The sequence below is a fragment of the Sander lucioperca genome, chromosome 7 (assembly GCF_008315115.2).
Source record: "Sander lucioperca isolate FBNREF2018 chromosome 7, SLUC_FBN_1.2, whole genome shotgun sequence".
NCBI classification, from domain to species: Eukaryota; Metazoa; Chordata; class Actinopteri; order Perciformes; family Percidae; genus Sander; species Sander lucioperca.
This window is the reverse complement of record NC_050179.1, coordinates 20,575,777-20,628,276: the sequence shown is the minus strand read 5'-3', so window position 1 is coordinate 20,628,276 and position 52,500 is coordinate 20,575,777. Positions and strand designations below refer to the sequence as shown.

Here is a 52,500-nt window from a genome sequence, read left to right as displayed (position 1 = left end):
GGTGGATGAGTCAAACAAACACAGGACTTTCCTAAAAGTGTCAAATGTGATTTGACACTATAAATAAAATTGAGTTGAATACTGGAGCAATTTGAAAGATTGTTATATATATATATATATATATATATATATATATATATATATATATATATATATATATTTATTTATACATACATATTTCAGTTTCAGTTCTGCCTTTTTGAAACCACACCTGAGTACGCAGGAATGTGTCTAATGCAAGATACCGTAACTAGCCGTGTGTCAGTGCTCTTGACCTCTTTAACATAGACACACACACACACACACAGAGTCACACACATACACACATATCTTGAAGTTAATAAAACACAATTAAAAGCTAAAAAACACTAAAACTAAAAAATGACAAAAATATACATTTAAATTGTGTGAAGTCGGACACGACGGAGAATACTCTCTCACACACACACACACACACACACACACACACACAGACACACACACACACTGACACACACACTGACATATACACACTGACACACGCACACACAGAATCACACACAATCATACACACACACAGACACACATACACACACAGACAGACACACACACACACACACACAGAAACACACACACACACACTGACACACACACACACACAGACACACACACACACACACACACACACACACGTTTTCTAATGAAGTGTTTTCATCAGTTCTGTAGAAGCCACACCTGCAAAAGAATGACAGTGTTCCTGGCAGGTATTTAAGGAAGAAGTTTGGATCCAGAGAAAAAAGCATTATATGTATAATTGTCACTTGGGTTTTGCTGTACATAAATAAAGACATTTCCACCATAAATCGTTGCAGAAAAATTCACCAGAATGCAGAAAGTGAAGTGTTTAAAGTTATATTTTTCATTCAAGCTTCTTCCCAAGGTCCTGCCAAGAACACTGTTGGTGGGTTTGATTTCCATAGAACTGATCAAAACATTTCATAGGAACATGTTGAAGATCAACTTTCCTCATTTAATGTTATCGCTGCTGACTCAACACACATTTACTCTTGAAACAGCATTAATTAATTACATGTAGTACTTTCAAGAATGTACAACAATTAATGGTATATCATGCATGAGAACAATATGTTAATGAATACAACTGGTATCTTAATCATCATGATGACATGATTTACAAATATACAGAAAAAGCTGTTTGGTTTGGTGTCAGACAAACTTCCCGGAGGAGAACGTGGACGGCAGCGTGTCAGAGAGGATTGTGGTTTTAATATCTGCTGCTTTGGACATTTAACACTGACAAACAGAAACAAGCTGGCAGAACAACAGGATGCCAAAACAGCACCATGAGCTGTCAAAATAGAGCTAAAAAAATGGGCCAACACAGACACATTAAGTGTACGGCGTCAGATATATGTCATATCTTGCAAGCGTGAGAAAAACATGCTCCACGATCCAATTATATAATTTCACACACGCAGATATCTCGCACACATTCCACCATCATCACAGATGTCTGTGATCTGTGTTGCCTGCATGATCCGACATGCGCATGTGCAAGATGTTCACGCATGCGCAGATGATAATCCTATTAAGACACTGCACGATCTGTTCCACGCTTGAGCACCTTTGCACTGTGGGAATGTCGTGTGGAGTGTGGAAGAAACTGAATGTTTGCAGTGACAGAAAGACTCAGACTTCATTCCACATGTAACCAAAATGGTGTTTGTTCATGTAACATGTAAGAACTCTATTATTATTTTGGATTGGAAACCACCTAAACACCTCGTAATACATAGCGTAAGCTACATTTAAAAACATCACAACATCCCCACACTACATGTCACAAAAATAACAATGTCGCCAAGGCGTAATATACGGATGTTGATATGCAGCTTTGGATCAGTGACAACAAGTACTTCATTTAAATATCTTTATAAAACAACACAAACCAAACAAAAACCTAGTCTAGGCAACAACTCAGCATTTAATTGTTATTTTAACAGCACATTAGTGAAATGCACCTAGGCTTAGGCACACGCCCAAAACACATATGACTAATGATTGAAAGAATGCACTCTTGAATAAAGATAGGAATGTAACTCCATAGATCTCTGAGTTGATTTACCCTGAGATGGGAAACTCTGAGTTTTCGGTTCCAGAACAGCTGATTTGAGTTCAATCAAATCAAAGTAGGTTCACTCAGAGTTAAGCGCGTGCACCACCACTATAAAAAGGCAGCATGAATGGAGCCATGATGATACTACGATTCACCATGGCAACAACCACAAACAAACTAGTCGGCGGAAATACTCATGCGCACATATAGCGAGTTTGAACATTTATTTCGTTACAAAAAAACAACACAGTGGCTGCTGAAAAAGAGAGAGAATTTGCGTGGGAGAAAACTACTGCTAGAGTAATTGTGTAAGTTCCAATATAGTGTATTAATATCATATTCCATTATAAGTATAATATGACTGGGGAAATGGGATTGAACCTATGATCTATAAAAGTCCTAGGCCTACTAATCCCATACTGAGGCTGCAGCACCATCATTAACAGAATTATAATTCATAATCTTTTATTTCAAACCTACATTATTCACCAGCAACCCTGTAGACCTGAACTAAAACATTAACAGTGTAGGCTTCTCACATAAACATTTCATTCAAATAGGGCAGAATATCTATTTGGGGATAAAGGACATTGTGAGCCAACAAGAAAATCAATTATGTAAAAGAAATATAAATCATTTTAAAGCTTTAATCTTAATACATTCAACCAAATATCTTCATCTCTCTGTGTCAATACATTTAAAATCAATGATAAATCATTTCAGAATTAAAAAGCAGAAGATTTTAACAAGAGACTGCAGCCTTTAAGTATTTTACTGTTGACACTGGTTCTGGCATCAGTTTCTAAAAAGGTACGATGAGGCTTTGCTTGGTTTGATGCTCCTTTACATTAATCAGAGAAACCTTTTCTTTGAGATCTTGTAAGACTTCGACATGAATGTAGTCCGTTTCTGCAACATGAACCTGAAAGAACAAAAGAGAAAAATTAGAGGTCTAAACACATGTATTCATGTTGATCTTGTGTTGTTGAGCAGTGAGGATGTGGTTAACTGGTGTTTACTTTCCTGCCAAGGTTCAACTGCACACGCACACGCACGCACACACACACACACACACACACACACACACACACACACACACACACACACACACACACACACACAGTCCTGCCATGGTTCAACTACTTTTCACAAATAATTGAACCTGTATATTAAAGACATTGATTTACCTTGATAAGGTAGTTTATTCCGTCCGCACCATATTGCCTCCTGTATTCATTTGCTATGAATTCCACATAATACTTTCCTGTCTTTTTCTCCACTTGGGGCTTCACCTGTGTATGAAAGAAATACATATGATGTAAATTCAGACCTTGGGTGTGGAGGTTGTGAAGAATGAAGGTAGATAGAATCTCACCTGATCACAAATCTCCTGAATTTCCTCAGTGGCGGGCACTGGCGACAGACTGTATATTCCGGACATCTTTGCGAGTGTGTCAAGGTCCGTTGAAGTTAACAGAGAAGTCAACTCTCTGCTTTTACGTGTCTCAACTGTTTATCACATATGCATGTATTCATAGAGAGAGCTACACCTGACAGGTGGTTCCCCTGCATGTTGGGTGGAGCTGTAGGAGGAACCACAACCCTTTTGTTCCTCTTATGAATTCCTTTCCAAATTCTTTTTGACAATATTCAACAAAAGGTTGTTTAAAATCTCATTCTGATTTTTATTGTTCTACAGAACTAAAATTCAAAAATGTATATTGTTTTGATGTGAAAAGATGATGCACCATTAAGAGTGTTGACCTGAACTAAAACATTAACAGTGTAGGCTTCTCACATCAACATTTAATTCAAATAAACAATGTCTTATGGCAGAATATTTATTTGGGACATTGTGAGCAAACAGGAAAATCAATTCTGTAAAAGAAATAAAAATCATTTTAAAGCTTTAATCTTAGTACATTCAACCAAATATCTTCATCTATCAGCCGTAATACATTCAAAATCAATGTTAAATCATTTCAGAATAAAGAAGCAGAAGATTTTAACAAGAGACTGCAGCCTTTAAGTATTTTACTGTTGACACTGGTTTTGGGATCAGTTTCTAAAAAGGTACGATGAGGCTGTCTTTGGTTTGATGCTCCTTTACATTAATCAGAGAAACCTTTTCTTTGAGATCTTGGAAGATTTCCACATGAATGTAGTCCATTTCTGTAACATGAACCTGAAAGAACAAAAGAGGAAAATTAGACATCTAAACACATGTATTCATGTTGATCTTGTGTTGTTGAGCAGTGAGGATGTGGTTAACTGGTGTTTACTGTCCTGCCATGGTTCAACTGCACACACACAAACACACACACACACACACACACACACACACACACAGGTTTGTGGCACTGTCTTTGTGGGGACCTATCATTGACATAATGCATTCACAAGCCCCTTACCCTAACCCTAACCATCACAACTAAGTGCCTAAAATTAACCCTTACCCTCACACTAACCATAACCTAATTCTATCCCTAATCCTAAAACAAGTCTTAACCCTGAAACAGCCCTTTAAACTTGTGGGGTCCAGCATTTTGGCCCCACCAAGCTGTCGGGACCCCACAAGTATACTGGACTCCCAGTTGTTGGACCCCACGAATATAGTTAAACGAGCCCACACACACAAACACACACAGACACATGCACGCACGCATGCACGAACGCTCGCACATGCCATGGTTCAACTACTTGTCACAAATAATTCAACCGGTATATTAAAGACATATCTATTTACCTTGATAAGGTAGCTTATTCCATCCCCACCATCTAGCCTCCTGTATTGAACTGGTATGAATTTCACATACTTCTTTCCTGTAGTGTCCTCCACTTGAGGCCTCATCTGTTTATGAAGGAAATAAATATGATGTAAATTCAGACTGAAATGCAGATCTTGTGTGGAAGTTGTGAAGAATGAAGGTAGATAGAAGCTCACCTTATCACAAATCTCCCGAATTTCCATATTCGTGGGCACTGTCTCACCGTATGCTCTGATCGTGGTTGCCATTGTGTCAAGGTCCGTTGAAGTAAACAGAGAAGTCAACTGTCTGCTTTTACGTGTCTTAACTGTTCATCACATAAGCATGTATTTATAGAGAGCACCCCAGAGAGCTACCCTTGCATGTTGGGTGGAGCTGTATGAGTAACCACAACCCTCACATGATTGGGGTTTGGTTTTGTTCCTCTCATGAATTCCTTTCCAAATTCTAGGTGAGGATTTTCAACAAAAGGATCTTTCAGATCTTATCATTCAGATTTTTACTGTTGTACAGAACTAAAATTAAAAAACTAATATTGTTTTGATGTGAAATGATGATGCACCATTAAGTGTGTTGACCTGAACTAAAACATTAACAGTGTAGTCAAATAAACAATGTCTAAGTCTGATGTAGGTGTTCAAACAAATTAACACACCTGATTCAAATTAACAGTCAGTTCAGTAAAGTCATGTTACTAAGTCAACAGCTTGTTAAAAAGACGACAAAGTGACATACGTCACCCAATGTGTTGTTGTTGAACCTCCACCTGCAGCATATCATGTGTTCTGGTGCCTTGTGTGCTTGGCCGCTCTTTTAAATAAAGCAGTAAAGTTAAGTTAAGATTGAACATGATTGAACATAGAATGCTGCCATGTCAGAGCAGCCAAAGTGTCAAGCTTCAAACTTTTTGGCAAGCTACCTTGACAGGGCGGCCAGAGCTTCTTTTGCAGATCAAGTCGGCAGCGGTGTGTACGTACAGTAAATCCACAAAAGAATAGAATAGAATAGAAACTAATCTCTTCAGATAAATAAACTAAGAAGACGTAGTGATGTCTGAAGTCAGACAAGGTCAATCTAAAGTAGATTAAACTCTAGGATGATTAGAAACTGCATCATCCACATTAATTTTATATCGCAACTGCCTGTAATCTTTACACATATCTATTCACAGTAGAGCGTTACAAAACAAAACACTTCAGATCATCTGTAAGAAGTTGAGTATAACTCATCAATTTATTCATCAAGCCTCACTAATAATAATAATAATAATAATATAATAATAAAATAAGTAAAACTCTTATCAGTTCACCTGGAAAAGATATATCCAGACACACAGAATATTAGCAAAGGTGGGAACAACAAACTCAAATACAGAAAGAAATGTGGAACATAATCTGGTAGTCTACATATATATATGTGTGTGTGTGTGTGTGTGTGTGTGTGTGTGTGTGTGTGTTTTAGACACAGATAGACTATGTTAGTAGTAATTATGGTGCAAAATGATTAGAAATTATATATTTTTTAATTGAAAAAACTTCTTTTTGCATGAGGAAGGACCCCTCGCTAAAAACATACCCCTAAATCTTCCACAAACCCAGAGAAAGCAGTATGTTTACTTAAATAATTCATATACTATTTAAGTAGGTTGAATAAATTGATTTGCTACTTGTTCTACATTCTTTCCTGAGTTTATTTCTTGAGTAGTGTGTTCTTATATTTCATTTTATTTTAGCACATAAATTGGGATGTTTTGAGAAAGCTTTACTCAAACATGAACCCAAAGTACTCATGGGTGAATTAGTCATTACTTTTTGCTGACAGTTCAGTTTCAGTTCAGCCTGTTTGATACCACACCCGAGTACACAGGAATGTGTCTAATGCAAGATACTGTAGCTAGCCATGGGACGTTGTGTCAGGACTCTTGACCAATTTAATGACAAACATGCCTACATATGTGCAAATACTTCTCTGTAAAGTAGTGAGCAAACTGACTTCCACTATTAATCTCTCATCGTTCTGTTCTGGGTGCAGAACAAACACACTCACACAAAGAGACACACAGACACACAGACACACACACACATACACGGACAGAAACACAAACACACACACACACACACACACACACACACACACACACACATATACACACACACACACATTTTAACTATTTATTTATGTCCACATGAAGAAAATGATACAGGGAAACATATATTACAGATACAGTACAATACATAAGCAAACTCATGGACCAGTGGCATGCAGCAGGTCGTCACAATATCACTTAATAAGCACAATACTCAGTTAAGGGTATAAGTACCAACGTCTCCGCCATATGTGGCGGCTGCCAATAATAGAAGATATGGCACAGTACTTTGCCAGCTGTTTAGCCCTCTTTTTGGCCATCCCAAGTTGTTGCAGCCCTTTTACTACAAACCTGTGTGTGTGTCCTAGGCTACCAAATATGAAAAAGAGTATTCAGCACCTATAGCCTTGCTCTGAGATGGTGTTTAGGAGTGGTTGGTATTTAACTACCTTGAAAGCCTCCTCCATGCTGGAATCAAAGGTGCAGCCTACCTCCAAAATGTAAACCTCACTAGACTCCTCATGGATAACAACAACATCTGGTGTATTGGTGACCAGGTGTAAGAAAGTACTAGGGTTACTGTTGCAGTGCTGAAACATGGATGGTTTTACCTGCGAATGTTTGTACATTCCTACTGAGGGTGGAAAATGGTTTGAGATGTCTTTAACTATGAGGTCTTCTATTCTGTCATGACGTGCTATGTATATTCCATTGTAGGCATTGCAGCCATTTAGGATGTGTGACAGTGTTTCAGTGATATGTTCTGAGGTGTGATGCAAGCGACGAAGGACCTGAGTTGTGGGAAACCAGATAGAGAAGTTGAGTCTGGTAGGGAAGACTTGTAATCTGGCTTTTACTGTAAATGTAAGAATGTGTTCTTTGAGTGCAGTGTTCTTGAGGAATGAGTGAGACACAGACTGATCAGCAAAGGAAAGACATGCAAGTTTTCCCTGAAGTTTCAGTCCAGTCCAGTGTTGTTGTTGTTGATGTTGGTGTAAGTCCATAAGAGCTCGCTGGACACCTGCAGGTGTTAGCAGGTGGCTGTGACCACCATATGTGGCTGTTGCCTTGACGGCAGTGACAGGGTCAGTTATAATGTCCTCTGGGACCAGCACAGTCCCAGAGTCAGACCACACCCACTCCAGTGACACTCCTGTTCAGATGCAGAGGTCATTCAGATCTGGCCAGTCTGAGCAGACCCCGAAACCAGTAGAGTGGGTATCAAGTTTTCCGCTGTTTTTTTTTTTTTGAATCCTAGGAAGTGGGGATCTGACTCCCTGGCCAACATCCAGGAACAGGGAGGATCGAGCCAGCTCCCTAACATCTTTGTCGATACTGTTCAGTATGTTCAGAAGATGGGAATTCCACATGCTGGTGTAGATCCACTCTATGTTTGGTACCCCCAGTCCCCCTTCCCACTGGGGGTGAAAGATAATGTCACGGGTGCTGTGTGTCTTGAGTCCAAACCATTTTCGCACTAACCTCACTCTTTTGTTATTCATTTCACTTAGGACTTTCTGCTGGATGTGAGTGTTGGAGAACAGATGTTGCACTTTTGACAGTTCTACCAGTCTGATAGCCTCCAACTTCATAGTCAGAGGCAGTGGGCATCTGTCAGTCAGGGCCAACCTGGATGTAAACTCAGACAAGATGGTGTTTACTTGCTCCTTCCATTGCCCTGCAATGTTGATTTTGTGTCCAAGGTAGCTGTATTCAATTCAATTTTCAATTCAATTTTATTCATATTATTGTGGAAAGCTGTAGCCATCCACGCTGTGGGGGCTGGGCCAGGTCAATAGGCCTGGCCACATCCATGTAAGCCGGTTTAATGCGGTCAATGGAGAGAGTCCACCACAAAATGTTTGTCCCCTGCCTTTAAAACCTGGAACGGGCCCTCGTAGGGCGGGCGTAGCGGTCCCCTGTGGGCATCGTGGCGAATGAACACATAGTCAGCAGTCTGCAGCCCAGCAGGGACGTGTGACCGAGGGAGGCCTAGATGGGAAGTGGGGACAGGTGTGAAAAGTCTTGCATTGTCCAGCAGAACAGACCGATGGAACTGGAACCTGCAGCGGCTGTCCATAAACAAGCACCGTGGATGAGGACTGAAGGTCCTCCTTTGGCGCAGTCCTGATGCCCAGCATCACCCACGGGAACTTGTCGACCCAGTTGTCATCTTTGAGGCTGGCATGCAGGGTAGCCTTCACCGACCTATGAAAACGTCTACAGATTCCGTTATCCTGCTGGTGATATGCAGTCATGCGGTGGAGTGTTAGTCCGAGGCTCTGTGCGACAGCGTTCCACAGCTCAGACGTGAACTGCGCCCCCCCGGTCCGAGGATATGTCCGAAGGAGTGACGAAATGGGCACCTCGACAGACGCCACTGACCCCCACTTTCCTGGCAACGTGCTGTAAGTCCGTAGTAAACTCTGAAATGTAGAACAGATGATGTTGCTGGCGGGCGGACCACGGCTCAGCCACCTTGGCCATGACAAAAATCAGTGGCTTGTGGTCCACAAAACCAGTAAAGTGTTGACCTTCCAGCAGTGAACGAAAGGGTCTGATGGCGAGGTAGAGACCCAGCAGCTCCCGGTCGAAAGTGCTGTACTTCCGCTCACTGGGGCGCAATTGACGGTTAAAGAAAGCCAGCGGCTGTCAGGCCCCACCCATCCACTGTTCGTAGACAGCACCGACAGCGTAGTCCGAGGCGTCCAAGGTGATGGCGATGGAGGCGGCAGGATAAGGATGCGCCAGCATGGTGGCGTTCACCAGGGCCTCCTTAGTGGCTGCAAAGCCTTGTCCCTGCACACAGTCCAGTCCATAATATGCCTGGGTTTACCTTGCAAGGCCTCGTGCAAGGGCCACATGAGCTGAGCGGCTCGAGGGATGAAGCAGTGGTAAAAATTCACCATGCCGAGGAACTCCTGCAGGGATTTGACAGTGAGCAGGTGTGGGAACTGGGCAACCGCCTCCACCTTCGATGGAAGAGGAACTGCACCATCCTTAGGCCGGTTACACACTGGATGTGTCGGCTCCCATGTTAACAGGTTAGAGCTTACACACTGCCTGTGTGAGCCGCGCCTGAGACGCATGCCTGCTAGAAATAGAACCAACGCCTATTTTTCACGCGAGACGCGAGCGTGTTGGAAGCGTTTCCATGCAAAATAGAATAGGAAAATATGTTTATATGTCATTTAGACACAAATGCATATTAATAAATGACATCTTGATGTTTGAAAGTCTCTAGGTTTTGACATCAATGTAGATATAAATGTAATAAAAAATTTCAGAGAAAAGATTTTCAAACATAGCACCTGTCATACAGAACGAAATATTCTGTAACATATTTTGCAGTCAATACTGCCGACGTTTTCTTACTTTAATCAAATCAGTAGGCTATATATTTATTTTAAGTTTAACAACTCTCTCCCCATACGTGGAACAAGCCTATATATAAAGGGTACAATAGGCTACAATAACAACGTAGTGTGTGTTCTGAGTGACGGTCCAGCAACACAAAGTTGTTGTAAACAGACAGCCCACTTACCCATTTTTCTGTCGGCGCTATGTCCCGAGATCAGCCCTCCCTGTACCTAGCAGCAGGAGCAGCGCCACGTCACACACACTTCTGGTGTGTAGGACACGCAGCGGCCACGCTTCTGAGACGCAACAGAAACGCCACGCTCGCGCGACGCATCCAGTGTGTAACCGGCCTTAGTTACTCTGTGTCCCAGGAAGTCAATGGTGGAGAGACCGAACTGGCACTTGGTGGGGTTAACAATTAGCCCATGTTTGCTAAGCCGCTCAAAAAGGAGGTGCTCCAGGTGCTGAGATTTGGACGTGCTCGCCACCAGAATGTCATCCAAGTACAAAGTAAAAAGTAAAGGCGGCTCCTGTATGGGATTATTTGTGTGACTTTAATTCCAAGCAATACTTCTCAGGTATCAAACAAAAAACACTAACTCAAGAAAAAAATGTATCACCTCAAATGTAAAACTTAAAACATGCAAAGAAATAAGAACACACAATAGCACAATAAGAAGTCAAGGAAGTGAAGGACTACAGCCACATCCCAGCCCTGTAAAGAGCAGTCCTGCAGAAAAGGCTGTCGTCCAGACTAGAGCGGTGAGCCATCAGTGAGCTCAGGAGACCAGATGATCCCAGGCGTCTAGGAGTTGTGTGTGATATTCCTGCACCACCCTCAGAAGTGTTGTTGCAGACACAATTCAGCAGAGAAATACAGCTTGACTTAGGTGAAACTGAATATTTGAAATATATACATAACCCAATTACTCAGTATGTTTGTGTATTGTTGGTGATGATAAACTGATCCTGACCTGTGATGTACTGCAAATAATGACTGACACTGAGTTCCAGCTTCTTCTACCACCAGGGCCCCAGCAAAATACGTTCAAATATCCATTATGTAGCTATGTAAAAATGTTTTATATTGGACTAAAAATAAAGCATTATAATAGTCTCAAACTTATTTCCTGTATTATATAATAAATCAAACAGACAAGGGTGAATATAAAAAAGTGTTTTAATACATTATGTGCATTTTAAAATAATTACAGTAAAACAATGTAAACACAAATTAAATTACAGGACAGTATACTGTAATAGGATATATTGACATACAATGGACTTAGAAACTACAAGTATACAAATTAAAATCAACTTAAGAAAAAGGTTATTCTAAGTGTTAATTGAGTATCTCTATCGGTCTATACGCTGGCTGTTTTAAGCCTTAGCACACGTAGTGTTTCCTCCACAGAGAGACTGAAGGCTCCTCTCCCTCTGCTGCTACCACGTCCTCCTGGTTGGACTGCCTGCTGCCTGATGTGAGCTGTGATAGAAAATTATAACAAAGTTCCTTACACAAATCAAATGGTAACAAAGTTCTTATTGACAACTGCGGCTTCTAAGCTTGGGTGATTTACAATTAAAATAACTTGCTTTTAAGTAGCCATTAGCAAATGTGTAGGCTTTGAAAATACTATGAACACTTTCCTTATGCTGACCTGCTTGCAAATGCAACAGAATACATGTAATTAGAGTTAGGATAGCCAGTCTTTGTAATAGCTAGGAAAGTACAGATGAACATTCTGTCATTCTTGTTCTAGTCTTGTGATGTCATCCTGTTGACTGTAAATGTAGCTATCATTACTGAGTTTGTTTTTATGATATGCTATAATAATGCACATAACTATAAAGATGAACCAGTTAAGCAGTGCTAACACTGCAGATTAACTGTATGTGTCAACCTCTAAATAGAATACATTATATTCACAGCTTCTACATTGTACATTAACCATTACCCTAGCATTGTGTATTATCAGACCAATAGCAATAGCATTTGTTTAGCTAACATTAGCAGTTAGCTAACGTTAAATGCTAACTTACACAGCTTTACTGGCTAGCTAGTAATTTAACACAACGAAACAAACATCTAGTAACCATGCTTGCAATGTAGATCACGGACAATGTATATGATCAATACTTACACTTTATTAATCTTGTAGGAATCCGCCTGTGGAGTGGATTGTGTCCTCCAAACTGTAAAGTTAGCTACACTAAAACGTCAGGTGCAGGCACACGCACTGAGATGTCACTCAAACTCACTCCAAAAACTACTTAACCAATGGGAACGCACCCCTGTAAGACCCGCCCACGCGAGATGTCTGTGCCAGAACTGTAAGAGTTTGGAAGCGCATAAAAGAAAGCTGGGAGCAAAACTGCAAAGAGAGCAGAAGACTGATCATTGAGAAAAAAACAGAGGGAAGTGTAAACAAAAGGACATATTATCAAACGACTAAAAGACCAATAGTTTACAACCACACAAATGTTTTGTTTGCAAGTTTTAAGTTTTACCTTTTGAGGTGACACTTTTTTGCTTGAGTTAGTGTTTTTTGTTTGATACTTGAGAAGTTTTACTTGAAATTAAAGTCATAAAAATAATCCCATAGTCCCGCAAAACAGAGTCCATGAGCTGTTGAAAAGATTGAGCCTCGTTTTTAAGGTCGAACGGCATGCGCAGGAACTCAAACAGACCAAACGGCGTGATCACCGCCATCTTGGCAATGTCCAGTGGGAGTACCGGCACCTGATGATATCCCCGGACGAGGTCCACCTTGGAAACAATCACCCTGCCCGCCAGGTGTGCTGATAAATCATGTACGTTCGGTACCGGGTATCGGTCAGGTGTCGTTGCCTCATTAAGCCGCCGGTTGTCGCCACACGGGCGCTAGCCGGCACCAGGTTTAGGGACGATGTGGAGGGGTGATGCCAACGGGCTGTCAGACCGGCGGACTATACCCAGGTGCTCCATGTTTGCAAACTCAGCCTTTGCAAAGGCAAGTTTAGCCGGGTCAAGGCCTGCCCACGTGGCTGACGCTCATGGCCATTACTGAGCGCCAGCCCTGGCGTTTCCCGACTCGCCGAATCTGCATGGCGAACGGCATTTGGTAGATTTGGGTCCAAACTTTGCATGGTAAAAACACAAGCCTGAAGACTGTTGGGGGCCAGAAAACTGTTACTGACGAGAAGTGGTTGCAGCGATAAGTGTGGAGTCGTCCAGTTTCACAGGAGCGACGTGCGCAGGAAACACAATATCCCTGACTCGCCAGGAAAAATTTATCAGCCTCTTCAGCCAATCTCCAACAGTCAGTGATTGTGGTGTTGGCTAGTACAGCCCTCACTTGGGAGGGATCAGCTGATGCAGGAAAAGCTGAATGAAGAGAAAATTGGGTCGGTGCTCCCCCAAGAGATCCAGCATACGGTCCATGAGCTCGGACGGCTTGCTGTCACCCAGTCCTTGAAGGGAGAAAAGCCTGGAGTGCTATATACTTCTCAGTCGCCGCAGGATTTTTAAGAGGGCTCACCACTCTGGATGCTGTTGAATTTCTGATAGCCGACACAACGTAGTAGTACTTTGTTGTATCCGCAGTGATCTCACGCAATGGTGATCTCACGTTGAGCACACAAATGCGTGTGTTGTTTATTTATATAAGAAAAACAATTCATTCAGAAAATGGTGCTGCCCAGCAACCCAACCCCCGGTTTCCATGTCATCACACACTTAAAGGGTCCGCGATCCCTGAACCAACGTAATCCATGCACAACATATTACATTAAACAACAAAGGTGAATTATGTATGTCACATTCAAATCAAATCATAACAAGAGTTATCTGAAGACACTTTACAGATAGAGTAGGTCTAGACCAATATACAAGGACCCAACAATTCTAGCAATTCCCCCAAGAGCAAGCATTTAGTACGACAGTGGCGAGGAAAACTTCCTTTTAGGAAGAAACCCCAGACAGACCCAGGCTCTTAGTAGGCCGTGTCTGAAGGTGCCGGTTGGGAGTGTGATGAATAGTGGCAATAATAGTCACAATAAGCATAATGGAACTATGACTAGAAATAGAGGTTGTAGTAGTTCATGGCATAGCAGGGCACTGCAGGGTGTTACAGGACGTAGCAGGATGTAGCAGGACGTAGCAGGACGTAGCAGTGAACGGCAGGGCACTGCAGAGCGTAGTAGGGTGTAATAGGGCATAGCAGGGCGTGCAGCAGGACCACGGCGACAGCTGCAACCATGGTTTTGGTGCCACCTTAATCCCAGGAAACATGCTGGGCGAAAAAAAAAAAAACATAAGGACTCTGGGGAATATGATCCCCAGAGCTAGGTTAGTAACAAGCATTTCTGGGACATGGATGCACACAAATGGAAAGAGAGAGGAGAGAGACCCGGCAGTCTAAAATTATAACAGCATAACTAAGAAACCCTGGACCCAGACTGGGAGCTGGTTCCACAGGAGAGGAGCCTGATAGCTGAAGGCTCTGGCTCCCATTCTACTTTTAGAGACTCTAGGAACGACAAGTAACTCTGCATTCTGGGAGCGCAGTGCTCTAGTGGGACAATAAGGTACTATGAACTCTTCAAGATATGATGGTGCTTGACCATTTAGAGCTTTGTAGGTCAGGAGAAGGATTTAAAATTCAATCCTGGATTTTACAGGAAGCCAATGCAGAGAAGCTAATACAGTAGAAATATGATCTCTTTTCTTAGTTCTTGTCAGAACATGCAATGCAGCATTCTGGATCAGCTGGAGAGTCTTAAAGGACTTATTTGGGCAACCTCATAGTAAGGAATTACAGTAGTCCAGCCTGGAAGTAACAAATGCATGGACTAGTTTTTCAGCATCGTTTTGAGACAGGATGTGCCTAATTTTGGCAATGTTACGAAGATGAAAAAAGGCTGTTCTTGAGGTTTGTTTTAAGTGGGCGTTGAAGGATAGATCCTGATCAAAAATAACTCCTAGATTTCTGACAGTAGTGCTGGAGGCCAGGGCAATACCATCCAGATTAACTATATATTTGGATAATGAGGTTAGGAGGTGTTTAGGGCCCAGCACAATAACTTCAAAATTTTAGGAAATTGTAGGTCATCCAGGATTTTATATCTTTAATGCATGCTTGAAGTTTAGCTAACTGAATGGTTTCGTCCGGCTTGATTGATAAGTATAGTTGGGTGTCATCCGCATGACAGTGAAAGGTAATTGAGTGTTTCCTAATAATATTGCCTAGAGGAAGCATATATAAGAAGAATAGAATTGGTCCAAGCACTGAGCCTTGAGGAACGCCATGGCTAACTTTAGCGTACCTGGAGAATTTATTGTTAACATTAACAGATTGAGATCGATCAGAGAAATAGGACTTAAACCAGCTTAGTGTGATTCCTATTCTGGTACAACCTTAAAATACAATTATGAACCTGAAAATGAGCATAATATGGCTGCTTTAAATTTAGCTATAGCACTGTCAGATAGGCATCTAGTGTAGAAGCTTTTTTTTAAGAATTATTTTTTGGGGCTTTTCCCTTTATTAAGTGACGGTGGATAAACATGAAAGGGGGAGAGAGATGGGGGAAGACACGCAGCAAAGGGCCGCAGGTCGGACTCAAATCCGGGCCGCTGCAGGACTCAGCCAGCACGGGGCGAACGCTCTAACTGGGTGAGCTAGAGGACGCCCCTAGTGTAGAAGCTTTTATCTGATTTCATATAGTCAGGTAGTAAGAATTCAAAAGTTGTTAAAAATGGTCAGAAAATAAAGGATTCTGCAGAAATACTATTAAATCTTCAATTTCGATGCCATATGCCAGCACAAGGTCGAGGGTGTGGTTAAAACAGTGAGTGGCTTTATGCACACTTTGACTAAAACCAATAGAATCTAGCACTGTGTTGAAAGCAATACTAAGGCTATTGCTGTCAACGTCCACATGGATATTAAAATCACCTACAATAAGTACTTTGTCTGATTTAAGGACTACATATGATAAAAAATCTGAGAATTCACATAAAAACTCAGAATATGGACCTGGAGCTCGGTAAACAACAACAAATATAATTGGCTGTAATTTTTTCCATGTTGGATGTTGAAGATTAAGAACAAAGCTTTCAAATGAGTTATAATTTAGTTTAGGTTTAGGATTAATTAACATGCTTGAATCAAATATGGCTGCAACTCCCCCTGCTTGGCCTGAGCCTCTAGGAATTTGAGTATTATTATGACTGGGAGTAGTGGCTTCATTTAGACTAACATATTCTTCATGGCACAGCCATGTTTCGCTAATACAGAATAGATCAATTTGATTATCTGATATCAAATTGTTTAATAGTACTGCTTTAGAAGAATGAGATCTGATATTTAATAGTCCACATCTAATTTTCCTATTCTGTACTATCATTGCAGTGGTAGTTTTAATTCCAATTAGGTTGTTAGGTATAGCCCCTCCTTTGTTTAACTTTGATTTAAGTGATCTGAGTCGGGGGACAAACACCGTGGTTATGGGATTATGAGCAATAATAAAATTTGCAGGCATTTTCAGATCCATCCACATGTAAAGTGCCATTTGAATCAATATCTGGGGGGCATGAATCTGTGATATTTTCTACAGAATGTGAATGCCTCAGTGTGGTCGTTATGTTGTCAGAGAGCAGCCTGGCTCCATGTCGGTTTGGGTGGAGACCATCATGCTTCAGCAGGCTGGGCCTCTCCCAGAAAAAGTTGTTGACATAGGGAATGCTTAGGGAAGCGCAGTGGCATTTCAGCCACTTGGGAGTTTGTGCTGGATGTCACGGACCTTGGCACCTTGGAAGCAGTAGACCTTGGAGAGACTGCTAGGTGAAGGGGGAATGTAGAGGTCCCTGACCATGGAACTGCCAATGACCAGAGTGGAAGTTGTTGAGTTCAGCGGAGTAGGGGAGTGAGGGGGCGCCGACTGTGTGGATGGACCAGGCTGAGCGGCATGGGGATGTGGCTGAGAAGGGTTTTCAGAGAGCAGAGGGAACTCCTCATCATCCATCAGAATGGTGTAGTGATTTTCCAGTCATAGAGGTTGGGCTGGGCCTGAGTGTTGTACTGACCACCTGCCGTGATCTCGGCAGAGGCCGGGGAGAGGCAACAGGGACAGAGATTGTATTAGTAGTGCAGGGCAGAGTGGAATCAAGACATCCGATATTAGTGTGTGTGTGAGGGGTACTTCCGATGATAATGGTGTCGAGGAACTGTTCATTCACCTTGATCTGGTGGAGAGTTGCTATTCTGGCTTCAAGTTCCACTATCTTCTGGCTGAACAGGAGGCATGAGTCACAGCCAGGTGTACAGCTGAGGGGGGGGCATCGTCTAGCTTGCTAGTTAGCTTGTAACAACGTTGAAGGAGGCCCTCTCCAGAAACCGATCCCTCTTCACTTGTACTTCACAAGTCAACACTCGCAAATACTCCTGCTTGTGTTAGCAAGCTGTGGATAGTCTGTCACTGCTGCCAAAAAATAGAATAGAATTACAGGGAGGCAAAAATCCTGAGGGATAAGCGTCACCTCCCTGCTAGCAGACAGGCTAATTAGCTGTTAGCATGACAACTAGCTAGCCGTTAGCTAACAGAGCGGAGGAAAGTTTTACAAACAGCAGAGAAACTGCGGCCTGGTGTCGGTCCGTCGTGGGTCTCTGGGCCAGACAGGTCTGGCTCTGGTCTCGGTTTTCTGGTTGCTGTCTCTGAGCGTCTCTGTAGGTTACTGTCTTCAGGATCGACCGGTGGACACTGAGCTGCAATACCAGCTGTAACCATATATATATATATATATATATATATATATATATATGTGGTAATGTGGTTATATGTGTGTTTTAGACACAGATAGACTATGTTAGTAGTAATGGTGCAAAAAGGATTTGAAAGTACAAAAACTTCTTTTTGCATGAGGGAGGACCCCTAAACCCCCCGCTAAATACTTACATCAAAGTTTTCCACCAACTGAAGGAAAACAGTAAGTTTACTTGCATATTTTATATACTATTTAAGTAGGTTGGATATATTTATTCGCTACTTGTTGTACATTCTTTCCTGAGTTTATTTCTTAAGTAGTGTGTTCTCATATTTTATTTTGTTTTAGCACATAAATTGGGATGTTTTGAGAAAGCTTTACTCAAACATGAACCCAAAATACTAATGGTTGAATTAGTCATTACTTTTTGCTTACAGTTCAGTTTCAGTTCAGCCTTTTTGATACCACACCTGAGTACACAGCAATGTGTGTAATGCAAGCACGTAACTAGCCTTGTGACTTTGTGTCAGTGCTCTTGACCTCTTTTACACACACACACATACACACACACACACACACACACACACACACACACACACACACACACACATACACACACACACATACACACACACACACAAACACAGACAGAGTTACAGTTATCTTTCAAAAATGTGCTGACAGTGGGGATATACCTGACTTATGGAAAACATCAACAGTAATACCCATCCCAAAACAAAATCTCCAAAAGTCTTCAATGAATTCAGTCCAATTACACTAACTTCCTTGGTAATGGAGGGTTTTGAAAAGATCTTGAAGGACACAATCATCCCCCTAACTGTAGATTAATTAGATCCACTACAATTTGCATATCAAGCGGGCAAGGGTGTAGAGGATGCAAAGCTCTTCATTCTTGACAGGATGTATATACAGCTTGAGAAACCTGCATTGCATGCAATTTTATTTGCTGACTTTACTTCAGCCTTTAACAAAATGCAGCCTCACATTCTAATTGAACGATTAGCCTCATATTTTAAGTTACCCAAGCAGATCTTATTGCTAGTTAATAGTAAAGTAAATTTTTACAGAAGGCAGCAGGTCTATTTAAATGGAAATATGTCCTCTGTCATTGTATCAAACAAAGGCTCTCCCCAGGGCTGCGTGCTCTCCCCCCTGCTTTTTATATTATACACTGACAACTGCAGGTCATCTTGGGAGAACAGCTACTTGGTGAAGTTTTCAGATGATTCAGCCCTGTTGTCCCTTCTCCAGGGCAACCAATCTGATCACAACAGTGCCCTTACGGATTTTGTCAGAAGGTGTGATGACAGATTCCTTGATTTAAATGTGTATAAAACTAAAGAATTAATCATAGACTTTAGAAGGCACAGTGACGAACCAAAACCAGGTGTAATACACAATGAAAATGTTCAAATAGTCAAAACATTTAAGTATTTAGGCACAGTGTTTGACTCACAACTGAAATTCAGTGAGAACACTGATAGCATTATTAGCATTAAAGTCCAAAATACACATTTAGGTCTTTATTTTACTACAGTTTGTCTGTTTGCATCAGTAGATTTCTCCTAAATTCAGCAAAAGTTGGCGTTCTAAATCATCCCGCTGCTCCGCGATCGCTGTCTGCACCCTGTCATCACATATACCGTTGGAAAGCTCTATCTCTCCTGTGCAAGGCTGTCGGATCCAAATATGGTCATTTCCTTTTTCATCAGCAACCAATCGTGAAAGTAAAAGGGGGACTTTAGCTCTAAATGCGCAATCTCATTGGCTGATGCCAATTTCTGACAACGTGATTCGTTCAGAATCGTCACGTGACGTGCTCTGACATATCCGCGGTAGATCAAAATGTCGAAAGAAGTGCGTCGAAAATCAACTCAGAGAAGACGAAAACAGTTGTCATTAACAAGAAGACACAGGGGATTACAAACTAAGACAGCAGATGATGAAATGCCTTCACATAGTACGTTGATGTGTAAACTGTCGTTTGAAAAACAGGAGTTTTCAGACAGCGGAGGTAATCAGAGCGCCACACAGCAGTCTCTCTCTCGCTCTCAAAGCAGTTTACATAAATTCATAGCCTACTTGTCACATATTAAATATATAGGTGTCACATATGTACTACACTGTACTGATCTCGATACAACACACTATATTACAAAACAATTACAACAGTTACAGTTTTTGTGTAATATAATTACTATATAATACTAAACAAATCTGTAATTGTTGGTATCCTAAAGTGGTTGTGAGTCCCTCAGGCTGTGGCAGGCAGACACATATTTAACTGTCAGTGTAGCTGATGTCCCTTCTCCTAGAAGAACTACCAGCTTCTTCTCTGGTGTTAACTTTGGGAAGTTTTATTTTTTTGGCTATTTTTCCAAGGTGTAAATCTCTTAGTGAAGATACTTTTTACCAGTGGAGGAGGAAGTGCATCTCTGTCTAACCCAGTTGGTGACTGATCCTGTATTTAGTCAGGATCCGTCTGACAGATATTATGTCGAATAACAATTTAGTCTACTGTGTTTGCTTTCTGCAATTTTCTAAATATTGGTCTTTTGAATGAGTCATAATTAGTTTTGTTCTGTTGTGTTGTTTTGAACCAGTGCTGATGGGAGCCTGGTTAGTTAGCTTCACCATCAGCTGACTGAGGGGACTGTTTTGTGGAGAAAGTAAGCTTGAGGCAGCAGCAAGTATGGCGATCCTTCAATGAAGGTGCCTCAGCCATGCTTTCTGTTATGGAGAAGTTGTGGCTTCAGAGCACAGTTGTGATGGTCAATTCAATGAGAGAAACTGATATGCTCAGGACCTCAAAAGCTGAGACCGTCACAACTGCCAGTGTAAAATATAGGCGCAAGAGTCTAGGCACAGCTAAAATACATATGGTGCTAGAATGGACAATTAGACTTTAGAAAGCTGTGACATCTACTGATGGTCTTTTTCTGTGTCCATACAACTGTCTAGCGTCGGTTTTGTCGGCAACTTTGTGCATGATACGCCAATGTTAATTTCTTGAGTTACTGCAGTTGTAGGCCTTATATGCCTGCCATTATTTATTAAATAATCAAATTTCATGAGCTTGATAAATTCTAAAATATTATTACTAAGGGTCTGAGCATTTATTCTGTTTTGAGCATTTTTTTTCCAATAGAAATGTATTGATGAATGTATTCCCCTATTTAAATCTTTAAATTCCGTTTTCTCAAAATGAGTTTTTTGTCATTCTCCAGTATAAACATTTCAGCCAATCTTCACCTATGTACACCAAACTTTCCTGTTATACACTTAGCAGTATTCTGAAGATATTTTCAAAGGGACTTGTTAATACATCATTCCTGGCCTGATTTATGTGACATTTTAATCCAAAAAAATATGGCAAAAATTGATTATTTAAGGCTATGGACAGTATATTTTGATTTCCTAGGTAATGAAAGCAAATATCCTGAAATCCCTCTGTAATTTTGGTTTCATCTTGTATGTAAACAAAATGAAAAAAGAATTTTGCACCAGGCTTTATCATATGTTCAGAACTAGCTAACGAAAATATATGCAAAATTGCGCATATTTAATGAGATAATACCTCATTTTCATAATTAAACATACAAATTTCAAAAACTTGTAATACATTTTTTTTTTCATATACTTGTGTAAGTAATCAACTGAGGAAGTTTCATGGTTGTATCTATTATTTTAAAATGTTACCCTATTTACCTGTAGTGTCTTGCCTTAAAAGCTAAAAAAACACTAAAACTAAAAAACAACAACAAAAACATTAATTTTTGTTTAATCACATTTTCTAATGAAGTGTTTTCATCAGTTCTGTAGAAGCCACACCTGAAAAAGAATGACAGTGTTGCTGGCAGGAATTTAAGGATGAAGTTTGGATCCAGAGAAAAAAGCATTGTATATATGTTTTTATATTTTTAACTGTCACTTGGGTTTTGCTTTACATAAATTAAGACATTTCCACCATATATCAGTGCTGAAAAATTCACCAGAATGCAGAAAGTGAATTGTTTAAAGTAGGGCTGTCAAACGATTCATTTTTTAATCGCGATTAATCACCAAATTTTTATAGTTAATCACGATTAATTGCATGTTTTATCACATGAATAAAATTGTATGTATGTAGAACAGTTTTTAAGTACATATTAACAATGGAAAGCAATTCTTACCAGTGTATCTTAATTGGGAATCAAATTAATGCAAAAGAAGTTACTTTTTGATCTTGACTTTAAGATTTGTGTTTGTTTATTTTTATTTACTGTAAACAAAAGAAACATGTGTGAATCTGTCATTATTGTACAATTCCTCCAAGTACCTAACCTAACTGAGATGTAACACTAACACTTTGCTTATACAGTACAAACTAAATGGTCCAAAAACCAGATGCCACAGCAGGACATTTGTAACCTTTACATTTTTCTAATAAGGAATGTAACAATTCTCCTGGACAGAAAAGTGGGTGGACAATGTCCCAAAAGACAAAAACAGTCAAATAAACGATACAAACAACACAGTCCTAAAACCGTATGCTGATATACATAGTCAATATAGTGTGCAGTAACTCCTAAATAATTTTGATTACAGTGATCACCGGTTAATGAGACAGCGTTTGCACTCTGCAGCAGTTCCAGTTGGGTACTTTCTCCGTGTCATACAGGCTGTGTATGTGTGAAACTACTGTCCCCCTCGACAACTTTTTAAAAGTAAACTTTCCGTTCAAAATCTTAATGGCATCCATTTCTGCGTCTCGCGCTCGCCATCCACTCAAAATGTAACATTAATCTTTTGGCCGACTGGCAAGCCCAAACAATTGCAGGCGTGCCTGTTGTTTTGTTTCCGGTCTAGTTAGATCTGGTGTGGTGTTGTAGTTTTTCTAACGTTAACAGTTGTTGCAACAACATGTGAAAAAACTACAAAGTTTGCTTGGCCAAAAAGAACGTTAATCTCGCGATAAAAAAATTGACGCCGTTAAAATGGGTTTGCGTTAACGCCGTTAAATACACGTTCAACTGACAGCACTAGTTTAAAGTTATTTTTTTGATTCAAGCGTCTTTATTGGATTTGATTTCCACAGAACTGATCAAAACATTTCATGGGAACATGTTCAAGATTAACTTTCTTTTTTCTTTCTTCTTTCCTCATTTACTGTTATCGCTGCTGACTCAACACACATTTACTCTTGAAACAGCATTAATTAATTACATGTGGTACTTTCAAGAATGTACAACAATTAATAGTATATCATGCATGAGAACAATATGTTAATGAATGCAACTGGTATCTCAATCATCATGATGACTTGATTTACAAATATATAGAAAAAGCTGTTTGGTTTGGTGTCAGACAAACTTCCCGGAGGAGAACGTGCACGGCAGCGTGTCAGAGAGGATTGTGGTGTTTAATATCTGCTGCTTTGGACATTTAACACTGACAAACAGAAACAAGCTGGCAGAACAACAGGATGCCAAAAAAGCATCATGAGCTGTCAAAATAGAGCTAAACAATTGGGTAAACACAGACACATGAAGTGTACGGTATCAGATATATGTCATATCTTGCAAGCGTGAGAAAAACATGCTCCACGATCAAATTATATAATTTCACACACGCAGATATCTCGCACATATCCTAGCATCATAACAGATCTCTGTGTGGGTATGCAATCTGTGTTGCCTGCACGATCCGACATGCGCATGTGCAAGATGTTCGCTCATGCGCAGATGATAATCCTATTACGACACTGCACGATCTGTTCCACGCTTGAGCACCTTTGCACTGTGGGAATGTCATGTGGAGTGTGGAAGAAACTGAATGTTTGCAGTGACAGAAAGACTCAGACTTCATTCCACATGTAACCAAAATGGTGTTTGTTCATGTTAACATTTAAACACCTCGTAACGCATAGCGTAAGCTACATTTAAAAACATCACAACATCCCCACACTACATGTCACAAAACTAACAATGTTGCCAAGGCATAGTACAAAGACGTTGATATGCGGCTTTGGATCAGTGTTTAATTTAAATATCTTTATAAAACAACAAAAACCCAACAAAAACCTGGTCTAAAGTCAACGCAACATTTCATTGTTATTTTACCAGCGCATTAGTAAAATGCGCCTAGGCTTAGGCACATGCCCAAAACACATATGATTAATCATTGAAAGAATCTCTCTTGAATAAAGATAGGAATATAACTCCATAGATCTCTGAGTTGATTTACCCTGAGATGGGAAACTGAGATTTCAGTTCTAGAACAGCTGATTTGAGTTCAATCGTCATCAAGAGTAGGTTCACTCAGAGTTAAGCGTGTGCACCACCACTATACAAAGGCAGCATGAATGGAGCCATGATACTACAATTCACCATGGTAACAACCACAAACAAACTGGTCGGCGGAAATACTCATGCGCACATACAGCGAGTTTCAACATATATTTCGTTACAAAAAACAACACAGCGGCTGCTGAAAAAGAGAGAATTTGCGTGGGAGAAAATTGCTGCTAGAGTAAATGTGTAAGTTCCAATATAGTGTATTAATATGACTCTGAGATCTTTGATGAAAAGTGTATTATAAATTAAATGTATTATTATTATTTATTATTATTAATAGCATAATCAATCATCACCTTTCCGCTTGCCACTTAGCTTAGGGTCCCGGTCCGCTCGGACGATAGTGAAGCCGGGTAGCTCCATGTTAGGCAAGGCAAGGCAGCTTTATTTGTATAGCACATTTCAGCTACAAGGCCATTCAAAGTGCTTTACATAAAGACGATTAAAAAAAAATTAAAAACAGATGAAATATGATAACAAGAGTTACAGTGCAGTATAAGAATTTAAACATTAAAGAGCAGTTAAAAACAGTTAAAACATTTTAAACATTAAAACATTTTCTTTTTTTTTTTTTGCTTGTCACCATATCCACTATTGGTCCCTCTGGGATGTGTGGTTTACTCTACTTGCCACCCATCTTGGTGTGGAAAAGAACTTTTATTTTAAAATATAGTCATCACTATAAGTCTTAGTTTCTTTCTTTGGAAAAACTTTGCAAAAACCCTTTTGGTTGAAATTCACACTTTTTGATTTTGATTAGTGATCTCATTATCCTGACAAGCCAGACCCACATCAAGATGTCGGGTCTGGGAACTCACCGTTGGCAGGGCTCAATCCGAGGGGCAGGATAAACGGTTGGCTTTCAAATTCCCTCCGCACTCATAGCCAACCAGAGCAACGCTAGTTGATAGATTAAACTTTTGTCGTATCCGGTCGGCAAAACTCTGAACACATCTTCGTTTTTTAAGAATGACTTAAGTACTTAACTCCAAGTCTTCCAGAGTCGCAGCCAAAGCCAATTCCAAAGACAGCTGTTTGCGAGCAGCAGGAGCCATCTTCTTTGTTTTCAAGTAGCAGGGAATTCACGCGGAACCGTCACAACTCTGCCGTCCTTATATTAAGCCCGCCCACCGACTCTATACACGACGTGATTGGCCTGAGAGTTTGATTTTTCCAGCTCGCAAGCCAACGGAGAGTTGCTAGACTGACCTGGCTGCAAATTACATTTGCTGCCGCTGGGCTGCGTCTAGATTTCTAGGCTATGATCTCATGTCAACCAGTTGAAATTCACACTTTGTTGTAATTAGTGATCTCATGTCAACCTGAGACCCTATTGATTCAAATTCGCACTTTTGTCGCAATTCGTGATTTTACTGTTTGTAAAAGGCTGGTTCTTAGTAAAACCCACAAAATGAAATCTGAAGTAATGATGACCAAAAAAAATAATGAAAAAAATCATCATATCCACTATTGGTCCCCTTGGGACATGTGTATTAATCCGTTTGCCACCCATTCTGGCGTGGAAAAGGAACTTTTATTTTAAAATAGAGTCGTCACTATAAGTCTTATTTTCTATATTTGGAAAGGAAAGACTTTGCAAAACTCTTTTGGTTGAATTCACACTATTTGTAATTAGATTTTGATTAGTGATCTCATGTCAACCAGTTGAAATTCACACTTTGTTGTAATTGGTGATCTCATCTCAACACGAAACCCTGTTGATTTGAAATTCAGACTTTGTTATAATTAGTGATCTTATTTCATTTCAACCTTAAACCCTTTACTATTCGTAAAAGGCTGGTTTAGTAGTAAAACCCACACAATGAAATCTGGAGTAATGATGATAAAAAATGTTGTTGGACAGTAACCATAAAAGTAAAATAATACACAATACCATTAAAAAAACCCCACATGAACAAAAACACAACAATTTCGTTGACTTTTGAATTTTGGTCAGGAAAAAACAAACAAAAAAAACCCCGGCAACTTCAGTATAACATATTTAAAGAAAGCCAACATCAAAAAGAAAGGTCTTCAGCCTTCATTTAAAAGAACTGAGAGTTGCAGCGGACCTGCAGTTTTCTGGGAGTTTGTTCCAGATATGTGGAGCATAAAAACTGAACGCTGCTTCCCCCTGTTTAGTTCGGACTCTGGGGACAAAAAGCAGACCTGTCTCAGACAATCTGAGAGGTCTGGATGGTTCATAATGTAGCAGCAGGGTAGGAATTAAAACTGACCGGTAGATTGCTTGCTTTGCCTTCTGGCTCAGCTCTCTTTTCGTCACAATGGTGCGATAAATTGAATGTAATACCGCACCCGCTGCGCCGATTCTCCGTCCAATCTCCTGCTCCATTGTCCCCTCACTCGCGAACAAGACCCCAAGGTATTTGAACTCCTTCACTTGGGGTAAGGACTCTTTCCCTACCTGGAGAAGGCACTCCATCGGTTTCCTGCTGAGAACCAAGGCCTCCGATTTAGAGGTGCTGATCCTCATCCCAGCTGCTTCACACTCGGTTGCGAACCGATCCAGCGAGTGCTGAAGGTCACAGGCCGATGATGCCATCAGGACCACATCATCTGCAAAAAGCAGCGATGAGATCCCCAGCCCACCGAACTGCAACCCCTCTCCACCCCGACTACACCTCGATATCCTGTCCATAAATACTACAAACAGAATTGGATGACAAAGTGCAGCCCTGGCGGAGGCCAACTCTCACTGCCACTCCTTAGGCACCGTCACAGACCTCCACGCAATGTTGAAGAGGTGTGTCAACCAAGACATCCCCTCCACACCCAGAGCTTTAAGCATTTCTGGACGGATCTCATCAATCCCTGGGGCTTTGCCACTGTGGAGTTGTTTAACTACCTCAGCAACTTCCACCAGGGAAATTGATGACAATCCCCCATCATCCTCCAGCTCTGCCTCTACCATAGAGGGCGTATTAGTTGGATTTAGGAGTTCCTCAAAGTGCTCTTTCCACCACCCTATTACCTCCTCAGTCAAGGTCAACAGCGTCCCATCCTTACTGTACACAGCTTGGATGGTTCCCCGCTTCCCCCTCCTGAGGAAATGGAGAAAGTCCTTCTCCATGTCTTCTCCAAACTTTTCCCACACCCGCTGCTTTGCCTCTTTCACGGCAGAGGCTCCAGCCCTTCGGGCCCTTCAGTACCTTGCAACTGCCTCCGGAGTCCTCTGGGATAACATATCCCGGTGACCACGGTGTTCGTGGGTCACCGCCCCTTGAGGCACCTAAGACCCTAAGAACACAGCTCCTTGCCGCAGCTTCAGCAATGGAAACTTTGAACATTGTCCACTCGGGGTTCGATGCCCCCAGCCTCCACAGGGATACATGAAAAGCACTACCGGAGGTGTGAGTTGAAACTCTGTCGGACAGGGGCCTCCTCCAGACGTTCCCAATTTACCCGCACTACCCGTGTGGGCTTACCAGGTCTGTCCAGAGTCCTCCCCCACCCCCTGACCCAACTCACCACCAGATGGTGATCGGTTGACAGCTCTGCCCCTATTTTCACCAGAGTGTCCAAAACATACGGCCTCAGATGAAACGATTATAAAATCAATCATTGACCTTTGGCCTAGGGTGCTCTGGTACCAAGTACACTTATGAGCATCCCTATGTTCGACATGGTGTTCGTTATGGACAATCCATGACTAGCACAGAAGCCCAACAACAAACAACCACTCTGGTTTAGATCAGGGAGGCCGTTCCTCCCAATCACGCCTCTCCATGTATCGCCATCATTGCCCACGTGCGCGTTGAAGTCCCCTAGCAGAACTATGGAGTCCCCCACTGGAGCCCCATACAGGACTCCACTCAAGGTCTCCAAGAATACTCCGAACTCTTGTTTGGTGCATATGCACAACCAACAGTCAGAGTTTCCCCCCCCACAACCCGCAGGCGTAGGGAGGCGACCCTCTCATCCACTGGGGTAAACTCCAACGTAGCGACGCTCAGCTGGGGGCTGGTTCCAGAACCGAGACTGTGCATAGAGGTAAGCCCCACCAGATCTCTAGAGGTGACATTCCACATCCCCAGAGCCAGCGTCTGCTGCCCGGGTCTGGTCCGTTGAGGCCCCTGACCTTCACTGCCACACGTGTGGCAGCGCACCTGACCCCAGCGGTTCCTCCCACAGGTGGTGGGCCCATGGGATGGAGAGATGGATGCCACGTAGCTTTTTCGGGCTGTGCCCGGCCGGGCTCCGTGGCAAACCCGGCCACCAGATGCTCACTGACGAGCCCTCCATCTGGGCCTGGCTCCAGACGGGGGCCCCAGGCTTCCTCTGGGCAGGGTCACTCCATCTCTTCCTTGGTCACTCATAGGGTTTTTTAACCATTCTTTGTCTGGCCCCTCACCTGAGACCACTTTGCCTTGGGAGACCCTACCAGGAGCACAAAGCTCCAGACAACACCGCCCTCAGGTTCATAGGGACACACAAACCTCTCCACCTCAATAAGGTGATGGTTCATAAACCAGCAACAGTATTTTGAAATCAATTATTTGAAGGACTGGAAGCCAGTGTTAAGACTTCAGAATTGGGGTGATGTGATCGACTTTCTCAGTCTTAGTGAGGACTCGAGCAGCAGCGTTCTGAGTGATTTTTTAGGGAGACCTGTAAAGAGACTGTCACAGTAGTCAAGTCAACTGAAGATGAAAGCAAGTTTTTCCAAATCCTGCTGAGACATAAGACCTTTAACCCTTGATATATTCTTTAGGTGATAATAGGCTGACTTTGTAATTGTATTAATGTGGCTGTTGAAATTCAGATCTGAGTCCATGACTACACAAAGATTTCTGGCTTTGTATGTTTAATGTTTAACATTGTCGTTTGAAGCTGAGCGCTGACTTTGAATCATTCCTCATTTGCTCCAAAAAGAACCACCTCAGTTTTTTCTTCATTTAATTTAAGACAGTTCTGGCACATCCAGTAATTAATTTGTTCAATGCCCTTAGTCAGTTTTTGTATTGGACTGTAGTCCCCTGGCGACAAGGTTATGTAAATATGTGTGTCGTCCGCATAACTATGGTAACTTATTTTGATGTTTTCCATAATCTGAGCCAGTGGAAGCATATAGATATTAACCTTCTATCACAAATTTTTTTTTAAATGACCGATTTACACATTCCCTGTACCATAAATATGGCACTTTTCATCAGATTGCCTCAAGACCTTATGATGTCCTTCTCAAAAGGCATTTGAACACATACAATTCATTGTGACTACTTTCTTTGAATTTTGAGTGATTTATTCAACTTAGTCACACTTCTTTTGTTTACGGTCAAAAATGACCGACATAGGAAATGAATGGGAAAGAGTATAATTTTCATCCAGGAGATAACAAAAGAAATCGCTATACACACACTCCAACTTTCCTGTGCTTGTGTACCCATTCACAGGTGCAAAGCTTCCATTTGCAAGGGACACTGCACCATGATTGCAATTTGCCATTTGTGTGTGTGAACCACCAATGTTCGCACACACATGCATGCACGCACACACAGAAACACACACACCCACACACACACACATACAGACTCACATACACACACATACACACACATGTACACCCACTCACACATGTACACCCACTTTCACACACACACACACACACACACACACACACACACACACACACACACACACACACACACACATACTTCATGTTGTCAGTTCATGTTGTCATGTTGCATGTGAACCACCAATGTTCGCACACACATGCATGCACGCACACACAGAAACACACACACACACACAGACATACATACACACACACGTACACACACACACACACAGACACACACAGTTCATGTTGTCATGTTGGCACTTGTGCATGTGCACCACCAATGTTTGCACACAAATGCATGCAGGCACACACAGAAACACACACACCCACATACCCACAAACAGACAATGTTAACAATAAGACAGTGTTTACAATAAATATTCTATTAAAAATATTTTTTGTCATTTTTATAGGCATTTATGTTAAAATAAGAACTGTCCGGTCAAATTTGACCGAAAACAGTAAATTAAAGGGGGTAGCAACAAACAGTGGTTAAAGGTTAAACAGAAGAGGCCCTAGAATGGAGCCATGGGGAACTCCACACGTCATATTTGTCTGCTGAGATGTGTAATTACCTATAGACACAAAGTAGTCCCTATTCTTTAAGTAGGATTCAAACCAGTTTAGTACTGAGCCAGAAAGGCCAACCCACTTTTCCAATCGGTCTAGTAATATGTCATAGCCGACCGTGTCAACTGTAGCACTGAGATCACGTAATACTAGGACTGAAATTTTGCCACTATCTGTGTTTAAGTGGATGTCATTAAAGACTTTAACAAAGAGCTGTCTCAGTGCTGTGGTGTGGTCGAAAACCCGACTGGAAGGCATCAAAACTGTTGTTCAGTGACAAGAAAGGATTGAGTTAGCATCTGTGATATTCTGATTGAGCCAGGTCTCAGTGAAACACATGAGGCTGCACTCCTTGTACAACCTAACGTTCTTCACTAGGGCACCCAGCTCATCCATCTTGTTGGCCAGTGAGTTTACATTCCCCATGACACACGAAGGAATTGACGGCTTAAACCTCCACCGCTTGCTCAGTAGCCTAGCCTTCACACTAGCTCCGGCTCTGCATCCGTGGTATTTACGCCTCAATTCCTCTGGGATGAGGTGAACCATGCTGGCGTGTCCCATTGTCCTTAGGCCTAGCAGTTGTTCCCTCATAATTAACAAGATTTTTACTGCCGTGATCCAGTTTAATCATAGCCATATCTATAGGATAGAAGATATATACACAAGGCGTGTAAATGATAAAAATGTTAGAAGAGAAAAAGTTAAAAAACAAAAAGTCAAAAAACAGACACGTAACAGACAAGCTACAGAGAAGGCTGCCACTCCTGAGAGGGGGTCGTCGGCTATTAAAATGAAAACTTAAATATTAATGGTTTAGTCAGGTATTGTTTAGAAACATTTAATGAAACTCAATGAAAGTAGAGATCTGATCTTTTGATCTACTTGTGAAGCGTGTTGCATGATTATCACAAGCAGATGAAAATAGTAATAGACTTCTCTCTGCGCCCACTGCACCCCTAAACAATTAGCCCCATAGCAAGCTATCTTAGCAGCCAGCCGGCCAGCCTCTACATAAGTCACATGTAAGAACTTAATGTTTAATTCACACGCTCTTAGCAAATCTAATGAAGGGGCGAGGGAGGAGTAGATTATGGCTACATGTGTATGGACTCAGCAGAGATAATAATGAATGAGAAGAGTTCATCTACAGGAGAACTACGGTGGTAACTGATAACACAGACACATGAGGTCATCAACAAGAACAAAGAATGGTCTTATGAAATAAACTCAAACTAAAAGAAGACTGTGATGATAATTATGATCTACAGGAGAATTAATATTTGAAACGAAATAGAGAATGACTGAGAGCTTTACTGTATCATATCCAATAATGTCCTTACCTATGTTTTCCTTTACATACACTGAAAAACATTTGGAGTGACATTTACTTTAAAAAAGCTAGGCAAGTGTTTCCACACAGAAAATGCTTGTAATCTTTACTCAGGCTATTTCTAAGTAATATTTACTTACTAGAATCACTTCTTTTTTATGCAAAATACACAAGTAAATTGCACTGGCAATACTCACCTATAGATTGTAACTTTCACTCAGATTACCATTGCATCTAACTACAAAACCCAAATAAACATTTCTGATGTTTCTTTGTGTTTCTTACTCATGTTTTCTTTGTTATATTCTATGTAATTATTAAGTAATATTCATTATGAATGTATTAGTTAATATTAATTGAATTAAGTAATATTTTTACTATTCTATTAAATAATAATTCAATATTTTCCAAAAACAAATATTTGCAGCTTAAGGGATGTTTGAAAGACACTTTTATTTCACATTTGAAATGGCAGACATATATTTAAAATATCTACATAACATGATAACCACAAACACATGGCCATTGAACTTCTTGCTAGCAAATTTCAAAACAGTGCATATATACATATACATAGAGTACATACATCAAGGCAGTTCAGAAACCGTTATAAAGCTCAAAAGTAAAGCAGTGTAGAATTTGAAAAATTAAATGCGGAATGACAAAGCACGAACTGACTTTAGGACTGATATTCCAGCATACAAACAAATACAGTGTTACAGTTGACTTTTCCCTTCCAATTCTGTAATTCCATCAATTGGGTTCTATTACAAACTTCAAAAGATTGAAGCTTTCACTTCCTCATGGATTTTATAGGCAGAAGTTTATTGAGGAAGAAAAAATAAAATCCTCAAAGTTTCAACCAATCAGATAGCTGGCCTTAGCAGTGAAAAAAAAACATGCTATTCAAAAACTCAGCGTGCACTGTCCCCTTTCTTCTAATCAACTTTCAGAACAGTAAAGAATACATACATCAACTCTGTCCATTAACAGTTGCAATCACTACCTTTGCGGACATTCTCAGGATGTTCAGGACAGAAAGAACTTATATAAAACTGAGCAACACTTGAAATCACTGTCAGAAAACTGACACAAAATGCTGGACAAAGCACAAATAACACTGGCACTTTCAGTTTCTTGTGGAGAGACTGTACATTTGCTGACATTCTCAGGATGTTCAGGACAAAAAGAGCTTATATATAACTGACCAACACTTGAAATCACTGACACAAAATGTAAACAAATTGTTTGTGCTGGACAAAAGCACAAATAACACTGGTGCTTTAAGTTTCTTGTGGAGAGACTGGACATTTGCTGACATTCTCAGGATGATCAGGACAAAAAGAGCTTATATATAACTGACCAACACTTGAAATCACTGTCAGAATCACTGACAAAATGTAAAGAGATTGTTTGTGCTGGACAAAAGCACAAATAACATTGGAACACTCACGCTAAAAGTTTCTTGTGGAGAGACTGGACCTTTGCTGACATTTTAAAGATGTCAAGCTCAAGAAACAGCTTCTGAAATACTTCAAACGTATATTTCAGTTTCAGTGGATAACTTAAGTTGACAGCATAGATGACACCCATGAGCAGGAGGAAAGCGTTTGTCACACTTCCGCAGTCCTCCAGAACTTCTGTCCCCTCAGGGATGACTGACACGTACACGGGATCTTGATTTTCCTGTGCCACATTGGGATGGATGACGGTGATCTTCATCATGTGATTTCTGCAGTCCTCTTTCACTGCTTCTTGGCTAATGTCCTGTGAAAACAAATAAGCCACAATTAGAAATAACTAAGAATAGATTCCAAGTAAAAGAAAAGGTTAAGAGAAAAAAATGTGAAAAAAAACAAAGAGGTATGCTCAATTTAGTGTACTCAAATCAAACAATATTCATATGGCACTTTTCATACGTAAAGTTACACAACGTGCTTCACAGAGGCTGACCCTGAGACAAAGAGTCACTTTTTGGGGGCATCCAGACTGAGAGGAGTCAACGCCCACGACCACAGTGAGTGCTGCCACAGTGACCACCCTGGTCCGGGCAGACAGGAGGCTCCACACAGAGGTGCAGAGCCCTCCAGCCACCCAGGCTGGAGCTGTCCATGGGACAGCACCCGTGTTGGTAGACCAGAACTACTCCCAGTGTGGAAGGTCCCACTGGAGCTGAAAAATGAGGGATTAAATCAGTAAAATAGGTTATAAAGGTATAAATTAAATTAAATTAAATACTCTTTTGCTCATGAAATAAAGTTAATACGTGATTGTTAAATAGTCAGAAAAACAGAGACAAAAGGCAAGTTAAAGTTTAAGATAGATAAGATAAAGCATAGGTGTGATTGGCAAAGGACAAAAAAGCAGGAACATATAATTATGTGTACATTATTTTGTAATATTAGCTGTATGGCCAGGTGTCTTGTTTTTGTAGTCCAAAGTAGTTGCTATTGTGCATACAAAGGCTGATGCTCCTCATGCTCTTAAAGACTGTTGTGATTTCCTGTTCAAGTCTAAAAGGAAAACAGAAATAGAATGACGAGAAGCAGTGATTCACTTTACATAGTGCTATGGTGACAATTTCATCAAACAACAGAAAGTTATACTTTCTATATAATAAGTACATAACTAATAACATTTCAATCAGGAGAGACTGTTTGCTTATATGCAAAATGTTTTATTGAACAAGACCATAATTTGAACATAGTATTGGAGATTAAACTCCATCGTTATATTAATACATTTGTATTAATACATTTGATATATTAATACATTTAATATAGGGGTAGGGAACCATGATGTAACCCCCCGATGGAATCTAGACACCGGTGGCGGTGGGGAATGACCGGAACACCAGACCGAGGAGGCACTGGAGCGACAGCCGTAGAATCATTAGGACGGGAGGTGGAAGGGGAGGAGGAGGGACAACGCCTTTCTGAAATGACAGCTGATAGCACAGGGAGAGAAAGTGCTTTTAAAACAGTGTTGTGACGCTGTGATTGACCTATGGATCTTTGGCCGTTCCTGATTGGATTATCAGAAGGAGAGCGCCTCAAGCGTTGATTCGCTTTAGGAGAGACTGATTATTTGTTAGGTCTTCCTGAAAGAATTTGCGCTGAGCTACATTTCAATCAGGAGAGACTGTTTGCAGATATGTAAAATGTTTTATTGAACAAGAGCATAATTTGAACACAGTATTGGAGATTAAACTCCATCGTTATATTAATACATTTGTATTAATACATTTGATATATTAATACATTTAATATAGGGGTAGGGAACCATGATGTAACCCCCAAAATGTGAAATTGGAACATGAAGGAAATAGTACACACGAAAATTAAATATATTGATTATACTGACAACTGCTTGATTATCACACATGACTGAGATGCGTTTGCGCTTCCAGTGATGCCCCCAGACGCGGCAGGCTACGCGAATGGGGTAGATCTCATGCAGGGCTGAGGAATCGGACCGGGAGAAATTGGGAGGCCAGTGGCCTGCGAACCACTGGTCCTGAAAAATCCCTCAAAACCCGCGGAAGGGGCAGCGTCGGTGAAAACCACAGAGAGTCAGCTAATGCACCAACTCATCTAAATGAGAAAGCCCGGAGAGCAGGTGATCCACAACACAGAGTCAGGATGAAAAGCCAATTCATTTGCAAAATTACGAAGATTTAAGGGAGTGGATGATGAACAGTCATAATGTCTATGATTCGGGCCGAGGATCAAAACAGCAAGGGAACGAGCGCCATACAGCCGTCCGACTGACAAGACGACGCCTTTCTGAAATGACAGCTGATAGCACAGGGAGAGAAAGCGCTTTTAAAACAGTGTTGTGACGCTGTGATTGACCTATGGATCTTTGGCCGTTCCTGATTGGATTATCAGAAGGAGAGCGCCTCAAGCATTGATTCGCTTTAGGAGAGACTGATTATTTGTTAGGTCTTCCTGAAAGAATTTGCGCTGAGCTACATAACCTGCTGGTTAGACCGGGGTAAGTGCTGATGTACGTGATGTGACATTATTGTTACACTACAGTTTACAAAGGGAAAGTTATTGAAAGTAGTTCATAATAAATTTAACAAGAATAAGCGAAAACAGTTCTCCAAATTGATATTATAGACAGCAGAGATCAATAGATATGCAACATTATGTTTCTGACTCTACCATGCATAAAATGTACCTTTTGAATAAATTACATTTTGCCTTAATGTGGCAATTTGCAGACGGTCCCTGAACACCTGACTCACAGCCGGCTACGCACAGACCAATGCATTCCTCCAGCACAGTTATGGCTCCCACAACCCGTTCTCATTCCGAACTCGTAAAATAAGGACGTTTGGACAGTGGCTGTCAGCGTCTGATGTGACGAAAAAGGCGTCTTTCAGCGTATTTGTGTAACGCACTGGGGAGAGCAGCAGTTAGAGAGGATTTAGCGAGTAGTATGTAAGGGCGAATTTCCGCGTATGGAGGTTGGTTGGGGGGGTGGATGGGTCAAACAAACACAGGACTTTCACCCAGGAGAGCGGGGTTCGCATACCGCTTGTCACGCTTGCTATAGTCGCTTTTTATTTTCCTCCCGCGTGTCACAGAACCGTACGCCCACCCACGACCCTTTCCTGAACATAACCATCCCGTTCTTCCCGCGTGTCACGGAACCGTAAGCCCAACCACGACCTTTTCCTTAACATAACTGCGTCAAAAGGGACGGCAATAGTCCCGACCAAGCGCGTTTACTTATAGCGCTAAAGGGACGGCAATAGTCCCGACCAAGCGCGTTTACTTATAGCGCTAAAGGAGACTTTTAGCGTCAATAAGAACGACAAAGGCACCTGACCAAGCGTCCATATTTTACGAGATGAGTGTGAGACCCTGTTGGCTCCCACCGAGTAGGGCATACTGTACCCATACTGTGAGCGACGCTGACCCGCACGCACTGTCCGCGGACGTTTGAGTTTTCATAGTCCAGCGTACCGTGTCAGCTCGGTGTCGCATTTAAAACAGGTCGATGTGAAGACTTGAGTGAAACCGAGTGTGTGTACACAGAGACCGCGCGGTCGTCCGCATCGAGTACGCACATTGTTTTTTTTTTTTGTTTTTTTAAATACACTTCATGGCAGCGGTGCGAAAACTTTTGTGACAGCAATTATTTCAAACTAGGCCGTGGTCATTTTATTGGGTTCACAAATACACATATACAATCATAAATTAACTCAAGTCTATTGTATCAGTATCAACAATTGAAAATTTCAAAGGACTTCAACTTCAGTGACTTGTAATGGGAGGCGTGGATCTAGAAGGGTGGGGGAGGGGAGACAACAGTGCTGGCAGCACAACCTTTCCTTTTTTCTGTAAAACGTGTATCATATAACAATGAAATTCACTCGTTCCAGCCAGCAGCATCTTTACCACATCCAGGTTTGATAAAACCACAACATCATGTAATGAGGCCTTTCCAGGGGAAAAGGACATACCTCATGCCAGCAAAGTTAGTTAGCTAGTTAGCTAGCTAGCAGTAAAATGCACTATTTGCAAGCGCTACAGCCGTCGCTGCTTTCAGTGCAGAGAAACTAAGTTAAGTAGGTGAGCCAACAGGAACGTACAAAGTTTGTTTTGCTTAAAACTTACCTTCGTGGTTCCATATTCACATTCTTCCCTGTCTCAGTTAGCAAAGTCCGCCAACCTAGTTGAAATGTTGACCATGGACATATGCGTTGAGTACGTGTCTGACGAAAAACCGCTCAAATGTGGGGAGGGGCTGTGACATCATGCTCCGAATGCAGAGAAGGTTGCCGAATTCACTGATGTCACTCAATTACATTTTACTTGGAAATATCAACTAATTAAGCCAATGAACTGGTTTAGTGAATATTACTTGGATTGAAGGATTCAATTTACATACAAAACACACATAATTACAAACAATCACCAAGTAATGCGTTACATGAAAAACTGCTATTTTAAATATAAAGCACTGAATTCGTATTTCTTTCTTTTTTAAGAAAACCTCCAGCGTCAGGAAAATCAATTCTAGAAAACAAACAATAAGTCACAATGTTAGATTAGATTAGATTCAACTTTATTGTGATAGTGCAGAGTACAAGTACAAAGACAATGAAATGCAACACTGTAGGATAGTGGCAGGATATTTATTTGGGGTTAAAGGACATTGAATTACACCAAATATATTCATATTAATACATTCAAAATCAATGTTAAATCATTTCAGAATGAAGAAACAGAAGATTTTAACAAGAGACTGCAGCCTTTCAGTATTTTACCGTTGAAACTGGTTCTGGGATTAGTTTCTAAAAAGGTTGGAGGAGGCTGTCTTTACATCCTTTACATTAATCAGAGAAACCTTTCCTCTTGGATCTCGGAAGACTTGCACAAATAATTAAACCTGTACATTAAAGACATATCTATTTACCTTGATAAGGTAGTTTATTCCTATATTTCTTTCCTGTATTTGTCTCCACTTGGGGCTTCACCTGTGTATGAAGGAAATAAATATGATGTCAATTCAGACCTTGGGTGTGGAGGTTGTGAAGAATGAAGGTAGATAGAAGCTCACCTGATGACAAATCTCCCGAATTTCCTTAGTGGCGGGTCCCGGCAGCAGACTCTATTCTCCAGACATCTTTGCGAGTGTGTCAAGGTCCGTTGAAGTTAACAGAGAAGTCAACTCTCTGCTTTTATGTGTCTCAACTGTTTATCACATATGCTTGCATTTATAGAGAGAGCTACACCTGACAGGTGGTTCCCCTGCATGTTGGGTGGAGCTGTAGGAGGAACCACAACCCTTTTGTCCCTTTTATTAATTCATTTCCAAATTCTGTTTGACAATTTTCAACAAAAGGATGTTTAAAATCTTATCATGGATCGAACTAACATGGCGCCGCAGGCGGCCGCCTCTGGATTGCAATCCATTGTGCTTTGTGTGGTTTTTTTTATAAACTGTTTTCTGCTGTCCCTCTCTGGTAACATTTACCAGAGAGAAGCTCTTAAATATTGGACTTTCAACCGCTCATACTAGTCCACCGCTTTTTATCGAACCTGGAACTTTCTTGGAGTTATTAGTTGGAGGAGCAGCAGCTCTGTATGGGATCTACCAGAGACGCTGAAGGGGGAAATGCGCTGGCGGGCTGGTTAAACTGAGACAGCGGGGCTTTCGCACTGTGCTCCCTTCTAACCACCTGGTGAATGTCCGCTCTCTGGCCAACAAAATGGATGAACTGCTGCTCCTCAATAAAACTAACTCTGCAGATCTGCCGCCCTCTGTTTTACTGAATCCTGGCTCACCCTGTGCATTCCGGACAGCGCACTTCAAGCTTTCCCAGGCGGATCGCGTACTGGAGCTCACGGGAAAAACAAGGGGAGGCGGACTCTGTCTCTACATAAATGAAGGTTGGTGTACAGATGTCACAGTGCTGAAGAAATCATGCAGCCCTCACTTAGAGTCATTATTCATAAACAGCAAACCCTTTTATTCATCACGGTAAGGAGTTTTCCTCGTTTATTCTGGTCGCCGTCTACATTCCGCCTCAGGCCTGTGTTAGTGAGGCGTTACTGCACCTGACCGACCAGATAACTAACGTAGAGAAAAAAACATCCTGACTCCCTGCTCATTGTTCTTGGGGACTTCAACAGAGCAAACCTCAGCCATGAACTTCCAAAGTATAGACAGCATAGTAAGTGCCCCACCAGGGACACTAATGGCATTTTTCCATTACATGGTACCTGCTCGACTCGCCTCGACTATACTTGCCTCGACTCGAGTGGTGTGGTTTTGTATTTTTCTGTTGCTTTTTCCTGTTTTTTGTTGTTTATTCTGCATTGTGTATGTTGTGTTAGTTCCTGTGTTCTCTGTTCTCCCTTGTGTTGTTGTTGTCTAGTGTGTCAAGTTTCTGTGTTTAGTTGATTTCATGTTTTTGATATCTGTTTTCTGTCTTGTCATGTCTAGTTTTGCTTCCTGTGTTTTCCCGCCTTTTTTGATTACTCTCTCTCCTAATGTGTTTCACCTGATTGTACCACCTGTTCCTTGTTTGCTCCCTACCTCATGTATTTAACCTCTGTGTTTCCCTTTGTGTCTTGTCAAATCATTTTGTCTCCATTGCCCTGCCTGTGTGTATTTGTGTTCCTCGCTCTGCTAGTTTGTGTCCTGTCAGTTTGTTTCAGCCTTGTGCCTTTTTTTGTATTTTTCCCTGGGTTTTTACCAGCCTTAGTGCTGCCGTGTTTTTGTTAATAAATCCTCAGTTTGAACCTTCTCCTGCCTGCCTGCCTGCTCTCTGTGTTTGGGTCCTATTATTCCCCAGAAATATAACCTACACGACTCGACGCACTGTGCGCCCGTTTTCCCTTGCAGATTTTAGTACCGCCTCAGCGTGGCTGGTCGTCTTCTATAGCAGCGCCGCAGTAAACTGCCGTGACCTAACACGACACACACACAGAACGTCGAAGGTGTGTTGTTGTTGCAACAGCCAGAAGACACATTTTGTTTCAAATAAAGCTGGAGGCAGCAAAAAAAACACAGCTGGCTAAACTATTTAAAAATGGCAAGTTTGTTCAGGACACCCCCGTCTGTCACTTTCACGTCACCTTTTGGTATCAGCTCAGCTCGCTTGGAACCTCGACTGAGGTGGTACAAAAAAAAGTACCTGTTTGCAGGAAAACCAAAAAAGGCGAGTAGAGGCGAGTTGAGCAGGTACCATGTAATGGAAAAGCGCCATTACACACTGGACCACTGCTATACTACATTAAAGGACGCCTATTGATCTGTCCCGCGTGCAGTTTTGGGACTCTCTGATCACTGTCTGGTTCATCTTGTCCCGACATACAGGCAGAAACTAAAATCTGCTAAACCTGTTGTAAAGAGTGTGAAAAGATGGACCAACGAGTCAAAGCTGGATTTACAAGCCTGCTTTGACTGTACTGATTGGAGTGTTTTTGAGGCTGCAGCCATTGATCTGGACGAATTAACTGACACTGTCACATCAGTTTTTGTGAGGACGTGTGTGCCGACTAAAACCTTCCGCACATGTAACAACCAAAAACCCTGGTTCACAGCAAAACCCAAGCAGCTTCATCAGTCCAAAGAGGAGGTCTTCAGAAGTGGGGACAGAGTCCTGTATAACCAGGCCAGGAACACACTGACCAAAGAGATCAAAGCAGCTAAGAGGAGTTATGCTGATAAGCTGGAAAACCGCTTCACAAACGGCGATCCTCGGTCAGTGTGGTCACAAACTACAGGAAACCATCCACCAACACTGCTGGTCCTGAACGACTGGCTGACGAGCTGAATGGATTTTACTGTAGATTTGAAAAGCCCACAGTCACACCCCTACCCCACACCAACTCACCAACTCACACTTCAGACAATCACCTTCCCCCACCCCCACGCTGTCACCTCCCCCCTACTGACCCCTCACCTGCACTCACAATCTGTGAAGTGGATGTGCGCCAGCTCTTCCAGAGGCAGAAGACCAGGAAGGCTCCTGGCCCAGATGGTGTGTCCTGAAAATCTGTCCTATACTGCCTGAAAATCTGTGCAGACCAGCTGGCCCCCATCTTCACTCAGATCTTCAACAGATCACTGGAGCTATCTGAAGTTCCCTCCTGCTTCAAACTGCTTGGATCCTGTTCGTGGACTTCAGCTTGGCGTTCAACACCATTATCCCGGACATCCTCAGTACCAAACTCACCCAGCTCACTGTGCCAGCCTCCACCTGTCAATGGATCACAAACTTACTGACTGACAGGAGTAAGCAGGTGAGGCTGAGGAACATCACATCCAGCACCCGGACTATTAGCACTGGCGCCCCCCAGGGGTGTGTGCTCTCCCCTCTACACCAATGACTGCACCTCAGGAGACCCATCTGTTAAACTCCTGAAGTTCGCTGACAACACAACGGTCATCGGCCTCATCCGGGACAGTGATGAGTCGGCCTACAGACGGGAGGTTGATCAGCTGGCTCTCTGTTGCGGTCAGAACAACCTTGAGCTTAACACGCTCAAAACTGTGGAGATGATCGTGGACTTCAGGAGGAGCCCCCCCACTCTTCCCCCCATCACCATACTCAACAGCCCTGTGTCTGCTGTGGAATCCTTCAGGTTTCTGGGATCCACTATATCCCAGGACCTAAAGTGGGAACCCAACACTGACACCATCATCAAGAAGGCCCAGCAGAGGATGTACCTCCTGCGCCTGCTAAGGAAGCTCAACCTGCCTAAGGAGCTGCTGATCCACTTCTACACAGCCATCATCCAGTCTGTCCTCTGCATGTCCATCACTGTCTGGTTTGGATCTGCCACCAAAAAGGACAGGAGCAGACTACAACGGACAGTTAGGACTGCAGAATAGATCATTGGTGCCAACCTGCCCTCCATTCATGACTTATACACTTCGAGAGTCAGGAAACGGGCAGGAAACATCACTGCAGACCCATCTCACCCTGGACACAACCTGTCCTAGCTTCTCCCCTCTGGTAGGCGCTACAGAGCACTGTATGCCAAAACCAACAGACTCAGGAAAAGTTTTTTTCCACAAGCCATCAGTCTGATGAACAGCTGACTTCTGACTCAGTGTCAGATTCAATTCCTGTGCAATAACCCAGAAACACTGTCTCTAATCAGCACCTGTTTACTGGTTCCACTTATTATTTATTCATCGTTCTCTATTTCAGAGCGGTTTATACTGTTTATATTGTAATATAATACTTATATAATAACATAGTACCTATTTATTCCAGCATGCTTTGCACTACGCTCCATAATTAAAATAATAATTTATCAAAAAAATTACTCGTACACTTTACACTTTGCACTCTTCATTGCACTACTGCCTCAACCTGTCTATATTGTTTCTGTTTATAGTGTGTATATATTGTTTGTTTTATTGTTTGTTTTGTATGAGTAAGCACATTGTGAGCAATGTATAATCCAAAGCAAAATTCCTTGTATGTGTCCTCATACCTGGCAAATAAAGCTGATTCTGATTCTGATTGTTGTACCAAACTAAGATTCAAATTTTGTTATTGTTTTGATGTGAAATGATGAGGCACCATTAAGAGTGTTTACCTGAACTAAAACATTAACAGTGTAGCTTCTCACATAAACATTTAATTCAAATAAACAATGTCTAAGACTTATGGCAGAATATTTATTTGGGGTTAAAGGACATTGTGAGCAAACAGGAAAATCAATTCTGTAATAGAAATATAAATCATTTTAAAGCTTTAATCTTAATACATTAAACCAAATATCTTCATCTCTCAGCGTTAATACATTCAAAATCAATGTTAAATCATTTCAGATTAAAAAAGCAGAAGATTTTAACAAGAGACTGCAGCCTTTAAGTATTTTACTGGTGAGACTGGTTCTGGGATCAGCTTCTAAAAAGGTACGATGAGGCTGTCTTTGGTTTGATGCTCCTTTACATTAATCAGAGAAGCCTTTTCTTTGAGATCTTGGAAGATTTCCACATGAATGTAGTCCGTTTCTGTAACATGAATCTGCAAGAACAAAAGAGGAAAATTAGAGGTCTAAACACATGTATTCATGTTGATCTTGTGTTGTTGAGCAGTGAGGATGTGGTTAACTGGTGATAACTATCTTTGTAGGGACCTGTCATTGACCTAATGCATTCCCTAGCCCCTTACCCTAACACTAACCATCACAACTAAGTGCCTAACATTAACCCTTACCCTCACACTAACCATAACCTAATTTTATCCCTAATCCTAAAACAAGTCTTAACCCCGAAACAGCCCTTTAAACTTGTGGGGTCAAGCATTTTGGCCCCACCAAGCTGTCGGGACCCCACAAGTATACTGGACTCTCAGTTGTTGGACCCCACGAATATAGTTAAACAAGCCCACACACACAAACACACACAGACACACACACACACGCACACAAGCACGCACACAAGCACGAACGCACACACACACACACACACACAGTCCTCCATGGTTCAACTACTTGTCACAAATAATTCAACCGGTATATTAAAGACATATCTATTTACCTTGATAAGGTAGCTTATTCCATCCCCACCATCTAGCCTCCTGTATTGAACTGGTATGAATTTCACATACTTCTTTCCTGTAGTGTCCTCCACTTGAGGCCTCATCTGTTCATGAAGAAAATAAATATGATGTAAATTCAGACTGAAATTCAGACCTTGGGTGTGGAAGTTGTGAAGAATGAAGGTAGATAGAAGCTCACCTTATCACAAATCTCCCGAATATCCATAGTCGTGGGCACTGTCTCACCGTATGCTCTGATCGTGGTTGCCATTGTGTCAAGGTCCGTTGAAGTAAACAGAGAAGTCAACTGTCTGCTTTTACGTGTCTTAACTGTTCAACACATAAGCATGTATTTATAGAGAGTACCCCCCCCCCAGAGACCTACGCCACGTGTATGTTGGGTGGAGCTGTATGAGTAACCACAACCCTCACATGATTGGGTTTGGTTTTGTTCCTCTCATGAATTCCTTTCCAAATTGTAGTTAAGGATTTTCAACAAAAGGATGTTTCAAATCTTATTCAGATTTGTATTGTTGTACAGAACTAAAATTCAAAACCTAATATTGTTTTGATGTGAAATGATGCAGCATTAAGTGTGTTGACCTGAACTAAAACGTTAACAGTGTAGTCAAATAAACAATGTCTAAGTCTGATGTAGGTGATCAAACAAATTAACACACCTGATTCAAATTAACAGTCAGTTCAGTAAAGTCATGTTACTAAGTCAACAGCTTGTTCAAAAGACGACAAAGCGACATAAGTCACCCAAGTTGAAATTCCGTGTGTTCTGGCGCCTTGTGTGCTTGGCCGCTCTTTTAAATAAAGTAGTAAAGTTAAGATTGAACATGATTGAACATAGAATGCTGCCATGTCAGAGCAGCCAAAGTGTCAAGCTTCCCCGTACTTTTTGACAAGTGACCTTGACAGGGCGGCCAGAGCTTCTTTTGCAGATCAAGTCGGCAGCGGTGTGTACGTACAGTAAATCCACAAAAGAATAGAATAGAATAGAAACTAATCTCTTCAGATAAATAAACTAAGAAGACGTAGTGATGTCTGAAGTCAAACAAGGTAAGTCTAAAGTAGATTACACTCTAGGATGATTAGAAACTGCATCCACTTTAATTTTTTATTGCAACTGGCTGTAATCTTTACACATATCTGCTCACTGTATAACGTTACAATCCTACAGTTCATATTGAAACACATCAGAGCATCTGTAGGAAGTTGAGTATTACTCATCATTTATTCATCAAGCCTCACTAATAATGATAATTTAATAAAATAAGTAAAACTCTTAGCAGTTCACCTGGAAAAGATACATCCAGACACCAAGAATATTAGCAAAGGTGGGAACAACAAACTCAAATACAGAAAGAAATGTGGAACATATTTTGGTAGTCTACATATATATTGTATACTGTATGTATATATATATATATATATATATATATATGTGTGTGTGTGTGTGTGTGTGTGTGTGTGTGTGTGTGTTTTAGACACAGGTAGACGATGTTAGTAGCAATTATGGTGCAAAATGATTAGAAATTATATATTTTTTTGTCATTATTTTTGCATGAGGGAGGACCCCTAAACCCCTCGCTAAATACATATCCCTAAGTCTTCCACAAACCCAGGGAAAGCAGTATGTTTACTTACATATTTTATATACTATTTAAGTAGGTTGAATATGTTCATTTGCTACTTGTTGTACATTCTTTCCTGAGTTTATTTCTTGAGTAGTGTGTTCTTATATTTTATTTTGTTTTAGCGCATAAATTGGGATGTTTTGAGAAAGCTTTACGCAAACATGTACCCAAAGTGCTCATGGGTGAATTAGTCATTACTTTTTGCTGACAGTTCAGTTTCAGTTCAGCCTGTTTGATACCACACCCGAGTACGCAGGAATGTGTCTAATGCAAGATACTGTAGCTAGCCATGGGACGTTGTGTCAGGACTCTTGACCAATTTAATGACAAACACGCCTACATATGTGCAAATACTTCTCTGTAAAGGAGTGAGCAAATTGACTTCCACTATTAATCTCTCATTGTTCTGTTCTGGGTGCATTCAACTGAACAAAGTAAGGCGGGGTCGTTTGAATAATCAGAGCTTCAGTTCCTAGTAGTAGCATTACATTTTCCCCCCGACTCATTTTCTGGTTTTCCTTCTCTATAAACAACATGAAATCAAGGAGAGGGTTATATTTTCACACACACACACACACACACACACACACACACACACACACACACACACACACACACACACACACACACACACACACACAAAGAGAGAGACACACAAACACACACAAAGAGACACAGATACACACACACAGACACACACAGATACACACAGAGACACACACACGAACAGACACACAAACACACACACACAGACACACACACATTTTAACCATTTATGTAGGTCCATATGAAGAAAATGATACAGGGACACAAATATTACAGATGCAGTACAATACATAAGCAAACTCATGGACCAGTGGCATGCAGCAGTTCGTCACAATATCACTTAATAAGCACAATACTCAGTTAAGGGTATAAGTACCAACGTCTCCGCCATATGTGGCAGCTGCCAATAATAGCAGACATGGCACAGTACTTTGCAAGCTGTTTAGCCTCTTTTTGGCCATCCCAAGTTGTTGCAGCCCTCTTATTACCAACCTGTGTGTGTGTGTGTGTGTGTGTGTGTGTGTGTGTGTGCCCTAGGTTACCAAATATGAAAATGAGTAGTCTGCACCTATAACCTAGCTCTGAGATGGAGTTTAGGAGTGGTTGGTATTTAACTACCTTAAAAGCCTCCTCCATGCTGGAATCAAAGGTGCAGCCTACCTCCAAAATGTCCACCTCACTGGACTCCTCATGGATAATAACAGCATCTGGTGTATTGGTGACCAGTTGTAAGAAAGTACTAGGGTTACTGTTGCAGTGCCGAAATATGGATGGTTTTCCCTGGGAATATTTGTACATTCCTACCGAGGTCTACTATTCTGTCATGACGTGCTATGTATATTCCTTTGTAGGCATGGCAGCCATTTAGGATGTGTGACAGTGTTTCAGTGATATGTTCTGTGGTGTGTTGCAAGCAACGAGGGACCTGAGTTGTGGGAAACCAGATAGAGAGGTTGAGTCTGGTAGGGAAGACTTGTAATCTGGCTTTTACTGTAAATGTAAGAATGTCCTCATTGAGTGCAGTGTTCTTGAGGAATGAATGAGACACAGACTGATCAGCAAAGGAAAGACATGCAAGTTTTCCCTGAAGTTTCAGTCCAGTCCAGTGTTGTTGTTGTTGATGTTAGTTTAAGTCCATAAGAGTTTGCTCGGCACTTGCAGATGTTAGCAGGTGGCTGTGACCACCATATGTGGCTGTTGCCTTGACGGCAGTGAGCAGGTCAGTTATAATGTCCTCTAAGACATCACAGTCCCAGAGTCAGACCACACCCACTCCATTGACACTCCTGTTCAGATGCAGAGGTCATTGAGATCTGGCCAGTCTGAGCAGACCCCGAAACCAGTAGAGTGGGTATCAAGTTTTCCGCTGTTTTTTCTTTTGAATCCTAGGAAGTGGGGATCTGACTCCCTGGCCAATGGGACCTTGCGTCTTCTTAGGTCCAGGAACAGGGAGGATCGAGCCAGCTCCCCAACATCTTTGTCGTTGCTGTTCAGCATGTTCAGAAGATAGGAAATCCACATGCTGGTGTAGATCCACTCTATGTTTGGTATTCCCAGTCCCCCTTCCCACTTGGGGTGAAATGTAATGTCACGGGTGCTGTGTGTCTTGAGTCCAAACCATTTTAGCACTAAGCTCACTGTTTTGTTATTCATTTCACTCAGGACTTTCTGCTGGATGTGAGTGTTGGAGAACAGATGTTGCACTTTTGACAGTGCTACCTGTCTGATAGCCTTCAACTTCAGTGGGCATCTGTCAGTCAGGTCCAACCTGGATGTAAACTCAGAGAAGATGGTGTTTACTTGCTCCTTCCATTCTCCTGCAATGTTGATTTTGTGTCCAAGGTAGCTGTATTCAATTCAAATTTCAATTCAATTTTATTTACAGTATTGTGGAAATTGCAGTAAATTGCAAGAGACAACTTCTCACGTTGAGCACACAAATGCGTGTGTTGTTTATTTATATAGGCAAAACAATTCATTCAGAAAATGGTGCTGCCCAGCAAACCAAACCCCGGGTCCTACGTCATCACACACTTAAAGGGTCCGCGATCCCTGAACCAACGTATTACATGCACAACATATTACATTAAACAACAAAGGTGAATTATGTGTCACATTCACTACAGTATCAAATCATAACAAGAGTTATCTCAAAACACTTGACAGATAGAGTAGGTCTAGACCACACTCTATAATATACAAGGACCCAACAATTCTAGCAATTCCCCCAAGATCAAGCATTTAGTGTAATAGTGGCGAGGAAAACTCCCTTTTAGGAAGAAACCTCGGACAGACCCAGGCTCTTAGTAGGCCGTGTCTGAAGGTGCCGGTTGGGAGTGTGATGAATAGTGGCAATAATAGTCACAATAAAGATATTGGAACTATGACTAGGAATAGTAGTTGTACTAGTTCATGGCATAGCAAGGCACTGCAGGGCGTTACAAGACGTGGAAGGGCACAGCAGAGCATTGCAGGGCGTAACAGGGCATAGCAGCGCATGCAGCAGGACCACGGCGACAGCTGCAACCATGATTTCGGTGCCACCTTAATCCAAGGAAACATGCTGGGCGAAAAAAAAACATAAGGACTCTGGGGAATAAGCTCCCCAAAGCTAGGTTAGTAACAAGCATTTCTGGGACATGGATGCACACAAATGGAAAAAGAGAGGAGAGAGAAGCTCAGTGTGTCAAAGGAAGAAAGTCCCCCGGCAGTCTAAAATTATAACAGCATAACTAAGAGAGACAGGTTAAGGAGAGGAGCCTGGTCGGTCTAGAACTCTCCCCAACCAGATCGAGTTGTACTGGCCTGCCTCCCTCTACTCTGATTATATTATTGATTATATGGTAAATGAATCTGACGACTGTGATGAGAAGCAGGTGGGCCAGGCTAGGTGGATGCTGCAACTTCCCACTCCCTAACTATAAGCTTTATCGAAGAGGAGAGTTTTAAGTTTACTCTTAAATGTGGTGACAGTGTCTGCCTTCCGGACCCAGACTGGGAGCTGGTTCTACAGGAGAGGAGCCTGATAGCTGAAGGCTCTGGCTCCCATTCTAATTTTAGAGAGTCTAGGAACCACAAGTAACTCTGCATTCTGGGACCACAGTGCTCTAGTGGGACAATAAGGTACTAAGAGCTCTTCAAGATATGATGGTGCTTCACCATTCAGATCTTTGTAGGCCAGGAAAAGGATTTAAAATTCAATCCTGGATCTTACAGGAAGCCAATGCAGAGCAGCTAATACTGGAGAAATATACTCTCTTTTCTTAGTTCTTCTCAGAACAAGTGCTGCAGCATTCTGGATCAGCTCGAGAGTCTTAAGGGTAGTATAGTATAGATAAGTATATTTGGGTGTCATCCACATGACAGTGAAAGTTAATTGAGTGTTTCCTAATAATATTGCCTAGACGAAGCATATATAAGGAGAATAGAATTGGTCCAAGCACTGAGTCTTGTGGAACGCCATGGCTAACTTTAGCGTACCGGGAGGATTGATTGTTAACATTAACAAATTGAGATTGATCAGAGAAATAGGACGTAAACCACCTTAGTGTGATTCCTTTAATGGCAACTAAATGTTCCATTCTCCGTAACATGATGGTATGGTCAATAGTGTTGAATGCAGCACTAAGATCTAATAAGACAAGTACGGAGACAAGTCCTTTGTCAGCAGCAGTTAGAAGGTTGTTAGTAGTTTTTTGTCGTTCTTTCTAGCAGTCCTGCGTTTAAAGGTGAACCGTTAGAAGTTGACGGCAAAAGGTGATGAATTTTATCTCTAATTGTTATAATTTTATCATTTGTGGCGGCACGAGAGCTCACAAAACCAAACACCCACAACGTCAACCAGGGAATTTCGCCCAGAGAATTAGTTTGACTCACTACTTGTAATGCTATCAGTATAATTTTTAAAGACACACAGGTCAGTTTTACAAAGGCGCCAGAGACGAGGTTCAACTTTCAAAAAGAGTATATTTTTATTGTAAGAATAATCGATAAATTTAAAAACAATCAGTTTAAAACACATTCACACCAAAAAGGGGGAGAAATAATAATTAGGGCTGAGGCTTACCAGTGGAGGGGGAGAAGGGAACGAGGACGGTAAGGGATCCCAGGGAAAATCACCCGTGAACACGCAAACAAAAACAGTGGACACAACAAATGAAAATGGGGAGACACACAGCATGCAGGAAAGGGATACCATCACCCGAACACTAACACCACCACCTTCGGCTCTCAGCAACTAAAAATGGGGACGAAAATGGGAAACACACACACAATTAAAGGGGGTTCACTCCCCAACAATAGGAAAATCAAAATCAATATTGAAAATGAAAAGAGCAAACTGAAAGAAACTTAATACATGATATCAATTCAAAACAATGAAAGAAGACACTTATCAAATCAAAACAATAATAATAATAATTATAATCATAATTAGAACAAACAATTAGAACAGAACAAAATAAACTCAAAATCTAGTAATGAAAAATTAAACTCAATCATAAAAAGAAAAGAAAACCAACAAGTGTAACTTTTAACTAAATTGAAAACAAAATAACAAAAAGAGAAATAAACAACTTAATCAACTCAATTAAAGTAGGGGGCTAAACCTTCTGCTACATTCATACACTTAAAACCATGGCCCACGCATCAGTGGCCGGACAGCGGTTGCTCAGTGGCCCCACAGCAAGCCTCCACAGCTGCGGCAGCAAATGTTCAGGTCGTACACCTCAGTAGACCGCAGTAAACAGTAGAGTCTGTATTCAATCAGCATGTAGGCAAAACAAACAGCTGGTGGTTGAGATGCTCGGCGGCTAACAAGGATCTCCGGCAGCTTCAGCCCAGTCCCTAGTGTTTACACAGAATAACAATTAAAACCAAATAAACCTAAAGGGTAACTCCTACCGCATTTAGCCCACATACCGTTCAAGCAGAGTTTGAGTCGATCCGGAGGGAAGAAGCTCCGAGAATGCAACGTACACAGACAGCTATCAGTGCTACTCGCTTTGCATTGACTGCGTTGCCTCGGCGAGGTGGAGGATGAACCTGCCAGCCGAAGATCTGACGCCCCAGCAGACAACTCACAGTGAGCACAACTGAGAAGTGTAGCGTGCTCCCATCACCAACGAGCAAGAAAGGTAGTGGGAGGACTACTGGCTGTTTTTATACGGGGCTCCGTCGTCATGATTGGCCAAAAGAGCGCCGGTAGTTATGAGCTGAAACTCATACTGCTACACATTGAAGAAGCTCATGAAGTCGTCACTACTCAGCTATAGGAATAGATGGCTCAATAGAGCTGTGACTCTCTGTCAGCCTGACTACAGCGCTGAAAAGAAACCTTGGGTTGTTCTTATTTTCTTATATTAATGACGAGTAATAGTCTGATCTGGCATTTCTGAGGGCCTTCCTAAAGGTTTTCAGACTGTCTTGCCAGTCTAAACGAGATTCTTCCAGTTTGGTGGAACGCCATTTACTTTCAAGTTTTCGGAAGGTTTGTTTTAATTTGCGAGTTTGGGAGTTATACCAAGGAGCTAGTTTCCTTTGCTTCATCGTCTTCTTTTTGAGAGGAGCAACAGAGTCTAAAGTCGTCCGTAGGCAGGCCGTAGCATCGTCTACAAAATTATCAATTTGGGAGGGACTAAAGATAACATAAAGGTCCACAGTTGTATTAAAGCATGAAATTGAGTTAAATGCTGTTGGAATGCTGTTGGCTTCCTTAAATTTAGCTATAGCACTGTCAGATAGGCATCTAGTGTAGAAGCCTTTATCTAATTTCGTATAGTCGGGTAGTAAGAATTTGAAAGTTATTAAAAAATTTTCTGATAATAAAGGATTCTGCTGAAATACTATTAAATCTTCAATTTTGATGCCATATACCAGCACAAAGTTGAGGGTGCGGTTAAAACAGTGAGGGGCCTTATGCACACACTGACTAAAACCAATTGAATCTAGTAGTGAGTTGATAGCAGTACTAAGGCTATTGCTGTCAACGTCCATGGATGTTAAGATCACCTACAATAAGTACTTTGTCTAATTTAAGGGCTACATATGATAAAAAAAATCAGAGAATTCAGATAAAAATTCAGAATACGGACCTGGAGTTCGGTAAACAACAACAAATATAATTGGCTGTAATGTTTTCCATGTTGGGTGTTGAAGATTAAGAACAAGGTTTTCAAACAAGTTATAATTTAGTTTAGGTTTAGGAGTAATTAACATGCTTGAATCAAATATGGCTGCAACTCCCCCTCCTCAGCCTGAGCCTCTAGGAATTTGAGTATTAATATGAGTGGGAGGAGTGGCTTCATTTAGACTGACATAATCTTCATGGCACAGCCATGTTTCGCTAATACAGAATAGATCAAT

General features: G+C 41.5%; 2 protein-coding genes and 1 long non-coding RNA gene across 4 annotated transcripts; all 3 read right to left on the bottom strand.

The window, feature by feature from the left end:
• Positions 1 to 2,755: 2,755 nt before the first annotated feature.
• Positions 2,756 to 5,199, bottom strand: LOC116055812 (leukocyte cysteine proteinase inhibitor 1-like). Of its 2 annotated transcripts, none has more exons than XM_031307858.2 (3): positions 5,061 to 5,199; positions 4,863 to 4,967; positions 2,756 to 3,038 (listed from the first exon to the last, which is right to left on the bottom strand). In XM_031307858.2, exons 1-3 carry the CDS (start codon positions 5,130 to 5,132, stop codon positions 2,919 to 2,921), a joined length of 297 nt encoding a protein of 98 aa, XP_031163718.1. In that variant the 5' UTR covers positions 5,133 to 5,199; the 3' UTR covers positions 2,756 to 2,918. The 2 variants fall into 2 exon arrangements, with proteins under 2 accessions (XP_031163718.1, XP_031163717.1); XM_031307857.2 differs by lacking the exon at positions 2,756 to 3,038 and adding an exon at positions 3,958 to 4,301.
• Positions 5,200 to 17,428: 12,229 nt separating this feature from the next.
• LOC116055828 lies at positions 17,429 to 40,731 on the bottom strand. Its single transcript, XR_004106414.2, has 3 exons — positions 40,719 to 40,731; positions 33,849 to 33,854; positions 17,429 to 17,640 (listed from the first exon to the last, which is right to left on the bottom strand). It is a non-coding gene; the product is annotated as an uncharacterized LOC116055828 (long non-coding RNA).
• A 2,335-nt stretch (positions 40,732 to 43,066) lies between these two features.
• LOC116055811 (leukocyte cysteine proteinase inhibitor 1-like) lies at positions 43,067 to 44,277 on the bottom strand. The gene is made up of 3 exons (XM_031307856.2): positions 44,145 to 44,277; positions 43,945 to 44,049; positions 43,067 to 43,429 (listed from the first exon to the last, which is right to left on the bottom strand). Exons 1-3 carry the CDS (start codon positions 44,214 to 44,216, stop codon positions 43,310 to 43,312), a joined length of 297 nt encoding a protein of 98 aa, XP_031163716.1. The 5' UTR covers positions 44,217 to 44,277; the 3' UTR covers positions 43,067 to 43,309.
• Between the last annotated feature and the right edge of the window lie 8,223 nt (positions 44,278 to 52,500).

Bases quoted from the DNA above. Each gene is read 5' to 3' on its own strand.
- LOC116055812 (XM_031307858.2), bottom strand. From the start codon at position 5,132: ATGGCAACCACGATCAGAGCATACGGTGAGACAGTGCCCACGAATATG. The intron at 4,968-5,060 runs GTGAGCTTCTAT...CTTCATAAACAG, and splicing joins TTCGGGAGATTTGTGATAAG to ATGAGGCCTCAAGTGGAGGA. The intron at 3,039-4,862 runs GTAAATAGATAT...TTGTTCTTTCAG, and splicing joins GAATAAGCTACCTTATCAAG to GTTCATGTTGCAGAAACGGA.
- LOC116055811 (XM_031307856.2), bottom strand. From the start codon at position 44,216: ATGGCAACCACGATCAGAGCATACGGTGAGACAGTGCCCACGACTATG. The intron at 44,050-44,144 runs GTGAGCTTCTAT...CTTCATGAACAG, and splicing joins TTCGGGAGATTTGTGATAAG to ATGAGGCCTCAAGTGGAGGA. The intron at 43,430-43,944 runs GTAAATAGATAT...TTGTTCTTGCAG, and splicing joins GAATAAGCTACCTTATCAAG to ATTCATGTTACAGAAACGGA.